Below are 71,446 nucleotides of genomic sequence, written 5' to 3' on the forward strand. Positions count from 1 at the left end.
GGAAATACAGAAAAAAATCTACAACGCTGAAGTGGGCTTCTTATTCGCCAGCATCTTATTCGGATTTCCTGTTCCACATTAAATTGTGCATTAATTTCATTCTGCCGCCAGTAGATGGCAACGTATGAACATCCATACCGTGGAAACATTACAAATTTAGCTTATTTTCTTGGACATTACCTCTATATATGAAGTAAGCCCAAAAAGGCATCTACACTTGAGAAACAACCTTAAAAAAGCAACCCACGACTACAAATATTTGTAAGTAACTTTACTGAAAATGTGAAACCAAAATCCACTATAATATGCAGAACTGGCAACGTTTACATGGCACGAAAATGTGCTATGTAAGATATTGTGACTAGTCAAAATTACAATTTTGGATATCTCTTACGGTTTAATTCAATTTTACATATCTACAATTTAGTTTCAGATATCTTAATTTTAATTAAGATATATTTAATAAGGAGGGAATTTAAGATATCTTTAATTGGAATTATGTCTAGTCAGAACAATAGGCAAGATATCTATCATTTACTTTTTGATATAGTCATAATTTATTTGTAGATATCTGAAATAAAAATGTAAGGTAGTCAATAATTTAAAATAATAATCTTGAACTGGAGCTTCCATTTAACTCAATGTTAAATTTGATGTCATTTACGCTAGTCAACATGTAATTTAAGATTACTTAAATTGTAATTTCTTAATTGTAATTAATGTTAAAACGGCTTGTCATATTAAATACTGGATATCTACAAGTTCTGACTGGTAACAATTATATTTTGACTAGTCAGAATGACAATTTAAAATATCTACATTTACAGTCGGACTAGTAAGAACAGTTACTTAAGATATCTACAATTATATTTTGACTAGTCAAAATGTCTTTTAAGATATCTCTATCAATGTCAGCAAATTCGTCATCTCATGAGCTAGAATATGTTAGCATCTTACTCGAAAACTTGTCTTGTTTTATGTGTTTTCTGCATTTTCTTTGGACATTTTAACACAAAACCAGTTTGCAATTGATTTCGAAGCCTAGAAAGGACCTTTATCATGTATAAAGAAAAGGTTTTGTGCATTTTGGGAACAATAAGGCTAACTTAGCTGTATTCTCTGAGAGTGGCGCTGTATTGGGAGGAAGCTACTGTGTGTGAAGGCAGAGCGGGTTAAACTAGAGAGAGAGACCGGAGAAACTAGCTGGAGAACATTTGGGTCACGATGCGGTAACAGCTTCGAAGTTTCGGTAAATAAGAGAGAGAGAGTGAATGAGTGTGTGTGTGTGTGTGTGTGTATCTTATTGTCGTCATGCACACTCGAGCACAGGCCTGACGTCAATGTCTATATTTGGAAGCACCGTTCCGCCGAGCATTCACTTTCCATGACGCCCACCAATCAAAAAGCGATTTCCAGTGGGCAGGATCCATCTGGCGATTCAGATTGGCCGCCGCGCCCTTCACTCAAGCATCAGCGTGGGTGTTGACGTCAGCCTTTGTGTCCGCTCCTGATAAAGAGGCGGTGGAGGCTGTTTATACACACAGCTTCACAGGCAGAAACGGTATTTGGCACAATACTAATGCACCCGGGGTTACCAACAATTTGGACTCTTTTGGACGCCGTTCTCTTACTTGAGAGTTTTGCCTGGATACAACTTGTTGCTGTAAGCTGCACATTTTGGAAAAAAGACGCCCCAGCGTCCGAATAACTCCTGGATCCAACACTGCTCTTTCTTCTCCATATTCAACAAACACTTCCGGACCTAAAATGAACCCTGGCTGCGGGTCTAGGGCTGAAATGATAGCAGAAGTCTCAGCTGCGGCCAGTTTCGTGTCCAGACTGCTTCGGTCCAGGGGTTTTCTAAGTGAAAAACAGCTCCGGGTTTTCAGAGACTGTTTACAACAGGCGTTATCCGGTAAATGTCTTATCTCTTGGTTCCTCTTATTTGTCAATGCAAATATATTGGGACACTTATTTCAAATGTTTTAGAGCCCTGAGCTCACCTGGTTAAAGTTAAACCCACTGGAGCAGATAGGAGCTCTGTAGGAAGCATATGGATCAGGGAGGTCCTGAGTAATGGGAAAATAGCTGAAGGACATTCTGTTGAACAACTTTGTGCTTAGTATATTAGACTGAACTGGGAAATCCTTCTTTCTGGGGAAAACCCCTTAGCAACGTCAGCTTGAAAATTTTGAACCAAAAAATTTAGACTGTGGAACAACTAGTCATTGTCCAGACCAACTCCATCTGTGGCTTTCATTTAACCGTGACGACACTCGGAGGGGGTTGGGCGATACTACAAATGGTCAACATCGCGATACTGGATAGTTATGATGACACTTAGTTTTGGGTTTAAGTCCTGAATCTATATATAACCAACCAGCACTGATGTTTGGAAGAATGCAATGGAAAAACTCCCATGCTGTGCTAAATAAGGAAAATAGTAGTTCTCAAAATTAAGTTCTCTCCATAAAGGGTTGTCAAAGTAAGTTTCCTGTAGTGTACTTTTTATTTATTTATTGAAGTCTTTTTTTGACATAGCAAACAAATAGTGCCCAAGTTGCCTAGCCTGACTTTTCTTTTTGTTTATTCCCCTTAAACCAGGTTCCTTCTGTTTGTCTTCACTAAGATGCTGTTATTTCCCCTTTTAGAGTAGTAACAATAATAATTATTATTGTTATTACATTCACAGTCTGCTGGGTTTAGCTTTAGCTGTTTACACCTAGTAGTTTTTTTTTTTTTGTTTTTTTTTTTTTTTAAATTATATTCCACTGTTCATTGTTATGTTCTTTCTCTTCCAGACTCAGCTCAGTGTGCTGCACTTTATTTTTGTATTCTGAGTTTATATTCATTTATTTATCATTTTGTTTTTGTTTCTGTTGGTTCTCTCTGTATAGAGCACTATCAGCACCATTGGTTTCCAGAACAGCCTCAGAAAGGTTCTGGTTACCGCTGCATCAGGATAAACCACGAGATGGACCCTCTCATTGGAAAAGCCGCCGGCAGAATCGGACTTACAGCTGGCCAGCTGTTCTCTCTCCTCCCCAGAGAACTGACCCTGTGGATTGACCCATATGAGGTTTCGTACAGAATTGGTGAGGACGGCTCCATCTGTGTTCTGTACGAAGCAGAGCCCCCAGCGCCCGGACCCTCTGCCTTCGACCCAACACTGAACTGTAAAAACCGCTTCCTGATGGGCGGCAGGACAAGTCCACCCAAAAACTACCTCATGACCGTCTCCAGTTAAAGAGGAGCTGGACCACAGCCCGGGCCTTCACCAGCTCCCACTCCTCCAGCACTAGAGCCCTCAAAACATTTTCAGACATTTCCACTCTCATTCAAAGCCAAATCCAATGTAACTTAAGTTCCAAAAGCGGAACTAAAGCACTGCCTGAGTCAAGCTTGCTCCTCCCCTGGACCACTTCAGTCCCTTGCACTCTTTTTAAAAGTAGGTAACTCGGTGTTTGTAGCTTGTGACTTTGTACAATCTTGCAACGGCACACTGTGACATTGAAAAGGCAAAAACACTGGTGCTGGCAATGTTTGCAGTGCAATTCGATTGTTTGTCTCTTGCAAGAATGTAAAGTGAGTCAAAGCTGCAGAGAGACGCTTGTGTAAGCTCCCCATCTTTTTCAGAATCTGCACGCGGTGCATTAGCCTGGGCTCGTACACTCAGGGACAAGAACACGAGAGGCTTGGCTCCAGGTTTGAGATTAGAGCTCTCTGTCTCAGAAGTCCCAAGACTCTGCATTTCTTATTCCAGTGTCCTCCCTGGTGAGAGGGGAGCACAAGGGTTTCTGTTAAATTCAGGGCTTGTATTCAGTATCTGCCTTTTCCACCATGGCCTGTGTGTAGGCAGTAATATAGAAAAAACACCAAACCCTGTGGATGGATAAGACCCAGCTGCTGCCACTGTACATGGGCCCTCCCAGAAAGCACCCCCTCTCTGCTGCCTTAAAAGATCACCTTTTTAAACCCTGATCCACCTGCCAAGCATTTTAACTCCTCTTGTGCAATGCGTGGGTGTCCTTGAGCTCCGACTCTCGGTTTAACCCCGTTCCCCCTCTCGAGTTGTAGTAAATGTCATGAAATTAGTTTTTGAAGCTGTGAGCTGATTGGGTGGCTGCTGTCGGCTCTGTCGAGGCCTGTTCTCTTTGCCAGCGAGAGGGAGAGATCCTTCTTCTGTAGCATGTCTCTCTCTCTCTCTGTCTCTCTCTCTCTCTCTCTCTATTCTATGGGCTGCTGAGCAGCTTGTTTACTGTTGTAGACGGAGATTGTTTGTAAGCTATTTTGAAGCACAGTATGCTTTTAACATTTTTTAAAAATGAATTTGCGCATATATGGAGAACTGTACAGTTTTGTGTGATTTTTTTTTATTACAATAAAACACTTTAGGAATGACCTTGTTTGTCTTGTTTTTGAGTGCCACATCCCACTCTATTTAATATTGTAACAATCCACAATGAGGTGGGATTTAATTGTATTAATTATAAAAGAAAATTAGCTAAACATTAAAATATTACTTTAATGTTCTTATATGCAAATGAGATCTCTTGCCAGTTAGAGGGGTTTGAGAGTCCTTGTCATGGTAACGTTGGTGCATTGGTGGGCTTCTCTGAAGAGGCCCTAAGGTCCTAGGGGCTATTCCACAGAGCAGATTTTCTGAGTTAACCTGCTAATTTAAGCCCAAAGTCAATCCTCACAGGAACTTTGGGTTACGTTAGCTGGTAAAGTCCTGTATTGTTCTGGGTTTTAGTGTAAGTGAAGGCTGTTTTTTTTTTTTTTTTTTTTTTTGCTCATCAAGGTTTTAAGAGTGTAAAATGCAGCTTCCAGAGAGCCTTGATACGGAATGAAGATGTGTCAAAAATGAGGGGTTGGGGGTTACAGGAGTATTGTAAATATAAATTTGCACTACTAGATGGATTTATATAAGGACATACAATACTCTGAATTTCAGACATCGGAGATTATAATTCATTATCAAAGCCAAATTACTGTTCTTTTTCTTAATTTCGATTATTTTGATATCTGTTCTTCGTAATTTTAAGTTTTTTTTATTACTTCACAGTATAGTTTTTGAGTTATGAGTGTTTGTTTGGCACTAGGGAGGGACTCAGGTCCCATAAACTATGTATTTTTTGACCAAGTGAGCACATCTTCTTTTAAAATGTGTTTTCACTGTCATAACATGAACAATTCTTGCTCAGTCTGCACATTTCTTGCACCAAATCGATTGCCAAAGCGTTCTTTCTCATACAAAGTTAACTGCCACCGGCACACATACACATAAAGACTAATGCATAGGAATAACAGCATTTCCAACTAACTTAAGGAAGACCTGGATAAATGTGGCTAGATTTTTAATGTGGAACATGAAAATCAAGCAGCATGTTATTGAATGAGGTAGTCTAAATATGATAGGAGAATTTTTAAAGTGGTAGAGTTTTTTTTAATGTGTCCGTTTACTTAATGTGGAAGCCTGAATACAGTAGCTGATTTTTTTTTATTTAGAATTATTTTTAAGGTGGCCGTCAAAATATAATGGGAGACTTTTTTTAAGGTATTTATTTTAATGTGACAATTTCAATGAACTGGTCACTTAAGGTGGAAGCCTAAATCGAATGGCTGATTTGGCTGAAGTGGAATTATTTTAAAGGGGTTTTCCGTATTTTATGACAGTTTTTTTTAATGGTTTTAAGGTGGTATTTGAAATGGTAATTTATTTAATGTGGAAATAAAAATATATTGGTAATTTTTTAAAGTATAAAATGGGCATTCTTTTAATGTTAAATTTTACATTTTCAATATTGGCAGTCTTTTTAAGCTGGCAGTATTTTAAAGGTAGTATTGTGTTCCTTGTTCTAAAAATTTAACCTCATAGCTATTAGGCAGTATATAACCTAATGTTGCAGCGATGCTTGCAATATGTGGCAAATCAAAATTCATGAACTTTCCCCCTCTAGTTTAAAATAACCTACATTCTCATGCATTATGCTTGTAAAAAATTATTATAAACACACTATAAGTAAAAAAAAAATTCTAAAAAGTAGTAGCTGTGTTGTGAGTGAGTGTGAAGAACAAAGAACAGATATTCGCCTTGATTGTATGGAATTGTTACATCAACAGCCCACTTAATTTAACATAGTGAAGTATTTCTTAACTGCTAAAACTAGGGATTGGACGATAACCTCAAATAATACTGGACTGAAACAAAGAGAGATGTGGAAAGGGCTAAACAAACACATTCACACATAAACACAAAGTATCACACTCACTGGAATAATGGAGCTGGGTTTATACTGATATTAGGGATTTTTTCTTGTTTTTTTGGGGGGGGTGGTGGGGTTAATATTTTTTTTGTATTTTTGAGAATATAAACTCTTACTACTCAGAGAAATCGTTTTTTAACTCTCTTTTTCTTAGATGGTTAAAACCTTGGCACATTGGTGTAGTCACCCCTCTTCACCTTGGTGCTGCTGGATCTGTCTCAGGCTGAATGTTCTCCTCTGCTGATATGTTTTCTGTAACAGTGGGCATCATCTAATGTTTTTTGGGGAGCTGTTGCTTCTTTGTCTGGTTTTGTTAGACACTTCATCAATACTTCTGTGGTAGACACTTCACCTGTGTGTGTGTGTGTGTATCTTGTTCAGTCCTGCTAAAGCACAGCAGGCACAGTCTTATTTCCACACACACACACTCTCTCTCTCTCTCTCTCTCTCTCGTTCTCTGTCTCAGGCCTGGGCCTGTTCTGCAGACTCATATCCAGAAGGAGATGGAGCTAGTGTGTGGTTTGAGTGGGTGGTGTGTGTGGTAGGTTTTTCCTCTCCACTGTTGCCCGGGCAGCCGGGACAGTTCTGAGAAGAGAGATTATGAAACCAACAGCAGTAACAAAGTTTAAAGAGAGACTCGTAAACAACCTGCGACCTGTCGACTCCTGGATTAAACCAGGAACATCCATCCATCCATCCATCCATCCATTATCTGTAACCGCTTATCCAATTTAGGGTCGCGGGGGGTCCAAAGCCTACCTGGAATCATCGGGCGCAAGGCGGGAATACACCCTGGAGGGGACGCCAGTCCTTCACAGGGCAACACAGACACACACACATTCACTCACACACTCACACCTACGGACACTTTCGAGTCGCCAATCCACCTGCAACGTGTTTTTTTTTTTGGACTGTGGGAGGAAACCGGAGACGTGGAGACACCTGGTTCCATTCACCTCCACTGGAGAGAAATCTGAGTCTTTTCTGTCCTCCACTCTTACCCAGGACACTATCCCTCAAACCTCTCCATTTCCAGCAGCTTGTCCAGACTGAAAGGAGCAGAAGAGTTACCTGCTTTCCTCAGAAAACAGCAGCTGAGGCCTGAGTCCAGGGAGTGTGTGTGTGTGTGTGTGTGCATGGCAGATGGCACAGGGGGCTCAGCGTGACTATTCAGAGTCAGTACAGATCTGCTACATGTTTCAGCCCGAGTTCCTGGCGCTAATATTTACATAAGAATGTCCGCTCTAAGGCCTGTGCCTATGGAAAAGGGAGGGAGGGAGGGAGGGTTGTGAATGAAGGTAAATAAGCCCCGTTCTCATTTGGCCGCTGCTCGACTGGGTCAGTGAGCTGCTTCTGTCAGAATCTGAACGTCTGCCCAGGGAGACAATAGAGAACCCCATTCACAACCCCCTGCTCTTAACTCCCCCAAATCCCCAAAAAAAACTTCTCAGACACTCCACCATCTGCCACTCTGCCCCCCCCCCCCCCTCACCCCCCCCCCCCCCCCCCCCTCACACACACACACATATAGCCTGCTTCCTGTATCTGATGTATTTTACACTGACCATAAACCCAAGACTGCACAAGGCATGGTAAGCGGCAACCTCACGATGCTCATAAATTCATGAATAACTAAATAAATAATAATAAATAAACACGAATACACCCTTTCTGTTCATTGCTGCATAAAATAAGGAAAAATATCAAACCTGAAACAACACGGCACTTCGGACCCTCATAGTAGTGCTTACTCACTTTACAGTTGTTTTTTTTATATTTCTTCTGTGTGGGGTTTGTGTGTGTGTGTGTGGAAGTTAAAGGAAATGGAACAAAGATAAGCAGCTGATTGTGAGGAAAACTGTTGCTACTGTTGTCATGGCTGAGTAATGGTTGTACAGCTGGGTTTTGTTTGTGTGTGTGTGTGTGTGTTTATGGGGCCTTATTAGGAGTAACTGCATCATAAAGTTGGAGGTAAAGTTGAAAAACAGGACTGAGAGTGTTACAGCCGATAAATCTTACTTCACACAGATATATCAGTCAAAAAACGCACACAAACACACCTACACGTACACACACGCACACACACACACACACACACACACTTAAACACTCAGCTCGGAGGACAAAACACCAGACTGTAAGTTGGCCTTGGTTCAGAGACCTTGCTCAGTTTAAATATGGAGTGAAACAGATTTTACAAAGTGTTCAGTGTAATTGGATGTAATACACAGTTTAGATGATGACTCATGCAGAAGTGTTTCAGGACCTCCACAGACATCACACATTCTGGAGCATATAGTGCGTGGGTTATAACCTCTGGATAGTTTTGGTGAGCAGTTGGTTGAATCTGGGCCTGCGGAGCCTGTGGATACAGCGGGACAACCGTGAGCGGAAATAAAGTAATCAAAGGGTTAATCACTCTCTCCCCATTTTTAACTTTTTTAACTTAAAACTTTCTTTACTGCTTTTAGACAACCCCCCCCCCTGCCCACCAGAAACACACACATGCATACACACACACACACACAACAGAGCATAGTTCAAACAAATGGGTGACCTCTGACACAGCTGCTGAAGCCACTCTGAGTGTGTTTGTGTTTTGCTGGCATGTGATTAGTCAGTTCTGTATCCAGGCAGGTTTAGGGTCGGGCTCTTTTCCACAGTTCCAGAGCAGGACCCCCACCACCCTCCAAACTTCACACATGAGTGTGTGTGTGTGTGTATGTGTGTGTGTGTGTGTGTGTGTGTGTGTTATCCACTCCCCATGTTAAACTCATTCTGGGTTGAGGTGTCAGCACATGCTGCTTGGACAGTGACACTGACACAAAGTTGTATCTCGTTTAAATGAGGGGAAGCCATTGCCTTGAGGTTAGAGGAGCAAGCTTGAGACTGGAGGGTCACCAGTTTAATTCCCAGGAGCGGCAAAGAAATTCATCAATGGCCGAAGAAACTTGAGCAAGGCACCTAAAACCCAAACTGCTCCCCTAATTTCCCTGCAATTTTCCTAAGAGGATCAATTAAGTTTATCATCTTCTTAAATATAAATGTTAGCATTGTCAGCACTGTTAGAAGCTGGTTGTTATTTGTGTAAAGGAAAACATTTTATGAAATGTTGTGTAAGTGTTGAACTACTAGTTCAAAGATGTGTGTTTATGAAGCGTGTGTCTGTGGCAGAGTTTATGAACAAGTGTAAGAGCTGAGTCTAAGCCTGGGTTCAGACGGAAAAGCTGCTTCATTGCTGTATCTTCACAGACGATATAATTTAACTAAACTCCAGCTTTAATCCACACACACACACACACACAATCAAATGCAGGGGTGGCAAACCTATCAGACACAAAGAACCAGACTCAAAACAAACACATTACTATCAGGAGCCACAAATAATGTATTTACACAAATAGTGCAACACAACTACCATACTAGAGCACCTTCTTATGACAATCACAAACCGAGACTAAATCAAGTCCAATACAGGAGTTTTAACTGCAGACGCTTGAAGAATTTAACCTTTGGAAGTCACACTTTCCACAGTCCCAGAAACTGACGGAGCATTTTCCTTCCTTGCAATTTTCATTTTTCATACCAAAGAAATGGCCCAAACAAGTGTGTAGATTTGATCATAACATTAAATACTTTATTAACATATGTTACATTAAAATCTGCATTAATATTGAACTAAAACGGTGTCTAAGCCAAAGCGCGATAGTTGTATGTTTGGGGTTCATTGTTTGTATTATCTACGATCAATGGAATTTTTATACCTCTCTTTACAATTTGATTTACTTTTATTGATGTGGGGTGTACTGTCACTTTAAGGCTGTGCAGTTTCAGGCTTATGCTGGAGAGAGTGTGTGAAATCTGTGGAGCAACATGGTTTTCTAACCATAATATCCACTTTTTTTTTTTTTTTTTTGGGTGCCATCCTGACTGAGCACACACAACAGACACACACACACACACACACACATACAAACGTGTAGGGTCCCATATAACAATCTATTGAATCACGCCACTTAGGCTCCTTACAGCCACAACTTCTCACACGTTAGCGAGAAACTGCAAAGCCAATCCTGTTAGCAATGTGGGTTTGGACGTGTGGTTAGCGATGTGGGTCCCCACCAATGTAAAGAGCAAATCTACGCCATTGCACTGAAGTATAAATCACATCTGTCAGACACTGACACCAAAACAACAACAAACAAAGACACAAACTGCTGTACAGTAATGTAGAGTAATGTTCTTGATGTAATCTCCTTGAGAAAAGAAAAAATCAAAGAGACGTCTCAGTAATATCTGAGTTAGTTCTCCAAGGCAACAGTGAGATCAGAGGGAAAGACAAAGGAGATTTTAGCTTAAGCCTGCTGCTCAGATATTTTTCCTGAGATAATTCGGAGATCTCACATCCGCTGGAGTTCTAGTAGAGATCTCAGTAAAGTCACAAACTGGGCTCAGATTTGCCTGATGAACTAAACCCTACTATCTCCTATATATATATATATATATATATATATACACACACACCACATCACCAACATCTTCTCACCTCTACAACACACACATACACACACACACAGTCTATCATATAAAATCAGGAAGGGAAAGCCATTCACACGTTCCACGCCTCTCTTTATGGTCTTTCCACACACTCTGGAGGTCTTTTTCAAATGCTAATATTTACATTTCTATACAGCATCAGTGAGAACAGAACACTTCCTTCTCTCCTCCATCTCCTGTGTGCATGTGTGTGCATAGTGTGATTATGTTTGTGTTGCACAAAAACTCTGGAACGTAATGTTTTTTATTTTAAATCAACGGCCACCCTATACAGCTACTTATTAACAAGTTGGTTCCACCTTAAATTTGAGAACAAGGAAAGAATAAGGTATATGTATGTAGAACCTTTACAAAATTCCCCCATAATCCCATGCTTGGGTTGTAAACACACAGTGGAGTGGGTTGTGGTGGGCTGTGTTTGTTTGTAGGTATGGTCAGACATCAGCCATCTGTTTTACCAGTTTAAAGGGTGATGTCCTTATTAAAATAGAAAAACAAACATTCTTAGACTTTTTAAATATTCAGAGGGAAGCTGAGTGTTGAAATGAACTACTGCTTTGATCTTGGGTGAGAGTTAAGAGAAATAAACCAACAAACAAACAAACAGTAAACATGTAGCAGTAAACTCAGGAGAAGAAGTGAGTGGGAAACTTCAGAGGAGAGAGTTTATTAGAGTTTATGTGTTTATTAGTTCTACGTTTCCTTCAACATGTGAAACACCCCCACCTCACACACACACACACTGCCTTTTCTCTACCCTCCACTATGCTCTCATTGTTCCTGAAGCTGACAGGAATCCAGGCTGCAGCAGCTGCTGCACTAAATCCTGAGGAGTGCGTGTGTGTGTGTGACATAGAAACATAAAAAGGATCACACTCCTCTAGCTCCTTTTGCCTGGTGTACATCCTCTCAACACACACGCGCACACACACACACACAAATTTGTCTGTGTGGTCACACTGTCTAAACACTCCCTCATCAGCTGGAGCTCTCATTTCACTACATACATACACACTGTATAACAACAGCAGACTTTTTTAATCCCTTAGTAAACTAAAAGAAAATGATTGGGGTAATTTAGTCTATAGCTTATCCAGTGTGTGTGTGTGTGTGTGCGTGTGTGTGTGTGTGTGTTGCTGTAGCAAGTGTACAGTTACTCACACTCACACACACACACCCTTTTTCTCCCCCTGAGGGCTTTAAGTCATCTGGATCCAGTTTAACTCACCACACCCTGCTCTCACTGTTACAGATAACAGACACACACACACACCAACACACAGTTTTTCAGTCAGCAACTTAATCCTAGAGTGGTCTCAACTCGAACCCGCTTCCCCGCACTAGTGTGTGGAACAGAGTGTGTTATTTGGAGTGATGGAGTTCCTCTGGTGTGTGGAACAATGGAACTATGTTCTCTGGAGTAATGGCATTTTTTTGTGATGAGTTGGAGTGGTGAGTGTGATCCAGAACTAATCACCAACACTAGCTCCTTACCCTCACTAATGATTTTAAGGCTGAATACCATAAGATCCTCACATGTTCCAAGACTATGCCACCCAATACGATAACATTCATTCATTCATTCATTCATTCATTATCTGTAAGCGCTTATCCAGTTCAGGGTCACGGTGGGTCCAGAGCCTACCTGGAATCATTGGGCGCAAGGCAGGAATACACCCTGGAGGGGGCACCAGTCCTTCACAGGGCAACACAGACACACACACACACATTCGCCAATCCACCTACCAACGTGTGTTTTTGGACTGTGGGAGGAAACCGGAGCACCCGGAGGAAACCCATGCGGACACCGGGAGATACTATAACATACCATTTTATAATAGTAAAGTAAATCATATAGTACTATATGATTATAGTACTAAAGTAAATCAGTTACATCTCCAACAGCAACAGGAAAACCCTTAATCAACAACATCATCATTACACAATATACATAGTCTACAACAGCCATCACCAAATGGCCTTCCTCTTTCTGGAGTCTGACCGAGTGATGAACCTGAATGGGCCTGTTTTGATAAATTAATTAGAATAAATAATAATGCTCATTGAGCATATATAGTGAATGGCACAGCTAAACCAGATAATGCAGCAGTATATTCACTGAATTAAACCAATCAACATGTTTGTTTACACTGTAGCCAATTCACTTGAGAGAGCAATAGGGATGTGAAAGTGAGGACAGCATGGGTTGGTCCTAAATAACGAAAACTGATGCAGAAAACTGAAGAAATGTAAGAATAGCAAACAAAAAAGTAAGAAAAGTTGTTTATTTGAATTATTTATCCAAAACATCTGTCTTTATTTCTTTTAATTTAGGCCTTAGGTTTATTTGGTTGGAGGATCAATACTGAAGAAACCATATGAAATACAGTTGACTTTTAAAGAGTGGACATAGTATATAAGATATAGAATATTATATCTATATTATACTATGTAGACCTTTGTAGTGTTTGAATGGGAGGAAATTTTGGCAATTGGACCTAATTTAATTTTAACTGAATACCTGTACCCTGTATGAGGTGTAAATCCTGCTCAACATAAGAGGGAGTGAGAGGAACCTCTTCAGCTTAGATCAGTAGTCCACAAAGTTTTGGCCTTGGTAGAGGATAAACTGTGTTTCATGTGTTGTGTAAAGCAGCAGTTCCACTGTTACTTTGTTTTGTGAGGTGTACATTGTATGTGTGTTGTACATGAAGGGTTTGTTTTTCATATGATATACCAAGTGTGTATCTGGTGTACGTGAAGTAAGTGTGTGTGTGTGTGTGTGTGTGTGTGGTGTACAGTGTAGTTTGCCAAAGTTTATTTTCTGGTTTGGGTTTATGTGTTTGATTTGTTTTATTGTGTGTGTGAGTTTGTGGTCAGCCAGAGCTTATCTGCCCTGTGTTTCGTGGTTGGTGTTATGTGAAATAATGTGTGTGTGGTGTGTTATGCTCGTGGTGTGTGTGTTAGTTATAGTTTGGGACAATGTGAACACAGAACACACACTACGCTGTGGGGAGAACACTGATCACTGTTCATCACGTAGAACACGTAAGAACCACAACAGAGAACAGCGCTGGAGGAACAGGGAACTACACGGAAATTACTCTCTCTCTCTCACACACACACACACACACACACAAAATCAATTAAACTATCTCACAAACTAACACACAGCTATCAATTAAAATATAATATGAATCAATGAAAGTATCAAGTTCAGGTTCTGGGGTCAGTTCCTCAAAAACACCAGCATCTTCTCCTTTTTTCAGTGTAAGGGGTTTCTTCTTCTCTCCCCTCCAAGTCATTTTAGACTCACAGCCCTGAGCTGCAGTTCTCTCAGTGGAAGGTGGACGTGGTCAGAGCTGGAACGAGAGGGAGATGAATGTCCTCCTCTATCCCAGAGGGGACGTTGAGAGTGCTTTTTCTCAGTGGACGATCTAGTGGCCAATAGGTTGTAATTTTACCATACAGCAACGTTATTTAATAATGATTTTGTTACAATGTTGTGACAAATATATACAGTTTCACATTTTGACAACGCTGTAGTATCACTGTAAGAAAATAGAAAACGTGAAAACATTGCGTATTTGCTGGATGTGTCTCAGAGAGGGACAGTATATGGTGAGACACCAGGTCTCACGCTCTCTGAGAAAAATCAAGTGTTATTTTTTTTATCTTACCTCTAGAGACTAGGAGGGATATGTTGGTTTTGCGTGGGAATGTAATGAATTAATGAAGGGCTGTTTTATAGTACTAACATCCGTGATTCTAAATTTTTGAACGATTGTACACTCACGCTCTCTGTGGAACAGAGGAAACCCCATACACACTCATACGTCCCTTTCCTCTCTGCACCTATTGATTGATGGTGGGACGCGACGTCACCCTCTCAGCCAATCCGAGGCTGTTGTTGAGGTAGAACAGAGGATCACAAGAAGGAAGTGTCCACAACAGCACATGTCAGATTACAGTATTAAAGTATGAAATGTACGAACATTTAATTAGACGAAGATAAAGTTGACAGTAATAAACAAATGATAGAAAATATATTACGAAATAACTTTAAAATTTTCACATTTTAAAGCAACATTTAACAAATACAAAATACAAAGCATTTCAGGGACAAATCTTCCTCAGGGGAAACATTCTCAAAAAAGCTAGAAAAGAAAATAGAAAACGAGATAACGATGTAGAAACTACAGAAAACAATGTTACTTTAGTATAATTTCTCTTAATTTAGTTTTAATTTCTTTCCACACAAAGGAAGCACTCTTCAAATCTAAACAGCGGTTTCCTTTTCCAGAACAGTGTCAAAAATATTTTCAACAGCCCTTAGAAACGCACTAAAATTTTAGAAGAAAACGCAGTGAAACTTGGGAAAGTCAGAGGGAAGTGGTGAAATAGTGAATGTTAATGAGTAAAGGCTGAGACTTGACACGGAAGAGAAACAGAATCGGGATTTTCCTGCTCGCAGCAAATTCCTCCTGTCATTGACCATTAGAGAAGAGATTTGTGGAAGAACGGCGCCCCCTGCTGCTATGTCTCAGTCTCCAATAAACATTAATTTTCTTTTAGAAACATTTAAGATACACAGTGAATGTATGTAGTAATTCATTCATGTCTTTATTTTTATTTACAAATGTACACATTATTCACCCAATTACACTCAAGTCTTTACTTAAAAAATGCATTTGTTAGCTCTGAAACAAACACACACACACACAAACACACAAGCTGGATTGCTCAGTTAGCTGGATATTTTAATCCTGATTTATCTGGCAGGGAACAGCCAAACTTCAGCTGTAACCCAGAACAGTGATTACAGAGGTGATTTATTACAGAGGTGATTAAACTGGCCCAGACGATGTCCGATGCCGTAATCTGCTCTGGTCCCATACCAATGCGGCGTGGCGACGAAGCTTACAGCAGACTTTGGGCGTTAAACTGCTGGATGTCCAAGTGGTGTTCCGAAAATCAAGTGGGCTTTATAGACAATTGGTTACGTTTTGAGGGCAAGCCTGGTCTTATAGGTAGGGATGGTATCCACCCCACGCGGGAGGGTGCTGCCTTACTTTCTTGCAGTATAGCACATAGTCTTTTAGTTAGTCGGCAGAGTAGTGTAGATAGCTGCTGACAATCCAGAGCCGGGACCAGGCCGCAGACAGACAGGCTAAACCGACCGTCTGCGAACTGTCTTGAGGCGTCACCCAGGTTCAACTGTATTGAGACTGTGTCTTTCCCCCGAACTAAATGTAAAAGTAGAAAAACAAAATCAGCCTGTTTCAGCAACCTAATCAATATTAAATCATACACAACACCTAGCAGCAACACCTCAGAACTAAAATTTGGGTTACTCAACATAAGATCGCTAAACTCAAAAGCACTCATCGTAAATGATATTATAAGTGATCATAAATTCAATGTTTTCTGTCTCACGGAAACGTGGGTTAAACCAAATGAATATTTAGCACTAAATGAAGCCACCCCCCTAGGCTATAATTATGCACATAGCCCAAGAATATCAGGCAAAGGAGGTGGAGTATGTGTAATTTACCAAAATACCCTAGAAATTAGTCTTAAACAATGTGACACCTTTTCTTCTTTTGAGGTTCTCTCCACTATTATTACAAATCCGGTCACAAAAAAGGACGCATTTTTATTATGCAACATTTACAGACCACCAGGGCCTTACTTAGAATTTCTGAAAGAATTCAGCGATTTTGCTACAAACCTAGCGGTGTGCAATCATAAAGTTATAATTGTAGGAGATTTCAATATCCATTTCGAGAAGGAAAGTGACCCACTAAAAAAGGCATTTACCTCAATCTTAGACTCTATTGGTATTACTCAAAATGTAACAGGGCCTACACACTACTGCAGCCACACTTTAGACTTAGTTCTGACACTAGGTCTTAACATTGACAAAATTAATATCTTACCGCAATCCTCAGCAATCTCCGATCATTACTTAATTTCATATGAGCTACGTTTTAGCCATAATATATGTAAGAACCCTCGCTATTCTACAAGGCGTATAATAAAACCATCTACCGCCCTACAATTTATAGAAAACCTACCAGAACTATCGACCCCAGTTCCAACTCCATCAGACCCAATGGACCTAGATGTACTAACTGACTACCTAGAAAATACCTGTCGATCTACTTTAGAAAAGGTAGCACCACTTAAACATAAAAGTATAAGACAGAAAAAGCTCGCACCATGGTATAACGATAAGACCCGTACTTTAAAACAAACATTACGAAAACTAGAGCGGAAATGGCGATCAACCAAGCTTGAAGTGTTTCATTCTGCCTGGAAGGACAGCCTTATAGAGTATAGAAATGCCCTCACTAAAGCTCGCTCAGCATATCTGGCCTCGCTGATCTCCAATAATAAAAATAATCCGAGAGCACTGTTTAGTGTGTTTTCTAGAATTACAAAAAATCAAGCAGGTTCTGAACAACTAATTCCAGCAACTCTCACCAGTAAAGATTTTTTGGACTTTTTTAATAATAAAATTGAGAATATTAGACAACAAACTCTAGCCACAGGATCAAATCCATCCTGGCTGCCACCTGATGTGAATGAAATAAAACATAATATAACTGTAAAAGAAAGACTTGAAACCTTTTACCCACTCCCACAATTAGAACTAGAGAAGATTATCACCTCCGCAAACTGTACAACTTGCACACTTGACGCAATTCCCACAAAGTTGCTCAAAGAAGTACTACCAGCTATTATTGATCCTCTTTTAACTATAGTAAACTCATCGCTTAGTCTGGGCCATGTACCCAAAGCTTTTAAACTAGCAGTTATTAAACCTATGATCAAGAAACCAAATCTTGATGCTAGTACACTGTCTAATTACAGGCCTATTTCTAATTTGCCATTTCTGTCTAAGATCTTAGAAAGAGCTGTGGCCCAACAACTTAGTTCATATCTACATAAGAATCATATATATGAAAAATTCCAATCTGGATTCAGGCAACATCATAGTACAGAGACAGCTCTAGTCAAGATAACAAATGATCTTCTTCTTGCCTCTGATCAAGGCCACGTATCCCTGTTGGTGCTTCTTGACCTAAGCGCAGCCTTCGATACAATAGACCACAATATTCTCATAGAAAGGTTAGAAAACATGGTTGGAATCACAGGGACAGCCCTATTATGGTTCAAATCTTACTTAACGGAACGTTATCAATTCGTAAAAGTAAACAATCTAAATTCAAATTATTCTAAAGTAAGATTTGGAATTCCACAAGGCTCTATTTTAGGACCATTATTATTTACATTATACATGTTACCGCTAGGCACAGTTATAAGAAACCATGACATTAACTTTCACTGTTACGCAGACGACACACAATTGTATATTTCAGCCAAGCCCGATGACAAACACAGATTAAAGAAAATAGAGGACTGTGTAAAAGACGTGAAAGGCTGGATGTTGCGTAACTTCCTCCTTCTAAACAGCAACAAAACAGAGGTCCTGCTTTTGGGTCCAAAAGTGACAAGAAATAAATTATCAGATTTAATTTTAGATCTAGCTAACTTTCCAGTTAAACCTGGTTCAGCAGCAAAAAATCTTGGTGTCATAATTGACCCGGATTTATCATTTGATCAACACATAGGTAGTATCACTAGGACAGCTTTTTTACATCTTCGCAATATTGCTAAGATTAGAAATGCCTTATCCCTCCAGGACGCAGAAACATTAGTACATGCCTTTATTACTTCAAGGCTTGACTACTGTAACGCACTACTGTCAGGATGCACCAGCAGCAATTTAAGAAAACTTCAACTAGTTCAAAATGCTGCAGCTAGGGTCCTCACTAAAACTAGAAAATTTGAACATATCAGCCCAGTTTTATCATCACTTCATTGGCTGCCTGTTAAATTCCGCATTGACTACAAAATTTTGTTATTAACATATAAAGCTCTACATGGGCTTGCTCCTGAATATCTTCAAGATACAATTTCCTATTATGAGCCTCCACGTTCACTCAGATCACAGAATACTGGATTTTTAAATGTTCCCAGAATTCAGAAGGCCTCAGCTGGGGGAAGAGCCTTTTCTTATAAAGCCCCCCAACTCTGGAATGATCTTCCAAAAAATGTTCGGGACTCAGACACAGTCGCAATCTTCAAATGTAGGCTAAAAACTCATTTGTTTAGTTTATCATTTGGTAGCTAATGCTCCCCCATAGATAAAGGCGGCAGATCCGGGGGGTCCATGGACACAGGGAATTATAGTATACTGAGACGCTGGTGCTGTCGTCCCGCCGCTTCTCGCGATCACTCAGGTTTGTTGACGGTGGAGCGGAGGGATGCCAGTGTTTCAGGATGCTCCCGTGTCTGTGTGTCCTTCTGGTTCTCTCCTTTTAGTTAATGCTGTCATAGTCAGATCTGCCGGAGTCATTAGCCACACTCTGGAAATTTTCATATTTTCTACTTTACAAACACAAAACAGTTCAAAACTAATTCCATCCCTTTACATCTTTCCGAGTAAACGACTGCCCACCTGTCTGTCTGGACACTGATGGATGACTGTCGAGATCCTCCTCCACGCTTCAGACCAGCTGCCCACGCTCCAGCAACCACCAAGTGCCTTGAAGCTGTCCCTACACTGAAGTTCTCATGGACTACTAACTATCATCACCAGTAGATTGACCAGAGGAGGATGGGTCACCCCTTGTGAGCCTTGGTTCCTCCCAAGGTTTCTTCCTCAGCTGGGGGAGTTTTTCCTTGCCACTGTCGCCCCTGGCTTGCTCACTTGAGGGTTTTACATTTGTCTTTACATTTCATGTCAAATCTTGTCTTACTGGAATTCTGTGAAGCTGCTTTGTGACAACATCAGTTGTGAAAAGCGCTATATAAATAAATTTGATTTGATTTGATTGAACAGTGGGACAGAGCCGAACCTCTCTGGGAAATTGCGGCTGAACTCAGGACTCTGTCTGATCCTGGGTCAGTTCCTGTTGTATAGTGGCTGTGGCTAGGCTGATTGCCTCCTCCAACGTCTGCTGCTCCTCCAACTGCAAAATACACACACACACACACTGACTGCCACTGACAAAGATAACACACACACACACACACACACACAAACACACACACACACACAGAAAGGACACAGATAACACACCTGCACTGCTATCTGTGTGCCGTTTGCTGTGGCCAACAGCGCCACCTGCTGACAGTGAGCAGAGTTCAACTCTGAACACGCAGACATGAGAGCTTCTGATGTTACTATGGCAACCTGAGAGCGAGAGAGCGAGAGAGAGGGGCAGTATGTATTTGTCAGTATTTTTTATGTAAACACAAATATTTCAAGTAAAAGCAGCTGTTTGAATCCCATTATGCTCACCTGCTGAAGCTCCTTGCCTTCGGGCGTCACCATGGTGACATGATGCTGCAGGCTCTGGTGGGTGGGGACAGCGATGGTGGTGCCGTCCTGCGTTACCATGGCAATGCCATTCTGCGTGACCATGGTGATGCCAGCTGTGAGGGCCTGGAGCTCGTCAGAACTCAGATCAACCTGTTACACACAGCCGACATGGTCTGGTCACACACACACACACACACAGACACACACACAGCACCCTCCATTTACATCTCAGAGAACCCTAGCCTCGCACCTCACACTCAGTGGCCCAGAAGCCAGACCCCTAGTCTTTCAGCAGAAGAGAAGGTAGTGATGTAAGAGAGCCTTCATGCCATTAGGAACACGCCCAGTACCTGAGTGTTAATGACATTCTCTGTTTCCATGGCAATTGGAGACTCCTTCTTCTGCTCCGCACCTTCTACATACACACTCTGCTGCTGCAGAGACGAATCTACAGCCTCCGACTCTACACACACACACACACACACACACGAAATACAGAAAACTGAGGTTTTATGTCCAGAAATTTGTAGATAACCTTATAATGACTGTATTCAAGTTAAACTATTGCTAACAATGTATTGAACATCCTTAGAGGTTCATGAACGCTCTGGAGCAGCTGAACAAGAGATGATCATAAAGCAACAGTACATAAGATTTAGCATTTTTGCACCTAGGCTCTCCTTACAGAGTGAAGTCGCGTAGCTAGAAATTGACATTTGATTGGGCTTGGGCAAAAGTGGTGTGGGTGTTTATGCAACGTCTCCTAATTAGATGCCTTGCGCTTCCATCACATCTATGTTTGCCAACTTTCTCTCTACATGGCTCTGAGCAAAACAAACCCCTGTATAAGGGACTGTGATTTCAATGGCTGCAGCACTAAATGATGGACAGCTAACTGGCTGCTGATTGGCTTTATAAAAATGATGACCAGTGAGAAGCGCATTCTACACAGTTATGGTTCTGTCATGCCATGGAGTATTAGCCAAGCCCTCCAGCTTTGGGCGAGCTGCAGAGTGTCACAAAGACATCATTGTCTTAACAGTCTCACCTCAAAAATACAGAATAAAACGTCTCTCATATCGGTTCCAAATAGAGCACAGCTTTTAGTGTCCAAACACAGGACAGTTGGCCCTAAACATATCCCCTCGCACTCCAGCTCTGTATGCGACTTGTGTGTTTGGGCAGAACAGTCAGAAAGGAGAGTGTCCATGCACGCAAAATGCAGGGGATTAGCTCTGGCTGACACCTATGGTTACACCCCTGGCAAAGTAAAATTTATTACAGCACTGTCCGGTTTCCTACACTCCTCCAAATTATATAGTGCATAGTGCAGATTCTGCAGTGCTGAGCCCAAACCTCTATTACAGCTCAGTGGAGCATCACATTGATTTAGAAGCTGGAATTGTAAGGTAAAAATACAACCTAGTGTTACTTTAAGCCACCAAGATACTGGAACTGTATTTTTTTGGAATGATGACCTCTGACATCTCTACTGTTGGTATATGTGGCTGAATACCATCAAATCCTCACAGCAATGGTGAAACGTAGTGTAAAGCCTTACCCTCAGCATAGTCTCCATGTACGGTGCGGCGGTGCATGGCGAGGGTGGATGTCTGTCGGTAGGTTTTGCCGCAGTGTTTGCAGCTGTAGGGCTTACAGTGTGTGTGAACCACATGGTGTTTGTAAAGACTGGAGTATTCAGTAAAACACTTCCCACATCCAGGAACTGTACATAGATAGGGCTTCTCTCCTACAGAAAGAGAGAGAGAACGTGAGTTAGTGTGTGTGTGAAAGAGACGGAGACACAGAGAGAGAGAGAGAGAGAGAGAGAGAGAGAGAGAGAGAATATTACAGACATGTACATCATACTGGTGTCTTTAATTCTTGACAGTGTTTTTTTAAGGTTGCACCCGCTCCATAATGTAGTGGAAGGGCCATCTGAGGTGGAATTATTTTATTCCAATAAAATATCAAGTCTCAGCTTCATAATTTTTCTTCAACAATTTGAATACCGGGGTTCTCAGATTATGGTTGTGAATATGTACTGCAAGTATATTCGCTGTCTAAAGAAAAAAATGTATCTCCAAAATAGTAATTTTACAGGTGAGGGCAAAAAATAATCTTAACTTTCTGTGGTGGTCAATGTAAAAAGAATTTATTTCAGGTAATATTGAAACATTCCCATTGGTCCATTCATCCTGAAATGTGTTCACATAGTGTGAGGTAAGAATCCACAAAAAGGGAGATACATGTTTTTCTTTAGACTATGATGATATTAACTGTGTGTGTGTTTGTATGTGTGTGTGTGTACCTGTGTGTATCCTCATGTGGTTTTTGTAGTTGGTGGCGCTGGCAAAGCCCCGCCCACATGCTGGCTCTGGACACAGGTATGGCCGCTCACCTGTATGTGTCCTCATGTGGACTTTCCTGATGTTGGATGTAGTGAAGGAACGTCCACAGCCTTCAAATAGACATTTAAACGGCTTCTCACCTACAGTAAGAGAGATGATCTATTATCTATTAATTTATATATTATCTATTAGTTTTATTTCTATTTATTTTATTTAAATTGCTTGATTAATCTTTTAATTTAGTACTTAATGAATTAATCGTTTCCAAACTATATAACAAATATATGGTCAGTTTTAATATTTATATGCTTTGGCAAGATTGTTACTGAAACATATTGAGTCATGCCAATAAAGGCAAGCTGAATTTAATTGATTTGAGAGAGTTTGTTATCTGTGTGTGTGTTTGTGTGATACCTGTGTGTGTGCGGACATGTTTCTGTAGGTCTCCTGAGGTCTTGAAGGCTTTGTAACACATGTCCTCAGGACATTTGTACGGTTTCTCCCCAGTGTGTGTGCGCAGGTGACTCTTCAGGCCATATCCTGTGGAGAAGGCTTTGGTGCAGTTGGAAACTTCGCAGCGATACGGACGGTCACCTGTGTGAGAACGCTCGTGCACCTGAGACAGGTAAAAATCACAATGTAAAAACTCTCTCTGACCGCTTTAATCTTTTTACACTCTTAAAAACCATGAATAAACACAAACATGAGATAATATCCTAATATCTCTGTAGTGTCTCCTTTGTGTGTGTGTTACCTTCAGATGGTGGGATGTAGTGTAGAGTCGGCTACACCCCTCATAGCTGCACTGGAAACTTTTCTCACCCTGAGCAGTTTTACAGGAACCCCACGGCTTACAACAACAACAACAATCATAAATTTATTGATATAAATATTAAATACTGAGTGGAGGGTTCAGGAAATGTACTTCATTTGTCTATGAATGATGTGTTTGGGACAGAGTAGGTTTACCTGCACTTACCTTCACTACATTGGCTCGAGCACTGTTCTCATCCAGCTCCACCTTAGACCTGGTCAGCTACACACACACACACACGCACAAATTTAAATAATCTTCAATAACCACAAAGATATTTCAGATTTCACCACACTTTTTATTTTTTGGCATAAATTAATATATATTACTGCTGAAAAACACCTTCCAAAAACCGTGTGTGTTTCTGACCTGTGCAGCATATGTCTTCAGTGTGCTGATGGTGTCTGTGTCCTGTACACTGAGTATAGCGCCCCCTGACTGCAGGGCTGATGGATGGTGTATAAAGGCAGTGCTGCCATCCTCCAGTTGCACCGCCTCCACCGCACCCCCGTCAAAACCATCTGCACAGGGTCAGAGATCACACACTTTAAATCATATATTAATACAGAGCAACATACAATTTAATTATAGTATAGCAAAGTATTGTTTTTAAATATTGCATTACAGTAATATATTAATGTTTTAAATACTATAGGAAAGTACTGCATTTTTTATAGTATAAAATATTACAGTATTCATTTGAACACTACTGTGTTGTATTGAGAATTATAATTCTATAGAAGTGTTGTTTGAACACTACAGTACAGTGGTGTTTTTAATATTACAATTCTGTAAATATTTTGTTTTGAATTCTATAGTACAGCAGTTTTGTTTTGAAAATTAGAGTAGTGTTGTTTTGAACACTATAATACAGCGTTGTTTTAAGTACAACCATAATTCCAATGAAGTTGGGATGTGGTTTAAAGCATATATATATATATATATATATATATATATATATATATATATATATATATTTTCCCCCCCAATTATTTACTCATTTTGAATTTGAGGCCTGCAACACGTTCCAAAAAAGTTGGGACAGGGGCATGTTTACCACTGCGTTACATCACCTTTCCTTTGAACAACAAATAAGTGTTTGGGAACCGAGGACACTAATTGTTGAAGCTTTGTAGGTGGAATTCTTTCCCATTCTTGCTTGATGTACAACAGTCCGGGGTCTCCGTTGTTGTATTTTGCACTTCATAATATGCCACACATTTTCAATGGGAGACAGGTCTGGACTGCAGGCAGGCCAGTCTAGTACCCGTGATCTTTTACTACAAAGCCATGCTGTTGTAACACATGCAGAATGTGGCTTGGCATTGTCTTGCAGAAATAAGCAGGGACGTCCCCGAAAAAGTCATTGCTTGGAGAGCAGCATATGTTGATCCAAAACCCGTATGTACTTTTCACCATTAAAGGTGCCTTCACAGACGTGCAAGTTTCCCATGCCATAGGCACTAACACACCCCTATACCTGGCTTTTGAACTTTGTGCTGATAACAATCCGGACAGTCCTCTGGCCCGGAGGACACAATGTCCATGATTTCCAAAACAATTTGAAATGTGGACTCGCCAGACACACAACACTTTTCCACATTTTCGTCAGTCCATCTCAAATAAGCTTGGGCCCAGAGAAGCCAGTGGCGTTTATGATTGTTGTTGATATATGGGTTTCGCCCTGCATAGTAGAGTTTTAACTTGCACTTGTAGATGAAGCGAAGAACTGTGTTCAAAAACATTGATGGACACTGGAAGCCTGTGCTAGCATTTCTCCTGCGGTGTTGCTATCAGTGTGTGAAGAGGGTTGCATTGACAATCCAACACAATGGGCAGCACTTTGAACACATTTTATAAGTGGTCAGAAACTTGTAAATAACTCATGAAAGAATAAAGTTACATTAAAATCATTGATTTTCTTGTGAAATTCCAAATAAGTTTGATGTGTCATATGACCCTCTTTCCATTGAAAAAACAAAAGTTGGATCAAAAATGGCCGACTTCAAAATGGCCACCACCCATCTTGAAAAGTTTTCCCCTCCCATATACTAATGTGCCACAAACAGATAGTTAGCATCACCAACCATTCCCATTTTATTAAGGTGTATTCATATAAATGGCCCACCCTGTATAGTACAATACAGTGTTGTTCTGAGTATCACAATTATGTAAGAGTGTTGTTCTGAACACTATAGTTCAGCCCAGTTTTGTTTTGAGAATTACAATTCTATAAAGGTGTCGTTTTGAACGCCAAAGTAGAGTACAGAGTTGTTTTAAGTATTATAATTCTGTGAAGGTGTTGTTTTTAAAACTATAGTACAGCACAATGTTGTTTTGGACACTATAGTGCAGTACAGGGTTCTTTTGAGTTTCATAATTCTGTAAAGGCATTATCTTGAACATTATAATACAGTACAGTGATGTTTTGAGAATTATAATTCTATAAAGATGTAGATGTGAAAACTGAGGTACAGGCAGGAGCACAGCCTGAAGAAAATCGATGTGGACACAGGAGAACACACCAAACTCCTCACAGTCACCCGGAGCAGGATTGGAACCAACAACTCTAGGATCCTGGAGCTGTGTGACTACAACACTACCTGCTGTGCCACCATGCCGCCCACAGTGTTTAATTTGAATATTATAATTTAGTAAGGGTGCTGTTTTGAATACTATAGTACAGCAAGTTCTGTTTTGAACACTAGAGTACAGTACTTTTGTTTTGTATTATAATCCAATAAAAGGTTTTGTTTTGAAAATTATTGTACAGTGTTGTTTTGAGTTTTATAATTCTGTAATTATGTTGTTTTGGTACAGTACAGTGTTCTTTGAGCATTGTACTTCTGTAAAGATGTAGTTCTGAACACTAGTATAGTACCACGTTGTTTTGAAAACTATAGTACAGTAGTGTTGTTTTGACAATTAGAATTGTGTAGATGTTGTTTTGAACACTACAATACAGTACATCATTGTTTTAAGTAATATAATTCTGTAAAGATGTTGTTTTGAACACCATAGTATACTACAATTTTGAGTATTATAACTCTGTAAAGGCGTTGTTTTGAAAACTATAGTACAGTACAGTGTTGCTTTGAGAATTACAATTCTATAAAAGACCACGAACATGAACTGGATAAGCGGTTACAGATAATGAATGAATGACTTCTATAAAGGTGTTGTTTTGAACACTATAGTAGAGTACGGTGTTGTTTTAAGTACAACCTCAATTCCAATGAATTCTTTAAAGAGGGTGGCACAGTGGCACAACTCTGTCACAGCTTCCTGGGGTTGTGGGTTTGAGCCCTGGTCCAGGTGACTGAGGAGTTTGCTGTGTTCTCCCCGTGTCTGCGTGGGTTTCCTCCGGGTGCTCCAGTTTCCTCCCACAGTCCAAAGACACACATTGGTAGGTGGATTGGGTACTCAAAATGTCAAAATGTGTGAGTGTGTTCCCGCCTTGAGCCCAGTGATTCCTGGTAGGCTCTGGACCCACCGCAACCCTGAACTTGATGAGGGGTTTCAGAAAATGAATGAATTCAATACAGTTATTGTTTTGAACACTATAGTACAGTACAGTGTTGTTTTGAGTATTATAATTCTATAAAAACTTTGTTTTGAACACTACAGTACAGTATTTTGAATATTATAATTCTGTAAAGATTTGTTTTGAACATCACAGTACAGTACATTGTTCCTTTGAACATTAGAGTAATGTGTTGTTTTGATTATTTCATATATATAAAGATGTTTTGAACACTATAGTACAGTACAGTGTTTTGAATAATATAATTTGGTAAAGATGTTGCTTTGAAATATAGTACAGCACAGTGTAGTGCAGAAGAGCACTGTATTGTTTCTATAGCACAGAACAGTGCAGTAAATACAGAACTGTGCAGAACAGATCTGTACGATACAGTATAATAGGGTAATGCAGGTTGGATTCAGTCGATCTTGTCCACGAGAGCAGGAATTTGTGTTTTAAGCTCTGTGTGTGTGTGTGCCTTTATGTGTGCGGTGAATGTAGGCTGTAGTCCCATCCTCCAGCTGAACCGCCTGACCATCTTCAAATGGGAGAGTGTCTGAATTAAAGCAGAGAACAGGGAGGAAGATGAAAATGAGTGTGATCTGGTCGACTGCAGAAGTCTATGATTCTAACACTAGCCCTAAGTTTGTGGACCGACCTTTGTGCTGCAACGTGACCTGCTGGATTAACGCCGTGGTTCCATCCTCCAGCTGAATTGTGTCTCCTTCCACAAGGTTACCATCTGAGAGAGAAGACAAAGAAACACATGTCACCTCACACCTCAAACCAGCGCATACCTGGACTGTCTGGGTCTGGGTGGTGGATTAGGGGAACACCACCAACCTTCACACAACAGACATGGGTTTGATTCCCAACATGGGCAAGAACATCACCCTACCTCAGTAAGACCCCGAGGCCACGACTACTAATTTACATTAGCTAACAACTGTTATTTGATTAGAGCAGAAAAATGTATGTGGGTACTAATGTCAAACATTGTAAATGTTAATTTTGTGCTTGCATAAGGTTTGTCCACTAAAACGATGAAATGGTAGAGAAATATTTTTGTAATTTTGGTGCATGGGAAAAACTCTATCTGTATTGAGATTGAATTCTCACCATTAATACCCTGCTGGATGAAAGCAGTGGAGCCATCACTCAAAGCTACAGCCTGTAGCTCCAAACTCTCCATCCTACAGCCAGAAAACACACACTACCTGTTCTCACACATGCACACGCACACACACACAGAAAGGCATCAGTTTAAAAACAGTCCTGGGTGGGGACAGTTATAACACCTTATTGCAGCTTAGGGGTTAAATACTGACCCCACATATGGACACTCTCAGTCAGTAATGGCGCCAACCTGCCTGCGGCCTGTGACTGGGCTGCCAAATTGGGACCCACTGATAACCCATGTACAGACCCCCCAGGGCACAAGTCCATAATGAACACTGACCATGTTCTAATCGTGTGTGCCCCACTAACGGCTGGATAAAGGCTGTGTCCTAATACAGTTCCATGGGGTCTATGTAGTGCACTCTGAAGAGCATAACATTACCATTTGTTTTAATAACTTTTAATAAAAGCTACATTAAACAGACGGCGTTCAGATTTATCACAGCTACATAAAGAATATCTTGGAAACATTTTGTAACTGTTAAACGTTTAAACCGTGTGCGTTAAGCACTAATAACTTGTAATTTTTAAGTATGATTAATTTCTAATCAATTCGTATCTTTTCTGGAAGAGTACGTTTCCCTCCAAAACACAGGTTCATATATAACCCTGGTAATCAAACAGTGTGAGCTGTTAACACGAAGCTACAGTTGATGTTCGATTTCTCCGATCCACCTTAAACGGCGTTCACAACCACAGCGACATTTAAGGTGGAATGGCTCACTTAAAGAATAAAAATATACAGCTTTTATCCTCATATACTTCTTTGCTTCTTAACTGAACAAACGGCGAATACCACATATAACCTTATAGTGCGAGACACAGAGGATAAATCGTTTAAACGATTTTATTTTAGATTTTTCTGAGGTAAATTTCTGAGGCTGTTAGCAGCAAAGGATAACTAATGCTCGGTTAAAGGCCGCCAATTCTCGGCGCACAGTCTCAGTCTGAGAAACGACTGAACAGCAGACTGCTCCCCGCTTTACTCCCACTGTTTAATCGTCTATTTTCAGCTTCAAATCACCGACATAAAGCGGATTTCTGCGACAATCTGGGACTTTAGCTCCCCCTCTCCCCCATTTTTCTATCCCATCTCTCCCTCCGCAGCGCGGCAAACTGGGATACACTCACCGCCATGAGCCCAGGAACCTGCATTAGTGCATACAATGTGTATTAACACCAACAACAATAGTTACACTGTAATAACTATTATATATTGCAATTATTAAAAATAATAAATAACCAACATCAGAACCCCAGGAACGGGCATTTCTGCATTCACTTATTAAAATAACACTAACAAAGTAATATAAACATTCTAATAACACTGTCGTCACTCACCATATCACATATTCAACACCAAGGGACGTTCGTTACATATGTAATGATTATCAAATTAACTTAAATTATGAATTTAATTAATAGCGCGCACACACACATTGTTTATATATATATATATATAAACATTCTCAAACAATAAACACAGAATTTTTCAGGAGGAAAAACTTTATAAACAGCAGCATTTGTTTACATAAGAAACCCAGCAGTGATGCCAGAATCAGTTTTAATTTTATTTATCCATAATTATGAACATCTGCTCATGATCACGTATCAGTATCAGCTCGAAACATTAATGAGCCACAAAACATCTGAACAAAAATCAGAGGATAAACTCGAAAGCACAATGATATTTTAAAGCAGTTTAAAGCTACACTAACAGTGAATGAAATCTAGTTACTAATTAGTATGATAATAGATAATTAAAATTTGCCAGATGTAAAAACTATTACATAGTAACTGTACTTAGCATGGCTTTGTTTACGTCATGCTTAATTGTGGCTAAATTTGTGTTTCTTTGATAGTGCTGACTTTTATAATTATACTTATGATACACATCGCAGTCTGCTATTAGGGAAAAATATCAGGCAAACTAGTGGCTACTAGAGATTGGATAGCTACTAGCTAGCATGTCATTTATATTTTATCATTGATGTATTATCATTATATTTTTATCCAGAGAGACAAAATTTCACAAAGACTTATCATCATGTTAATTATTACTTATCTCCGTGAAGTAACACTAAGCACAGATAATACTGATGCATCAAAGAGTAGAAAGCTCATGTAAGTTTAGACACAGAAACCAGAAGAAAGTTTGTTGGCACACCGTCGCTCAATGCTAACAGATTGTTAAAGTGCTTAATTACCAGTCATTTATGCAAGGGGCAACAGAAAGTAAATCATGCAGGCAAATATAAAAAGAACAGTGGCAGTGGTGGCTAGCTTTCACAAGCTTAGCGCTGGCACATGTGTAAGAATTTACTAAGAAATTGTGGAAAACATTTAAAACTATGGTTCAGCTGAAATCTAAACATACTCAGCACAAATGTAGCTCTGCAAAAACATGTTTGGTTCTTTATTTAGGCTTAATTTTCCTTTAGTTATGAAGCTATAATAGATAGGTCGTGGTCATTAGCATTTCACTCAGTCCTAATCAAGTCTGTCAGTGTTGTCAACTCCTCAGTATGGAAATTAGATATTGGCTGTCTAAAATTTGCTAGTAAACATTAAATGGCATCATCACATAATTTGCATGACTGTCCATTTGTAATTCACACTCTAGAAGAGAGGAATAATGTTGTGGGAGTAGCAAAACACCTTATCAATGTTTAGAACTATAAATTAACTTTCTTCTGTTGATTCTTGGTTTGTTTTTGGATTTGTTTTTGGTCATTGAAATAGGCCATCACTTCTCAAAATAACTTCATGACTTTAATGCTTTGTTTTGACCAACATTACATAAATCAGTTTTATCCTCTATTGATAAATGTTAGAATGTCAAATTTAATCAAAAGTGTTATGTGGGGTGTAAATGCTAGCTCTACGACCAACCCTCCGCCTTTATCCCGGCATGGGACCGGTAAAGTGACATTAAAAGAGACCCTTGCAGAGTTACTTAGGTTTTTTGTTTAAGTTTTTTTAAATTTGGTCCAGTTTCAAAAGTAATGTACACCTATTGTGCTGGCTCTCAAAAAGAGTTGGTAATCTGACTGATACTTTGAGATTCAAATGCAGTGATATAGGGTCACACTGAAGATACATTTATATTTACATTCTGCTCTGAAAGTAAGGGTGGGATCATCGGTGGCTTGGGGCAAGCGCAATTCATTTGCAATTTGGACAAAGTCACTAAGCTGGCAACACTGAAGTCTAGCAGAGCATACTACAGCAAGTAGTTAGCATCATGCTGTTCTTTTTTAGCTTCCATTACGTTAGCTACATTAAGTTAAAGTAGTAAGGTTACAAACTTGCTTCTTGCGCTCTTACCTGTTCACTGGCAAGCCAATGGACACTATCATTATTAGCATTTTAGCATGTTGGGGGGGGGGGGGTTGTTTCCTCCACTGATTCTTCTTTTATGTACTAACTCTTTTACTGACGCCTAGTGCGTTGGCTGTATCACAGTACTAAATTTTAAATTAAACATAGCTGCTCCCATGAGGAGATGCCCTCTGGAACATAAACTGGATCGTTAAGGAACAATAGCAGTTTGATTTTTAAACTGATATGAGTTCCACTCACACACACACATCAATATCTGCAAATAATGTTGGTGAAAAAAGTGACTGATTGCACCTTTAAAGCAATGGCTAATTAGTTACATCTGGCTGGATTTATAGCGCATGGTATATTACCTGGTTCATTGGCACCAGTCTTTATTAAAATATCTCTTAGAAGATGCTCTTGGTCATTTAATGTGATTTTTAAAAAGAAAACAGAAAAATTAACTTGAGCATCTCAGGTCCATGCAGTGAATATCCCTCTCCCTCTGTCTCTGTCAGAGAGCTGATCCATCACACATAATGTTCTCTCCTTGTCCAGGGAAGAGTTCCAGCTGCCAGAACCGTGGATCTGCGTAAACTGTCAATCACACACAGATTAGTAATATTATGATCATTACTAAACACAGTTTAATTTTTAAAATATGTAATAAAAAAATATCCCAATACATCTGCTGCATTTCTATTATTCCACTGTGTGTGTGTGTGTGTTTACCCAGATCTCCTGGACTGAGCCACAGGTTGAAGGAGCTGCAGTGTGTTTGGCAGCGATGGAGCGGCAGAACTCGAACAGTGGGGGAACCATCACCAACCAACAACCAACCTGACACACGCTCTCCCTGACATACACACACACACACACATTAGTATGCTTTGTATTTGCACTTATCCTACTAAATACTGTAAATGTAAAACTTAAATGTAGCATACAGGTCTGTAAACATTAATCAACTCTAACTTTGTTATGAACTGTGTTTCCATCGTGGTACGTGAAGTTGGAGTGTGTGTCGAATGAATTTCGGTGTGTGATGGTAATAAAATGAGTGTAATTGTACTGACCCTGCTCTGAGAGCCCAAGCTGTGAGAGACTCTGCAGCGCCGCAATGTAGTTGCTGCTCTCTCCAGCAGGGGACAGTGCTCCACACTGGGAAATAGATGCTGCAACATCTCCTCCCTCGAACCTGTGTCAAACCTCCTGCAGGACAAACACCAGCAGCCCATTTCAGCCTCACACACAGAGCTTTAAAAGTTTTCATGATGCAGGATTTAGGGCAGAATGCAAGCTTGGGTTATACAAGCTAACTACACAGGAAACTATATACATACAGAATGCTTTATATAATGAGTACAATAAATTAACATTTTTGAACATCTCAGAGACACATCTAATAAATATCAGACGTGAATGACTAGACATCAGTAAAGTACAGTACCAGAGAAGGCTGAAGTTAGCCGGACTCTGAGGAAACCTCGCCTCCAGAGAAACAACCTGTTCCTCCTCCTCCAACAGAACCAGTACAGATTCTGACATAGCGGAGTACAACTTCTCCAAATGCTCCCGACCCAACTGCAGAGACTCACCAGCCTAGAGAGAGAGAGAGAAAGAATGAGAATATTTACACAGACCCTTTTTACAGCTGTTTCTACTCATCTAGTGGTCACTCTATGCCACACAATGCAGACGTCCAGCACAAACTCTCTAACTGTAAAATCACATTTGGTTTTATCTGACTCACAACAGCAGCTCGTAAAGTTAGCCATGGTCTTTCAAAGAGGTTCACATGCTCCTTGAACCAGTGGTAGACAAAAGAATCCAGCGAGAACAAGGAAGGAACAAATTCTACTGATTTGTTGGGATTAATGACCAACCAACCAAACAACAACAACACGCCAAATGTTACCACGGCAGTTGTTATGGTTTCCATTGCCGGCTGTTTCTAATAGAGATGGGTTTTTGAAACGACACCAGAAACATTTTGGAGGTGGAGGGGAACAAACCAGACAATAGAATCAAGTAGAATCAGTATCATAAAGTGGAAATGTGCATTATATGTGTGTGTTTGTGTGTATGTGTATTCTCACCTTCAGTAGTACAGGTTGTGTGTGTGTGTGTAGAGACTCAGTGTGAAGAGTGTTTAGTTCCAGAACGGCAGACACTCCAGCACAAGCAGAACAGTTCAACAGAGTGTGTTTCACGCCACCTACACCCCACCAGGTGTGGAAACCTGCACACAGACACACACACACACACATAGAGAATTATTATTATTTTTGATGAAATCACTGCATGTGTATTTTCTTTAAAGCAGTATGTATCTTACTGTGGAGGTTGTATTTCTTGGCAATGGGCAGAGATAAGAGCCGGATGTGGCTAAGAGGCGAGGTCCAGTTCTGCCCGGTGCTAAAGGATCCAGCTTGGGGAAGACTCTGAGGATACATGAAGGCTAACACCGCTATCAGCAACACACCGACAGCAACAACAACCTGCAGAATACACACACCACTCAGTGTCCATATCTCCTGACTCCAGTAGAACTGCCCCGGGGCATCCGCACTCATACCTTGACAGTGGCCCGGAGAAGAGGGAACTGTGGGGGGTCCCTCCGTGGCTCATTGGTCTCTAAAACCTGTTTGATGAACTTCTCGATCTCACGCTCTGACATGCCATAGCGGTAGCCCGACTGGCGCAATATATCAATGCTCTCTGAGAGTTTGTCATAAATACACGGCTCGCTGAGGGTGGAGCCCATGATGCTCTGATACCTGAGCTCAGGTAAACACCGTAGCTCCACCTCCTCACCTGTTCCTCATCACACTGCAACTGAAACACACTGAAAAATACACACATTCATGGTTAGTCAGAACAGGTACGATTTGGGTGATGGATCATTCTCTGCGCTGCAGTGACACTGACGTGTTATTGGTGTGTTACTGTGTTTTGAGCCAGTAAATATGGATCAGACACAGCAGTGCTGCTGAAGTTTTGAAACCCTTCAGTGTCACTGCTGGACTGAAAACAGTCCAGCATTTAAAAACATTCAGTCAACAGCTTCCTTTGAGCAGTGTCCTGCGGGCAGCACATTGTGTCCACTGATGATGGACTAGGAGACAACGAACACAAACTGCAGTGACAGATTAGGTTCTGTCTCCAATGTCACTGTGGCGCTGAGAATGACCCACCACTCAAATCATACCTGCTCTGTGGGGGTCCTGAGCCTGAAGAACAGGGGGCAAAAAGTGTAATAGTGGTGGTTCTCTAGCCCAGATCTCGGGGAAACGCTGTGGTCTTCATGATCTGCAGCTTCTGGAACAGAAATGAGAGATTTACATTTATTTTTTACATTATATATTTAATGTAAACAGACTGGGTCTGGCTGCGTCAACCCACTGCGTTAGCTTTAGCATTAGCTCCCGCGGTTGGAACGTAGAAAACCGAGCCGAGTTCTGGTTACTGAGAGGCTCCATGCGCGGGTTTCTCCTGCAGCTCGCACACGCTTTCGCAGTAAATCACTCACCGTTCGGGGGTTGGGGATGGGATCTGTGTGTTTGAGGGGGTTTCTGTTCCGTTTCCTCAGCTTCTCTTCCACTAACTCCTCCAGCTAGCTTGAACCAGGGCCGCAGATTCCACACCGACGCCCGGAACTGAAACTGCGGCTCTGAATCAAGAGACACTGCCGCGGGCTTCTGTTCTGTCACAAAACAAAACAAAAAAACCCCCACAAAAAATATAAATACAGATTACATATATGTGAGTATTCAATTTAAATCAATTAAAAATACACAAATGTTCTTAATTTTGAAAATTATTTGTAAGATGATTTGGAGATCAGCAGCTCACAATCGTTCCAGTCAAAACACTGGGGAGTTCTAAACCGTTAGTTTTACTCCAGTCTGCATTTTACTTTTAAAAGTAAACTCTAAACCGTTCATTTTTAATTTAAAAATAATAGTAAGATTCCGAGAATGAAGTCAGATTAATCGAGAATAATCTCGGAATAATTCGCTGCACGTAATGGGGCAGACACACAGTGTAATTGTGGAGTTTGTCACTGCGGTAAAGTTGGTTTCATATCTGACATACGTTTGAGATTCGAAATTCCGCTTTTTTTGCCAGTTACCAAACGTGCATTCACCGGTACAGTTGCAGATTCCTAATGTAGCAAAAGAAACCAATTACATCCATAACCTTTATTTACTCAACTGTACTTGTTGAGATTAAGCCAGAAACGCAGTCGATTATCATTGTTTTTGCCCCTGCTCCCAGCTCCAGCATTAGGGACCGTCGCACAATTACTAGAATAAACGTAGCTAGCGTATGATGACACATCAACTTACAAACATACAGATATTTATTCTCCACACATTACAAGGCTTATTTTGGTGAAAAAAATCAGTCATTAATTTTATAATATCTAAATAAAATATCTAAATAAATCTATTAATCTCTCACGTTATTGGACCTAATGATGTCAAACCAACACTGAACAACACATATATTTATTCTTTACACATTACAAGGCTTGTTTCGGTGAAAAATTCAGTGCATTATGATGAGCGCTGTGACACACACTGACCTGGCGTCAGTAAAAAATAGCCCAAGGGACGTAATAAAACCTCTTTTGGGACACTTTCAGGACGACGGTACTGTGTCAGGTAAAACCAGAAACTTTAAAGAGAAGGCAACGATTACCGGTTGAAATTCTCATGCACGGAACACGGATTCTTGTTTACGGATAAAGTCCCATCCTTCAGCATAAAGAGCCAATCAGCTTGATGTTTACCCGTAAAGTCACGCTCTTCAGCAAAAAGAGCCAATCATATTGCTGGTTATGGAAAAAGCAGTCAAGCCAGCTTCAACTACAAAAGTCATTAGGGGCCAAATCATTGTTTTATTTGTAAATTTTAATTGAAATGCGAAAAGGACATTTTATTTAGAGTATTTGTTATTTATAATTATTAATAAATGTTGCTGAAATTTATTGAAATATAAATTGATTTAGCATTCAATTTTTAACTACATAAAAGTAATGCTAAATTAATAAGGCAATTCTGATGTACAGAATATGGCACTGATCATAATGCAAGTTATATACTATGTTCCTGACCTTGACTTAGGGAAATTTTGTCTAACTGGACCTTAATGAATTTTAATTAATTACCCCTGGTCTATAGAGCGATAATATACTGCATTATTTGACACCGTTACACATGGCTCTTATCACCTCTACTGTGGAATTCTTACTTTTCTCCTGAATCGTGCATTTCACAACAAAGACAATCTACTCGACTATTGTTTACTTCACGAGCTGTGGATTCAGAGGGATGTTGAAAGTCGGTGGAGTTCCCCTTTAATGTGTTGAGTGCAGTAGAGGGCGCAGCGCTGAAGCCGCACCCAGACAGGAGCGAGAGAGGAGAGAGAGACAGGAGAAATTAACCCCAGATAGAGGTGAGAAAGAAGGCAAGAGGATAATCCACAACTCAGAGAGCATCGGACCGAAAGAGGAGAGAAAGACAAAAGGGAGAAACAAGAGGAGCGTGCTGGAGAAAAACAGAGCAAGTCCTCCATCCTCGTCCTGTCCATCAGTAAAGAGCTGTTTTGATTCTGCTCCAGTCACTATGATCGCGTTATTCAATAAACTACTGGACTGGTTTAAAGCCCTATTCTGGAAGGAGGAGATGGAGCTCACTCTTGTGGGGTTGCAATATTCCGGCAAAACGACGTTTGTGAACGTGATCGCGGTAAATGTCCCGTTTTTATTTGTGCTTTGCTGGACGTTGACAGGCCTCTGCTGTGTCCGCCGTCTTTACCTCGCTGTCTGCACACAGTTTTAGTGTTCCGACAAAGATTTCACTGTTACTGAACCTTAAATAGAGCATTTCTATATTTTTGCCTCGACTAACGATGCCTCAGAAATGATTCCACACTTTGTTTTTGGAATTGTCCGTTCCACCTTAAATCATCAAGCGCTGGAATGGAGATCCGGCACCATTTAAGGTGGAACAAAAATAAAACAAAACAGTAGGCAAGCACCGTTCTTCACAACAACGAAGAATGACAAAGAATACGTGCTTTAAAACAAAGAGTGTGTATTTAAGTCTAGACCTGGTCTTTTTTTTTAAAGCTTAAACAAGGCAAGTTTATCTGGACACTCTTAGAGTCAATGTCCTCCATTTTTTAGTCAACACATTAATTAGTGACGTTAGTGTCATATGTGTATCCAAAGGTGCTTTATTCTTCTTGCAGTTAAACAGGACATCCGTCTGTTTCACACTGATATATGCAAATGAGTTCTGCTTTGATTTGTCGTGATTACAAACAAATGCAAAATAAATTCCTAACTTAAGTGTGAAGAGGCGGAGCTAACTGCTGTAGGGGATGGATATATGCAAATGTGCAGGTGTTATGCCCTCACAAAATTGCCTCAAATTTAAAAGCATACCCTGGTACAGATGCTATTCACTGGGGATTTATTTCTGTAGATATATTATTTTAAGCCATGGTATTGTTATATTTTGTTATTAATCTGTACATATTTAAAAATAGAAGCACATGGTTTTTCATGTTTATAGACTCTGCTTAATCTCATGAGAATTATCTGAATCCTGTGATCTCATTTTTCATCCATAATTCACACCTGAAGGACTGAAATGACGCTGTGGGACAGTGTTGTATTCAACCGAGATCAATAATCTATATGAGCCACAGGCTGTTTTTATTCACTCCTCTGTGTAATAACCCAGTGGTGAGGGCTTACGGTAATCTGCCCCCAGCAGCCCATCTTAGTGCAGGACATGTGGGTGGACCAGGGGCTCTGGTGGGGTTTAGTGGGGCCAAGATGTGCTGTCTGTGTTGGATAAAGATGGACAGCCCAATCACCCTTTATATACGGGGGCCATGGTTCGGTGTGTGTGCTGGTTAATACATGGGTATTGTCCTGTAGTTAATCACCCCCAGGCTGTGACTGTTTGGTCCCAGATCTAATAATCCATCCTCAGTCACATGTCAAATTCTTACCTTGCCATGGTGTCCAAAAAGTATTGGCCTTCTTTCACAGTAATGAGCTTTACTGTTCCTCGTGTGTTTCCTCAGATGTTTGGCTGGTGTGAGCCATGGTTTTTAGCCTTTCCAGAGCCTGGTCTGTAACCCCCTCAGTGTCCAGAACCAGGGGCACAGGCTGCAATCAGTGCTTTAATACATTCCATTATTTATAAACCAGAGACTGTGATCATTAGAGTTAAATCAATAAAGTATGACAGACATAAAAGGAGTTTGTCTCTGTGCCTGTGTCATAACTTTGTGCACTCACAGAGACTGCTAACAAATGTTAAACTAGTTTACTAACTTAAACTGACATATAAAACTAAAATAATTCAAACATAGAATACAGAATAATAAGTACAACAGAGCCATGATTATCAATACAGTCATCAAATGCCACCTGAGGGTGTTTTCTGTTTTAGTTTGTTATTAATTTGGTTTGTCAAAGCCAAATTACCGTTCTTCGTAATCTTATTATTATTATTCTCTTCACGTTTTTTGCAATGCTACTCCTCCTAGGGGTTTTAAGTTACAGACACGAAACTTCACAGGATCATTGACAATTACGTTGCTTGTGCTTTCTGAAGCGATCCGACTTCGAAATACAAGCTTCCAAAATGGGAATTTTTCCCATAGGAAAACATTGGCCAAATTTTCAACCTGCTCTAACTGTAAATTTTCAAGCTATGGCCACAAGGGCACACCGGAACCTGTCATAACAAACCGCTTGAACTCATTCGTCTATTTGTATCCCCCCTTCAATATCATCCATCCATTCATTATCTGTAACCACTTATACAATTCAGGGTCACGGTGGGTCCAGAGCCTACCTGGAATCATTGGGCGCAAGGCAGGAATACACCCTGGAGGGGGCACCAGTCCTACACACACACACACACGCACGGTCACTTTTGAGTTGCCAATCAACCTACCAACATGTGTTTTTGGACTGTGGGAGGAAACCCATGCAGACACGGGGAGAACACACCAAACTCCTCACAGTCACCTGGAGCAGGACTCGAACCCACAACCTCCAGGTCCCTGGAGCTGTGTGACTGCGACACTACCTGCTGCACCACCCTGCCACCCCCCTTCAATATTATTTCTTTTTTATTTATGCTGTCACTCTGTGTTGTGTGACACCGTGGTTTATTTACCCAGAGGGTAAAACACAGCCTTTAATATATACTGTTTCAAGTGTCTGACATTTATTTTACTCTCTCTCTCTCTCTCTCTCTCTCTCTCTCTGTTTCTCTGTCTGTCTGTCTCTCTCTCTAGTCTGGTCAATTCAGTGAGGATATGATCCCAACGGTGGGCTTTAACATGCGGAAGATCACTAAAGGAAATGTCACCATCAAGGTCAGAGTTTTTGTGTGTCTGCCCTTTCTGTGCGTGTGTGTGTTTTTATAGAACCAAAATACTCCAAATAGTCTTTAGATTTTTTAAAGATGTTTTCATAAAGTGAACAATCAAACCTTTCAGTCGCTCCAGTGTGTCATCCCACACAAGAGTAGCGCTGTTTAAAACATCCAGGCCACTAGGTGAGGTTCAGGTGTGAAGAAAAGTGGACAGTACTGACCAGCTGATGGTCAGAAAGAAGTTTCATATAATCCTCAAACTTGTACTGACGTTCTCACTGATGTCTGCAGCACTCTGCTTCTTCATTTGTTTATAGCACAGGTTATTAATGTGTGTGTGTGTGTGTGTGTGTAGCTCTGGGATATCGGAGGTCAGCCGAGGTTCCGCAGTATGTGGGAGAGATACTGTCGAGGGGTCAGTGCGATAGTGTGAGTGTCTCCTGATTTATATTTCTCTGTGTTTGTCATGGCACCTCACTTTAATCTGTTATTTACCTCTAAAGACTAATTTTACATGTGTTTTAGCCCCCATTTCTTTCTCTCTCTCTCTCTCTCTCTCTCTCTCTCTCTCTCTCTCTCTCTCTCTCTCTCTTCCTTCCTCTCCCCCCTCCCCCTCTGTCTTTCTTTCTCTCAGGTATATGGTTGATGCTGCAGATCCAGAGAAGATTGAAGCCTCTAAGAATGAACTGCACAATTTGTTAGATAAACCACAGCTACAAGGCATTCCTGTGAGTCTAACACACAGATATGCTCACAAACACACACACAAATACACACATACATACACAGTGATTTAAACTGAGATGATTGGGTCTGTTCTGGTTGAGGTTGAGAAGGATTGAGGTTAAAGTGAGGTTCTGAGGGAATGACGTTGATTTGAGGTTGAGAAAGTCTGTGGTTGATTTGAGGTTGAGAAGGATCAAGGTTGATTTGAGGTTGAGAGGGATCGAGGTTGATTTGAGGTTGAGGGGGGATTGGTGTTGATTTGAGATTGAGAAGGATCGAGGTTGAGGGTTATTAAGGGTGTTTGAAAGTGGAAATGGAGAATGAGGTGATAGATGTACTATGAGGTACTATGTTTGATGATCATTCTGTGAGTGAGTGAGTGTGTGTGTGTTGTAACTGCACTGATGGAGTGTGTTTGTTCAGGTGTTGGTTTTGGGGAATAAGAGGGACCTAATGGGAGCGCTTGACGAGAAGGAGCTGATCGAAAGAATGTGAGTTCACCTTTGTTAAATCTCTTCATTTACCAGTGTTTCTTAACAAGCTTTAATTAAACAGGCTCTTCCCCCTTAGGAATCTGTCGGCCATTCAGGACCGAGAGATCTGCTGCTACTCCATCTCCTGTAAAGAGAAGGACAACATCGGTGAGGTTCCTCTTTTCTCTTCTCTTAGAGACAATGTTCTGGGTGTTAGTGACTCTCTGGGTTTTTTAAGATTTCTTTAGTACCTTACCTTCCTCCACAGAACCCTAAAGAACTCATCTGAGTTCAGGATCAGTTCTTTTGGGGTGCATGTTCTTAAACAAGTCTGTTTCGTTTTGTGGTTCTAGATATCACACTACAGTGGCTGATCCAGCATTCCAGAACAAGGAGGAGCTGAGAAAAGAGTGTCTGACTGGAGGAAAACACCCATGACATCAGTATGCCATTCCCCCTTGGTTTTATTCTCAGTCGCCCACCCCTCCCCCCACCTTCTTAGCCCTGCCCCTCAACCCCCTAAGCCCTGCCCCAAAGCCAGGATTTGTTCTTGTAAATTATAGTGATAAAATATGATTTGCACTGTTAAACTTTTTTTTTTTTTAATATGTACACATTTTTTATAAAACCTAATCTGAACTGGACAGATTTGATAGACACTTATCAAAAAACTAACTAGTTTTGTTTACCTTTCTCCATCCTGTAGTATGTTTCATTCAGAAAGATTTGGAAGTATTCAGCTTTTCCGCTTCAGGTTAGAGCTGGATTCCTGTATTGATTTATTGATCGTGATCAATAACCACCAGGATCCGATGAGTAGAATTAATTCCTCTTTTCTTTCCATGTTGTAAGTGGGACCTAAACTCCGGTCCTGGTTTTACCTCATTCCCTCACAGCAGTGGGTGGAGAAACACAGAGGAAGCAGAAACAGTCAGAAAATAGTGTTACTCTTCTTTTATTTATACTTTAACAATTATGTTTATTGTTTATTCTTCCTGAGCTCTTTTCATGATGTGGCTTTTTACACAAAAAAGCATGTAATTTATTATTATTATTTTTTAAATGCAATGCGAACAGATCAGTTAAAAGTGCAGTCAGTCGTTTTTACTACAGAAGGGTAGCAAGCAGTGATTATGAAAGTTATCGATGATTATTATATTTACGTTTGTTTTCTATGAAATGCAGCTCTCATCAGATGACGAGTCAATCTGATCCGTCATTCCAGAATGAACTGTTTTATGCTCCATACAGGGGTTCCCCTATATGCCCTACTATACCAGCCACTAGGTGTCAGTGTAGTGTCTTTTTCATGATATGAAAAAGGAAATGACTGATTGTTGCTTTAAATTAATTGAATGACTTTTAATGTGAAAACATTCCTTCAGTGATGATTCTGAGCATAAACTCTGGCGCTTTGTCTGAATTTGTGCCCTGTGCACTGCCCCCTACAGGCAGACTCTGGACCAGTGTTAGTGAAGGACTGGTAATGTTTGGTAATGATTGGTTCAATACCATGAGACAGTAAAAAGCTCAGGGATTCTGTTCCCACTCTGCAACCTTTCTTTACACAAACAATATGTAAATGATGTGCAAGAGTCCTCAAAACAAACAGCATTGTGTATAGTGGGTATTTAGTGTCCACTAGGATATGACATATGTACACTACCCATTGCAGTGCACTGTGGGATAGTTGCAGTGCATGAAATACATACCACAGAGCGGAACCCTTGTATAGTGCCCCATAGCAAATGGTGCGGTTTGGGACTTGGCCTGTGTTTACTGTTCTGAGTTATGTTTCCTGATGTTTGGAAATTTTCAGAAAGCTCGTGTTTAAGTTACCGATGTATGTTGCATTATTCTCCGTGACACGAGAACAGTGGGAACTTCTGGAAAATACAGCTGCCTCTTTTTCAGACGCATGACTTTTCTCTTATTTTTAAAAAAAAAACATTTTCAGCAATTTGTTGTAAATAACAACACAAACCAGAACTGTTACAACATACAGAATTCTGAGACAAGTGAAATATTTACAAACATAAAACTTTCTTTTTTATATTTCAAAATAAGAGGCCTATTTACACTAAGTAAAAATAAAATGAAAACATATATTGTTTATTTTTACTGTTTTTTCTTCCAGTTTTTACATATCTAAACTTGTTTAGAAAATCCTTAAGTTTTTTAATAATTCTGTTAATAATTCTGGTTATTATAGTTGAATTCCATGTGAATAGGCCTTAAAAATAAACAAACAAACCCTCTTAATGGAATTATACAGTGTGTGTGCGTGTGAGTGATGTTGTCCTGTAGTTGTAGCATATCTTTATTTTGATCAGGCAAAACATGTTATTTATTGATTTATTAATACATTTTCAGAAATAGTAAAAGTAGTTGTGTGTAATGGTTATAAATATTTCCATATTATTGCTAGATTAATTAACTACTGTCTTTAAATAAACAAATGGAACAATGCCCCCAACACTTACTGAAGTGTAATACAGTTAGTCAGAATGCATGTGTGGGCCATGTTGATATTTTATTATATTATATTAAATACTTTATATTTAGTAGTAGCAATTTTGTTGCCCCCTACACTTCCTATAGTGTACTACAATCTGTCAGGAAGGTCATGTGAAGGTTGTAGATTATTATATTGGCAAGTAATCCATTATTAAAGGTATACTTACACTGGACGATTCGTACCATGCCCGGACATGTTTGGCCCCCAGAGTCCAGTTGGTTTGAGCAGTGTGAGTGCTCTGAGCCCTGGTTCGGTTGGACATGAGTACGGCTCGTGTCAGTATGATTTCAGTGCTCTGATACTCACTGGCGCTGTGTAAAAGCACTTTATTTCAAAATAAAAGCCACAGGCTGATGACATATGCATGCTCGTCAGACATTAAAACTAAGAGGTGGGATCACCTTACAGTGTGAGTACATTACTGATCACCTGCAGCTCTGTTTATGCTCAGTATTTGGTGGGGGGTGGGTGTGTATTTGATGTGGCAGTGTTTATTAAAAATGTTAATAATGATGTATGTTTTTAATTTGATTGAATTTTTGTTTTTCATTTTTTTCTCAAAAGACCATAATTTTTGCTTGTTTATATTTTGGTAAATAATTAAACAGTGTGTAAAATGTTCTGTATGTGGTGTTTATGAGATTAAAACACAGACACACACACACACACACACACACACTGTTCCTGACCACTGAAAACTGGACACTGTTTCTGTATCATACTTGTTTAACATTATTTCTATGTTTCTGAAAACGCCGTAGTACCAGCTGTTTGTGTCTTATCATGATAATAATGATGATGATGAGGAGGTGGATTATTGGAGAAGAATCAGGGGACGTAATTTTTTTTTATTATTATTTTTTTTTTTTTTCCTGCTCACGTCCTTCCAGTGCTCACTGTATATGTTGCTCTTGTTATCTTGAGATAATTTTAAAGTGATGAATAAATGAATACTTCCTGACATCCTGCCATGAGCTGGTTTTGTTTATCAGATCACTAAATAATAAGCAAACATCCACCCCTAAAATACACTCTGTAAATGAAACTAAGTGGCAAAATCAGCCAGTTTGTGACAAAATAAGTACAGTAGTGGGGCCACACGGTGACGCTGCAGATGGTGTCTCAGGGTGGGATCCTCTGCACTGGTCACTGTGAGGAGCGTGGTGTGTTCACTCTGTGCCTGTGTGGGTTTCCTTCTGGGGTTACAGACGGTGTAGGTGGATTGGCGACTCAAACTTGGAAACATTTCTGCTCTTTATTATTAGAAAATAAAATAGTTTTACAGAAGAGTGGGTGGAGCTCAGTGACGTAACAGCACTCCACAATGGCTCCAACAGCAGCCAGGCTACCATTATTACATGCCTTTTACTTTAAAGTAAAGCCGCCACAATATAAACATTCTTTAGTTTCACCACTAGAGGTCAGTACAACACCGTTCATTCAATCTCCACGTCTCTGTCACTTGTGCACATCATAATAGCATTTCTCATTGTGTTTCAAATTTTGCAAATGCTTTTTGTATATTCATGCAGATGGTCATATACAGTTGTCGGCTGTTTTTTGCACTGTCCATTGCGTTTGTCGTGTATATCAAAATGTGTTAAATTGCCTTACCCTGCAAAACATTTAGGCTTTAGGTCATTGCCTAAGTCATTACATGCAAAAGTGCTGAACATTGCGAACCAGATGCCCGAACCACCTCAACTGGCTCCTCTCGACGTGGAGGAGCAGCAGCTCCACTCCGAGTCTCTCCCGGATGTCCGAGCTCCTAACCCTGTCTCTAAGGGAGAGTCCAGACATCCTGCGGAGAAAACTCATTTCAGCCGCTTGTACCCGCGATCTCGTTCTTTCGGTCACTACCCAAAGCTCGTGACCATAGGTGAGGGTTGGGACGTAGATTGAACGGTAAATCGAGAGCTTTCTGCAATATGTGGAATTGTGTTTTTATTCTTATGAAGTTTGTAATGCTATTACTCCACATTTTTACAGTAAAAATGTATGAACATTATAATCTGGGTACTCTAGAACATGTTATTTATGGCTCCAGTGGAGTGGTCTGGTAACAGTTTGATTTAACCATTTTATGGCCTTCAGCATTCTGCAATTTGTGGAATTGTGTTGTTATTCTTATGAAGTTTGTAATGCTATTACTCCAAATTCCTACAGTAAAAATGTATAAAAATTATTCTCTGGGTACCTGAGAACATGCTCTTCAAGGCTGCAGTGGAATGGTCTGGTAACAGTTTGATTCAACCCTTTAATAGCACTCAATATTTGCAAAACTTGTAAATTAAACATCATATTTATGAGATTTGAAAAATTATTACTCCAAATTCCTACAGTAAAAATGTACGACAATTATTCTCTGGGTACCTTGGAATATGTTCTTCAAGGCTGGAGTGGAATGGTTTGGTAACAATTTGATTTAACCCTTTAATAGGACTCATAATTTTGCCATATATGCAAATTAAACAAAATTCTTATGAAATTTGAAATGCTCTTACTTCAAATTCCTACAGTAAAAATGTATAAAATTTATTCTCTGGGTACCCGAGAACATGCTCTTCAAGACTGCAGTGGAGTGGTCTGGTAACAGTTTGATTTAACCATTTTATGGCCTTCAGAAATCTGCAATTTGTGGAATTGTGTTTTTATTCTTATGAAGTTTGTAATGCTATTACTCCACATTCTTACAGTAAAAATGTATGAACATTATAATCTGGGTACTCTAGAACATGTTATTTAAGGCTGCAGTGGAATGGTCTGGTAACAGTTTGATTTAACCCTTTAATAGCTCTCAGAAGTTTGCAATATTTGCAAATTTAACAATTTTTACTGAAACATGTTATTTAAGGCTGCAGTGGAATGGTCTGGTAACAGTTTGATTTAACCCTTTAATAGCTCTCAGAATTTTGCAATATTTGCAAATTTAACAATTTTTACTGAAATTTGAAATGCTCTTACTCCAAATTCCTACAGTAAAAATGTATAACAATTGTTCTCTGAGTACCTGAGAACATATTCTTTAAGGCTGCAGTGGAGTGGTTTGGTAACAATTTGATTTAACCCTTTAATAGCTCTCAGAATTTTGCAATATTTGTAAAATAAACAGCATATTTATAAGTTTGAAATGCTCTTACTCCAAATTCCTACAGTAAAAATGTATAAAATTATACCCTGAGTACCTGAGAACATGCTCTTCAAGAATGCAGTGGAGTGATCTGGTAACAGTTTGATTTAACCATTTTATGGAATTTAATATCTGAGGTTTTTTTTCAAGCCTATTATTTCTTCTTACAGTAAATACACATAAATATTATACCCTGTGTGCCTGAGGACATGTTTTTCAATACAACAGTGAGATTATCTGGTAACAATTTGATTTTTATTTTTATTTTTTTATTTCAGTGAAACTGTATTCCCTCCATTTTATGGATCTTTATGGACTTTTTAAGGGTTGCAAACCGTTCTTTAGCCAATCAGGCCTGTTTTTAAAATTAACTGTATTGAATTATGTTTTAAATTCCATTTCTTATGAATTTTCAATATCTGCGCTTTTCTGCCAGCCCCCCTCTCGCTCACACACCTTCTACCGTAAACCGTGATGTAGAAGCGCACAAGAAATCCTAGTGTAGGTTGCGTGACTGCGTTTTCGCGAAGTGCAGATTGCTTGACCGCGGTCAAAGTCTCACGATGGAAAGACAAGGTATGGAGGTATATTTGGTGCAAAACCCCCGAGCACCTGTGACAGTGAGATCTGTAGTTGTAGAAAATAGTCACACATGTGTATCAGTAAATTTGAAGTCACAGAGAAAATCACTTCAGGAGTTACAAACATGTAGTCTTTTTTCCTCTCCCACAAATACAGCTTAACAGTTACACCTTCACAAACTCTTCACTGCAGGTGCACAAATCCGGTTCTACATACACAAGTACAAAAATATCATACGCTCACAGTTTTGCTCCATTTGTAGCAGTATATATGGTGCATAACACATTCGCACACTTGTATAAAACTTGCACATTCGCAAACCAACATGTGAATATGTGCAGTGCGAGTTAAACACCTGTAGAAAGTCTCCTCAGAAATCCATCCATCCATCATCTGTAACCGCTTATCCAATTCAGGGTCGCGGGGGGTCCAGAGCCTACCTGGAATCATCGGGCGCAAGGCGGGAATACACCCTGGAGGGGACACCAGTCCTTCACAGGGCAACACAGACACACACACATTCACACCTACGGACACTTTCGAGTCGCCAATCCACCTTGCAACGTGTGTATTTGGACTGTGGGAGGAAACCGGAGCACCCGGAGGAAACCCACGCGGACACGGGGAGAACACACCAACTCCTCACAGACAGTCACCCGAAGCAGGAATCGAACCCACAACCTCCAGGTTCCTGGAGCTGTGTGACTGCGACACTATCTGCTGCGCCACCGTGCCACCCCTCCTCAGAAATATATATATATATTAGTTTTTTTGGGGGTGATATTTCTCTTGCACAAACACAAGACTGCACCTGCTCGAATCTCGAATCTTACACGTGACTACTTCCGCGCGCTTTCACATTTACACCAAATATATCAGATGTAGCGTGGTGCAGAACTAATCTGTACCTGTAGAACCTGTAGGCGGGCACTGTTCGGTGAATAACCCTTCTGACCAATCAGAGGAGTTCGGTTGTGCGCATGTCCCTTGGCGCCAAATACAGAGGGGAAAAATCATTCGGCATTGCTGCTGAAACCTACAACGAGGTTTTAGGGCCACAGCATTGAAAATAATAATAATAAGAAGAAGAAGTTTCCGAGAATAAAGTCAGAATTCTGAGAAAAATCTCGGAATAATTCGCTGCACGTAGTGCACACAGTGTAATTGTGGAATGCAATGTGTTGCTGAAGTCATACTATGGGATAGATTTCAGGAATAAACACTCAGTTCTCTTCCACATCAGGACCAGATTGTGATTAGAATTTAAACTCTGAATCGGTGCACAAACCCGTTTATTAAGAAGAGTGCATGCAGTTTCATAGGATACAATTAATGATCACGAAAATGATAGATCAGAGCGAGTGGAACTCCGGCGTGCTCACGACGCTCCATCGCGTTATGGCTTGGACTCGTACAATAAACTTATGCAACCTTATAAACGTATAAACCTTATGCATCTCAGTCAGGGGCTACACTGACGGGGTCGTCATGTCGATGAGTTTAATAAATAATTTTGTTCACTGACTGCTTCTTTCACAACTCACTCATGGTGCATAATGAGTCTGTCTCTCTACATATTATAATAAATAATAATAAACCAAAACTGTGTTTCTCTAAATATTCTGACTATATTCTCGGAATGATACAGACAGTTTTACTCAATAATTCCAAGAATTTTCTTGGAATTATTCTGAGATTTTTCTCAGAATTCTGACTTTATTCTCCATCTTATTATTAGTTTTTTTTCAATGCCGTGGCCCTAAAAGCCCAAACAGTGCCCGCCTCCCAGTTCTACAGGTACAGATTAGTTCTGCACCAAGCTCCATCTGATATATTTGGTGTAAATGTGAGAGCGCGCAGAAGTAGTCACGTGTAAGCGAAGAAGACAGCATTTGAGACTCATAGCCGCAGATTCGAGCAGGTGCAGTCACTGTCTTGTGTTTGTGCAAGAGAAATATCACCCCCCAAAAAACAAAAAAATATATATATTTCTGAGGAGACTTTCTACAGGTGTGTAACTCGCACTACACATATTCACATGTTGGTTTGCGAATGTACAAGTTTTATACAAGTGTGCGAATGTGTTATGCACCATATATACTGCTACAAATGGAGCAAAATTGTGAGCGTATGATATTTGTGTAAGTAGAACCAGATTTGTGCACCTGCAGTGAAGAGTTTGTGAAGGTGTAACTGTTAAGCTGTATTTGTGGGAGAGGAAAAAAAACTACAGTTTTGTAACTCCTGAAGTGATTTTTTCTGTGACTTCAAATTTACTGATACACATGTGTGACTATTTTCTACAACTACAAATCTCACTGTCACAGGTGCTCGGGGGTTTTGCACCAAATATACCTCCATACATTGTTTTTCCATCGTGAGACTTTGTGACCCTGCAGTGTTTTGTGTCTATATATGTTTGTCAACTGAAGGTTCATGAGACGCACCTCTGACCTATCAACCATCAAACCATCAAAGCTGTTTGACCATTGTTTGATTTAAACCTTCACAAATTCCTCGTCTTCATCAATTTAGAAAAAAAAATTCATTGTTTGAATCATTGCATACAAAAATGTTGAACTAGTTGTCAAAATCAGTCAAGCCAATCTTACACCTTTCTTTTTTCCTGAAAATTTCTCCCAAATTGAACAACTCCTCTCAGGTGAACCTCAGCTTTGACTGATGAGGAATGTTTGAATCATCAGTTGTAACCAATTAAAAACCACTTCTCCACAATCACTCAAAGCTTTTACATGGCAGTTCATACTGTACGATATGTTGTCCAAAATGCACTATTGTTTGATTTAAACCTCCACAAATTCCTCTTCTTAATCAATTTAGAAAAAAGAGATTATGACAACATGTTCAGCACTTTTACATGTAATGACTTAGGCAATTACCTGAAGCCTAAATGTTTTGCAAGGTAAGACAATTTAACAGACACCTTTTGATATACATGACAAACGCAATGGACAATACAAAAAACAACCGACAACTGTATATGACCATCTGCAGGAATACACAAACCAGATTCCAAAATAGTTGTGACACTAAACAAATTGTGAATAAAAACTGGATGCACTGATATGGAGGTGCCAACATCTAATATTATATTCAGAATAGAACATAGATGACAGATCAAAAGTTTAATCTGAGTAAATGTAACATTTTAAAGGAAAATATGTTGATTTAAAATTTCGCAGTGTCAACAAATCCCAAAAAAGTTGGGACAAGTAGCAATAAGTGGCTGGAAAAAGGAAATTGAGCATATAATGAACAGCTGGAAGACCAATTAACACTAATTAGGTCAATGACAACATGATTGGGTATAAAAAGAGCTTCTCAGAGTGTCAGTGTCTCTCTGAAGCCAAGATGGTAAGAGGATCACCAATTCCACCATTGTTGCGCAGAAAGATAGTGCATCAATACCAGAATGGTGTTACCCAGCATAAAATAGAGTTTTAAGTTATCATCATCAACCGTGCATAACATCATCAAAAGATTCAGAGAATGTGGAACAATTGCTGTGTGTAAGGGTCAAGGCCGTAAAACTCTACTGGATGCTCATGATCTCTGGGCCCTTAAACGTCACTGCACCTCAAACAGGAATGCCACTATCAAGGAATGGGCTCAGGAATGCTTCCAAAAAGCATTGTCAGTGAAAACAATCCACCGCGCCATCCGCCGTTGCCAGCTGAAACTCTACAGTGCAAAGAGGAAGCCATTTCTAAGCAAGCTCCACAGGCTCAGACGTTTGCACTGGGCCAGGGGTGTTTTATAATGGAGCGTGGCAAAATGGAAGACTGTTCTGTGGTCAGATGAGTCATTATTTGAATTTCTTATGGAATACTGGGACGCCATGTCATCATGAGAGGACAAGGATAACCCAAGATGTTATCAATGCTCCGTTCAGAAGCCTGCGTCACTGATGGTATGTGGTTGCACGAGTGCTTGTGTCATGGGCAGCTTGCATGTCTGGAAACGCACCATTAATGCAGAGAACTATGTTCAGGTTCTAGAACAACATATGCTCCCAACTAGACGTCATCTCTTTCAGGGAAGACTCTGCATTTTTCAACAAGATAATGCCAGACCACATTCTGCAGTGATCACAACATCATGGCTACATAGGAGAAGGATCCGGGTACTGAAATGGCCAGCCTGCAGTCCAGATCTTTCACCTATAGAGAACATTTGGTGCATCATAAAGAGGTGCGACAAAGAAGGCCCAAGACAATTGAACAGTTAGAGGCCTGTATTAGAAATGAATGGGAGAGCATTCCTATTTCTAAACTTGAGAAACTGGTCTCCTCTGTCCCCAGACGTCTGTTGAGTGTTGTAAGAAGAAGGGGGGATGGATTTTTTGGAATTTGTTGACACCATGAAATTTTGAAACAACATATTTTTCCCTTAAAATGATAAATTCTCTCAGTATAAACTTTTGATCTGTGATTTGTGTTCTATTCTGAATATAATATTAGATGCTGGCACCTCCACATCATTGCATTCAGTTTTTATTCACAATTTGTTTCGTGTCCCAACTTTTTTGGAATCTGGTTTGTACAAAAAGCATTTGCAAAATTTGTAACACAATGAGAAATGCTATTATGATGTACACAAGTGATAATGAGATGTGGAGATTGAATGAACAGTGTTGTACTGACCTCTAGTGGTGTAATAACAACTCAAGCTGATCACCAGGCCCAGCAGAATATTGGAAGAACAACTGACTTTGATCGTTCAAATTTTCGTAGAGAAAACAGGTGTGTGATTCAGAAATGTGCACTCTGCTGTAATTCGGCATATTGACATACATTCTGAAACGTTATTCAATCTTATGCTTTGCATTTTTGAAATCTTGTACCATATAGGACCGAAAGACTAGCTCATAGGGGCGACAGAGATCCCATTTTCACACCTCAACAAGAGGAGGCTATATGCGCTATGGTCATAGCAAATAATACCGTAAGGCTGAGGGAGAGCCAGCAAGCAACGTTCCATTTCAAAGAAATGGTTACAGGGTGAAAAGCGCTATGGTACCTGTTTATACAGGTAAATCCCTTATGCATACTGACACATTTGCTCTGGCTGAAATGTTTGTAACTGTTTCTTGTCCAAAATGAACATTATCTGTATTTCATTACTCCTTTTGTGCTGTAGTGCATCATGGAGCTGAAATCAGGAGAACCACTCCACACTTTTATATACCTGGATGAGGCTGGCACAAGATTTAGTCATTTGTGCACCTCATAGTAGCAGTTTCTCATTTTGTCCAGCAAACTGCAAATGCTTTAAGACATGCATCAATTGCTTCCATACAATTCTCTGCTGTTTTATAAAATTATAATTTGCTTATGTCATGTCAGTCAGAATGAACTTTACTTATGAATCCTGAATAGTCTTTCCCTATGACACTAATAGTCCTAATTTCATTGTTTGAGTCATTGCATACAAAAATGTTGAACTAGTTAATAAGCCACTTCTCCAGAGTCACTCAAAGCATTTACATATCAGTTCATACTGTACAATATGTTGTCCAAAATGCACTATGTTACACAGGAAAAGCTGTTATAGTTTTTCTCTCTCCCTCTCTTCTGATATAAAGCATGTACTAGAGCTGGAGGCCAGGGAACCACTGCACACATTTAAATACGTTGATGAGGCAGGTTTCAATATGGCAAATGGTAGAGAAATTGTATTGCCAAACCATTGATGTCCCAGGCCAACGAGGAGGGAATATTACAAAGTGTGCAGCCATCTTAGAAAATGGCGTCTTCACCCATATACCCCTTCTTGGTTCATACAACATTTGCTGACTTTTTAGACACTCTTTACTGGCACACAATCCCTGAGAATGAGAGGAGTCTAAATGGAACGAGTATGTTGTAATACAGGATAATGTGCATTTTCACCACTCCGATTTGGTCAGACAGTGGTTTGCAGCACATGAAAGTATGATGGTGGAATATCTCCCTCCCTATCCCCCATTCCTTAACCCCATGGACCCTATATATATAGCTATTTTGCTATTCCGTTTATTTGTCAGTGCCTCTTTCAGTTGCATTTAAACAGTAATTATGTGACATATTGAATATGGCTATGTTGTTTTATTTTCTAAAGAACCTTAGCTACTCAAATATGTAATCACTTGAGGTTTTCATGCTGACCGATAAATCAATTTTTCTATAAATTTGTCATGTTTTGACCAAAAATTTTACCTAGCGCCTGCTTTTTTTTTCATATTTCTCAATGTACAGCCTTGAAATAATATTCCCACAGTGGATATCTTGACACAGATTGTTAGTGTGAGGTGTATTTTAGTTGAAAACATAAGCATTTTTTATGCTAATTTATTACATGTCATATTACTGTGACAAAATAAATTTTTAGCATCAGACGGACATATTTTTCTTGATATTCTAAGCTCTGGGATGTATGACTGATAAAGTTCTGACAGTCACAGCAGGCCCAGACTTTCAGGAATTTAGTTCAGGGCAAATATGGACAATATCCCAACAAATAAAAAACATTTTGGTACTTTGGCAGTTTTCTCAGATGCTGATAATGTTTACAGTTATTATTATTATTATAATCTTTTTACAAAATGATGAAATAATACTTGTTTATTTAGAAAACACACAATAAATAATTATTTAAGCTTTTTAGTTTATATTTGTTGATCTAATGCAGGGTTATTTGATGTGAAACCTAAAAAAAACCTTGAAAAACTATAAATCAATAATAGGAATATGTTTTTGCAGATGACTCATATTTTTCTGCCCAGAGACAGCGTGGGTTGACGTTATGTGAGTCAAAACGAAACTGAAAGTAAACAGCGTCTTTCTTGTCCCTTTTTCAGCGTTTTTTTTATGATTTTAGCGCCTATCATTAGTCTTTCATGACAAGGACATAAGACCAAAATTTTGAAGGAGCGCCTTGATTTTTAGGTGGTTTTTCACACTGGATTACTCCCAGAGGCTTCACAGCACCGCGATGAGAGCGCTATTTTTAGAAACAGTAGGATCTGCGCTTTCTAACGGTATACGGAGCTCACAGAAGCATTCAGACATTCAAGACTTACAAAGCTGATTATATAAGGTGTGTTTCTACCCCGCAAAATGCGGGGTTCGGGTTCAATCCACTAGAGGAGGTTTTGTTTGTGGAAGGCATATGGCCATCATACACATACCCAAATGATCCTGCTAGTGGCCATGGATGCAGCATGTGATGACATCACAGCAGAGTCCTGCAGAGGGTGGATTCGCCACTCGAGGAGATACTTTCCTTGTTGCATTGCAAGGGATGATTTTCGCAGAGATGTTGATGTGGCTAGACAGACAGGAAGGTCTGGATGTGCAAGAATGATTTACAGTACTGTGTATGTCTTATGTTTGTTATAAATAAGTTTGTACTTTGATTTTGCACAATGCTGTGAACCAATTAGAATTTCAAAGAGCATATGCAGTAAAAATATGAAACGTATTGAGTGTCTTGTTCTCATTTACCGCTTACTTACTAAATACAGCAATGTGTAACTTATCTATAGATTTCAAATGGGTGTGCTAATAGTGTATAGTGCTGTCTTGAGCATTTTCAGGTAGTGTCACCATGATCTGACTTCTTTGCTCTGGAAAACACTTACAGAGTGAACTGTTATAATGAAAACATGACAAAGCCATTTGACTATCTTACCTGTGTTAGGACTTTTTATTTTGATGGCACTGACACTTTCATTGACATGAATACTTGCTTTTGAGGAATGAACTATACATTTTGAGCAAGTGACATGCTTTTGCAGGTTATCAACTAGGTTTTGCAGTTTGTATTACAGTTTTTCTCAGTTGCTTTGGTGCATTTCTCACATCACTATTAACATTTGCACAACAGTAAGTGAATTTCTCAAAACAATTAGTACAAACTGCAAAACCTATTGCACTTAATGTAAGGTACTTTGTATAATTTCTGCTGTAGTTCGAATGTTAGATCCTCTTTTGTAAGTCGCTTTGGATAAAAGCGTCTGCCAAACGCATAAATGTAAATGTAAATGTAGTTGATAACCTGCAAAAGTGTGTCACTTGCTCAAAATAAATAGTTAATTCCTCAAAAGCAAGTAGTCATATCAATGAAAGTGTCTGTGTCATAAAAATAAAAACTCCTGACACCATTGTTTATGATCAAGATAGTCAAATGGCTTTGTCATGTTTTCATCATGACAGTTCACTCTGTAAGTGTTTTCCAGTGCAAAAACTATGGTGACTATGGTAACACTACCTGAAAATGCTCAAGACAGCACTATACACTATTAGCACACCCATTTGAAGTCTACAGTTACAGTAAATTACACATTATTGTATTTACTGAGGTAAATGAGTACAAGACACTATGTATGTTTCACATTTTTACTGCATATAATCTTTGAAATTATAATTTGTTCACAGCACTGTGCAAAAGCAAAGTACAAACTTATTTACAACAAAAATACACAGAGTTGTGCACAACTGTAAACAATATTGCAGTAAATATTGGAACTGAATAGGAACATACAAAGTACTGTAAATCATTCTTGCACATCCATACATTCCTGTCTGTCTGGCCACATGTTTGCATCGACATCACAGCGAATATCATCCCAGACAATGCAGCATGGAAAGTATCTCCTCGAGTGGTGAATCCACCCTCTGCAGGATGCTGCTGTGATGTCATCACATGCTGCATCCATGGCCACTAACAGGGCCATTTGGGTCTGTGAATGGTGGTCATATAGATACCTTCCACCTCCAGGCAGAGAAAAACTCCTCTATTGCATTAAGGAATGGGCAGTAGGGAGGGAGATATTCCACCAGCAGCCTTTCATGTGCTGCAAACCACTGTCTGACCAAATCTGAGTGGTGAAAACGCACAACAAAGTTGTTCAGAAGGTCTCCATTTAGACCCCTCTCATTCTCAGGGATTATGTCCCTGTAAAGAGTGTCTAAAAAGTCAGCAAATGTTGTGTATTGTATGGACCACGATGTGGGATATGGGTGAGGACGCTGTTTTCTGTAGCCCTAATTTCATCAGGAATCTGCCTATGTACTTGGCCTCTTCTTCCTCTTCCCCTGGTTTGTCCCCTTCCCCTTCCTCCACACATCCTCAGCCCTCTTCCACAATGCTGACCTTTCATTTCTGTGTCACTGTATTGACAAAATGGTACACACTATGTCCTGCTTGGTTCATATATGCTTGCCAATTGAGGATTCATGGGATTCAGCTTTGAGGGACTGTGGAGAAGTAGCTTATCATTGGTTACAAACACTCCTAATCAGTGAAAGCTGAGGTTCACCTGAGAGGAATTGTTCAGTTTGGGAGACATTTTGAGAAAAAAATGATAAAGAAATGCATAAGATTTTCTTGACAGCTTTTGACAACTAGTTCAACATTTTTGTATGTAATGATTCAAACAATGAAATGAGGACTATTAGTGTCATAGGGAAAGACTATTCAGCATTCATAAGTATAGTTCATTTTGACTGACATGACATAAGCAAATGATAATGTTATAAAACAGCAGAGAATTGTCTGGAAGCAATTGATGCATGTCCAAAAGCATTTGCAATTTGTTGGACGGAATGAGAAACTGCTACTATGATGTGCAGAAATGAGTCTATCTTGTGGAGGTTGAACTAACAGTTATGGAAATTTTAATTCTGATCAGAGAAATGCACCAAAGCAACTGAGAAAAACTGTAATTGTTATTTATTTCTCATTTTCAACTTTACTGTGACTTGTAACAAAAGTGATAAGACTGTACCATCAGAGCATGGGAGACCAACCTGCTGTACCTCTCTGCAGCACACACTGTCCACCAAACAGTGAATAATGTCTTCGTTCTCAGACACACAGCAGCAGTGTAAGCATTTGCACAATACACATAAACAATTTGATTTTACTTTTATATCTGGAACAGTGTGAATTTTATTCAGGTTATGGGGTTTTCTCTTTGGCTTAAGGGTTATAACAAGGGTTTCAACAAATAAGAATTGATTTTGTGATTAAAACTCAGTTTTAATTAAAGTTTAGAGTCCAGTTTTTATGTGCTTTTTCCACAAGAAACACCTCTACAACACCCAGAGAAGCCTACATGGCATGACTGCCTTTTCTTGAAGTGTAGATGGTTTAACCTCACTGGCCGAGTAAATGCTGACATTGTTGCTCCCTGTTTCTCTGCATAATATCTGCACTTAACAAGTATGACAACAATAGCCGCTTTTTTAGTGGAATCAGGGAATTGAACTGATAAATGTTACACGGGCCAGAAATGTCAGGATGTATAGAAAAGAATGCACTATAATTCTTTAAGTTGTTTTCTCAGGTTGTTTTGAATGTTTAGAGTAAGTGTCTAATTTTGTAACTTTTTTCTCAAAAAATTGCAGTGCAATACAATAAAATACAGTAAAAGAATATTACTTTATACATTCCAATTTCTTGCTGTCAGTCTCCCACATACAGTCGTATGTTCACTTGTGTTCTGTGTAAGTTTGTATTTTGTTTGTAAGACGTACCGTTTCAATTGATATGCCACAGAATTTGCAGTGTTCTTTAATCAAAAGCTTAGCGAGTTTCCATCAGAATATACTTACTGTGTACACTGTTGCACTGACAACACGACTAAGTTTTTTGATGACGTTGTTTATAGGCAATGACACAGATTAGACATTCTGAGGGCACTGACAAGTTGATTGACATGAATATTTGCTTTTGAGTCAGAAACAAAGAATTCTGAGCGAGGTACATGCTTTTGCAGGTATTTCATTGAGTTTTGCACAAACTGTTTTGAGAAATGCACACACACACAGAGAGAGAGAGAGAGAGAGAGAGAGAGAGTGGTGTATTTCTCTCTGTAATGGACAGTATTAGAACGCCAGGGTCAGAGCAGGGCAGCGAGGCCTGAGGATTAAAGCGCTCCTCAGGGGGCTGCTTTAGAGAGTGTGTGTGTGTGTGTGTGTGTGTGTGTGTGTGTGTGTGTTGCAGTTGAGGCTCTTTTGTCTCCTGGCTGCAGTTGGATGTTTCTGAAAGAAGCCCCTGATGGTGTTGGTTTTAGACTCTCTCTCTCTCTGTCTCTCTCTTCTTTCTCTCTCTCTCTAATTTAAGAAGTTTGCTGGTTGCTGTGGTTACAGTGTGATGTGACATAGATGGCTTAAGTGTGTAACTGAAAGAGAGAGTGAGAAAACACACACACACACACACACACACACACACATTCAATCTCTTTTCTCTGTTCTCTCTCTTTGTCCTCTCTCTCTCACTCTCTATTCTCTGCTCTGAGAAGAATATTATATCAATATAATATAATATATAATATAATATATCAAGAGAGAAGGGGGTGTATTTTATACAGTAGTCTCAGATCAGCTGTGTACTGTTTGTGTTAAGTTCTGCTGAGCCCAGACCCCTGCTGCCAGACACCCGCCTGGTCACTGTGGGTTCTCAAAGGCTGGTTCTGGTTCTGTTTGTTCTGTTTGTGAAAGGCAGTATTTCTGGTTCCGGATCTGACCCACAGAGATCTGGATCTGGAAACTGACCCCATATTAATATCATAACACACTGCATTCAATTACCATGGAAAACTGTCACACACATCAATCCCATCCTGTTCCCTGATGAGAAACACACACACACACACACATTAGTTCCATCCTGTTCCCCAATGAGAGGATACAAAACTGGGTGTCAGTCCACACACACACATTCACACTCTTTTGTGCTTAGAAGATGGTTCAGAGAAGAACAGAGTCATGTATAAATTAAATTCTACAGTGGTCTCACCACATCACTGTCCTTCCCTTTGCTTTGGTCACTGCTGTCCATCATTAGATAAACAGTAATTGCACTAAATTGTGCCGAGGACAGCCTTCCCACCTTGGAATTCCACTGAAAACCTTGATCCCAGGTCCCATTCTGGTTCCAGATTGGTGGAACCCTTACACACACGCACACATACACACACATCCTAAGCGATGGGCTGTCTGGGGGGACAATTAGGAGTTAGGTGTCTTGCTCAAGGACACTCCAGCAGTGGATGCTGAGGGAGGATACAGTGCTGCTCTCCCTCACTCTACCCCCATTTGCCTGCTGTTCCAGGAGATGGGTATTTTCTTTTTTTTCCAACACAGGAGCACTGGATCTTCCAGTCTGTGTGTGAAATGTGTTTGGAGTCTGGTGGACAGTGGTAGTGTTTAAACCCAGTGCAGGTGGAGAGGGATGTGCGGAACACTGTGAGGCATACATGATGTCCTCCATCATCATCATCATCATCATCACCACTCCACAGTGACACTGTAGACATGGAGACGCCTGGTTCCATTCACCTCCATCTGAGAAATATCTGAGTCTCTACATCCACCACTGGAGAAGAGCTCACCGAAACAGAATGTTCAAATGAATTGATTTACTATATCTTAGATAAATTAATCCTGAAATCTAAAGATGTACTGAGTGTAAATCCTAAAATGTGGGATTCTGCTGTTGCTAGACTTCACACACTCCACCAGCAACAAAGGCATCAGCCAAAATTGTCTGGACAGCGGTGGGCTGGGTGGGTAGTGGGGGTGGGAGAGTGTTCCCGGTGTCCATGGCAACCATCCGAGCCATGAAAGGGAAGCGTGAGACAAGCAGCGTCTGTTTGGGACAAGAGACGAGGCATAACAGTCACTTAGCAACCAATAGTAAAGACAATCACAGAACAGACCTCCTTAAAACTGCATTTGTTGTGTCTCCTTAATATCACTGTAGTTAATATCTTTGTAATATCTTTGTAAATCCATGTTAATGTCCATGCAGTCTCCTTAATATCTATGTGCTTTCTCCTCTACTTTCTCTTTAATATGTTGTTCAATGTGTCCCCTGTGTCTCCTCTGGAGTTTGAGTGGAGATCTCAGTTGTGTCTCAGTGCTGTACTCAGAGAGAGATCCTGTATTTCTCACCAGCCCTTACCAGAAGCTTAGCCTAATTCTGAACACAACATCATCCCTTTGCTCTGGACACAAGATAAGAAAGACATCTAGGACTATCTCCATTGAGTCTCCTGAGACATAAACGAGATACTTTTGAGGAATAAGGTCTCCCTCTAGGAAAATGACACAGAGACAGGCAGAGAGAAATAGAGACAAAAAAACTGATATATATATATATATATATATATATATCAGAGAAACAGAGAGAGACACAGAGACACAGAAAGACACAGAGACAGGGGGACGCGTGGGGGTGTAATGCTGGGAGTGGAATGTGAGTCTCAGTAAAGTTCAACCTCAATGTCCTGCTTTGTTCACAGAGAGGGATCCAGCAACTGATTCAGATGCTGCCTTTATTTACTTCAGCAAAACAAATGAACAACAACAACAGTCCCAGCAGTCCATCTGAGAGCCGCCTCTACATTAATGTAACAGTAGAATATGAATATGAACACTAGGTGACGCTCTACCTGTTAAACTTAATTAATTAACTGCAGCTTTTTCACACCATTACAGAGCAGTGCTTTGAAAGGGAAACCCCACCACATTCTCAGAATTGCATGCATATTTAAATAGTTTAGAAGTAATGAAAGTAACAGAGTTTCTCTTCAATTAGCCCTTTCTCAGATTGTGAATACTGAATTATGGAGGAATTTTGAAAATGTGGCTGAATCTCCTTTAAAGGGAGAGAGTGTTTTAGTTAAAATAAGTGTTTACATTTGTTCTTCTGTCCTCACATGTAAACAACACTGTGTAAGGTCCAGATGTTTTTGTAACTGCTACATAAAGCATTTACTGGTCTCAACGTCTCGAAGAAGGGCGGCATGGTGGTGCATTTACACAGCTCCAGGGACCTGGAGGTTGTGGGTTCTAGTCCCGTTCCGGATGACTTCGTCACTGAGAAGTTTGGTGTGTTCTCCCTGTGTCCGCGTGGGTTTCTTCCGGGTGCTCCGGTTTCCTCCCACAGTCCAAAGTGTCCATAGGTGTGTGGCCCATAGAACGGCACCCCTTCCAGGGTGTGTTCCCGCCTTGCGCTCAGTGATTCCGGGTAGGCTCTGCAACCCTAAACGCATAAGTGGTTTAAGACAATGAATAAATGAATAAATGTTGTGAAGAAATTTTTTAGTGTGTAAAAAAGTGTCAGGTCTGAACTTGACAGACGTCCAGCAGAGGATGAGGGGCAGACACAGACAGTGGTCTATTAGAGTCAGAGTGTCCTCTAAAATCTGAGTTTATTGTGAGGAATACAAAAACTGTACGTACTCTCGCCAGCAAATTCAGAAATGAAAGGGTGTTAAAATGACTCAGAAAAGACAGAAAAAAAATAAATCTGATGCTCGGACACCTAACGTCCATGTGTTTTTAGAAACTGGGGGTCTCGCTATCAGCACCAACCAAGAAGAGAAAAAGACAGCGATCCTGACCACATTACACTCAGCGATCAAGCCAGCTCTAGGGGGTGGTGCCAAATCTGTAAACATGACGTGGTGAACACAACCATAACCATAACCAACATAAATGGTGTCTCACGTTTGGACCATGGTGCATGCTGAACTTGCTGTCCCTTCACTGGATGAGAGAGACATGGCCTGTGCGTTCTGGACCGGTCAGCGCCGGACATTGTGTGGTGCTTTTTGGAGGCGCTCTGTGCAGAAGCTGATGGTTTCGGTTTAAACAATAGAGTGCTTTGAAGGAGGGCTTCAGTCACTCCACACGATGCTCCACAGATAATTACACAAACAAGCACCCCATTCAGTCAGACAGGTGTGTAATAATCCTGACTATGGTGGAGTTCGCCTGTAGAGAGTCTCTATGGGCTTATCTCAGAATAATGATGGTGTGTAGGGGTCATGTACTTCTACTAAAACTGGTTTTTGCTACATTTAAAGAATCAACAAAAAGTGAAAAGAAAAACAGAAAAAACAGACCAAAATCAGCTGCCCCTGTTTTTTTTCTATGTCAAATATTTCTAAACGTATGAAACTCCCTCCTTCTCTAGAAGGCTGATGTGCACAGCCCTGTGTCTCTGTGAGGAAAAGCTTTGTTGAGGTTAGAGAATAAAGAACAATGAACAATGAATAATAACTAATGAATGAGTTAGAAAAGATGAGCATTGTTCCTCACACAAAAGAAGGAGTAAATGAACAGAACACCACAGAGAGCACAAACCGGAATACTGTTGGCTTGCAATGAACTTCCAAGCTGTGGCCACTTTATTGGAAACACCCTACCTTAGGTCTCCACTACAGTCTACAAAAAACCCAGTACACTATCCCCACTGGGCCCATATGGGCGGCTCAGCTGGGCACCAGAACTCTGAGCTAAACGTGGGGAGTTTGTGATAAAGTGTCTAATAGGTGGAGCTATAAGAGAGGGATTTCTGATTTGCCAGTGGGTGGGGCTAAAGGAAAGGGATTTCTGATAAAGTGTCCTGTGGGTGGAGCTTTAAGGGAGGAGTTCCTGTTAAAGTGGCCAGTAGGTGGAGCTATGAGTGGCCAGTAGGTGGTTCTGATTGGCCGTGTGTGGCGGATATAAGGGAGGGGTTTCTGATTGGTCAGTGGGTCGAACTAAATAAAAGGGGTTTCTGATAAACTGGCAAGTAGTCTCAGCTATAAGGGAAGTGTTTCTAGTAAAGTGGCCAGGGGTTGTATGTGAACACACAGGTTATTTTTCTGAAACTAGTTCCTAATGTTTTCAGTTATTCACAGCTTATGGTCCAGACTTGATGTAATCGTTTAAATCTCATTCCTGCCGAACTCTAGTTTTAGGGGCAGGGTTCAACATGGTGTCCCGATGGCCAACTCTGCCTCTTTCACTTTCTTGAGAAAACCAGACGCTGGTGTCGTCCCAGAAACAATCTCCAGCTTGTCCTCATTCACAGACACCGGTGAGGATGGAGAGGAAGACACGGCGGTGGATGAAGTGCACGAGGAAGAAGAGGATGAGGCTCGGTCCGGGAAACACTCCTCACAGCAGCAGCAGCAGCAGTCCATGAAACTCCGGCCTAGTGGACGGCTGGCCACAAGGATTAGCATGGGTGTGGCAGCAGCTTGAGTGAACATCAGGAACTGTCCGATCAGTGCTAACAGGGCTGCCGTGGTTTTACTTAGCTGCACGCTAGCGGAGGCCAGGCCTATGGTCCAGGCGTGTTCCGGCAGGCAGCACAGGCCATAAACAGCCATTAGCATAATTAGTGTGCGGCTCAGGGGATCCTCCTGACCCCGCTTCTTCTTGTTCTTCTTCAACGACAAAGAGGAGGATGAAGAGGATGACGATGAAGAAGGGCGGGTTCTTGCCGATTCCTCAACCATGTGGTTTGTCAAGAGCCGACAGCCTGAGGAGAAGAGCAAAGGTAAACAGAAGAAACAGCCGAACATCCACCACATCCGAGCCTCTTGATACGTCAGGACCAGGGAGAAAATGCCCTCAGGCAGCGATGTGGACGGCCGGCGCACACAGGAATCCAGAGGGAGACTGGAAACAGACGATATCTCAGTGTCCATCTGCCACAAGAGCAGCTCTGGAGCGGCTAGCAGCAGAGAACCAAACCACACCACGGACAGCTTTGCCACGATAGAGCCACACCACTCTACCTGCTGCTGTGACCTGGAGGTGGCGCCAGTCAGCCTGTGAAACCGATCAATACTTAGCGCGCATAGGCTGAAGGTGAAGACTCCGAGAGAAGTTACCTAAAAGAGAGACACAGGGGAAAGAGAGACAGAAAAAAACACAAAAACAGAGAGATACATTGAGAGAGGGAGAGAGAGACAAATCAGAGAGAGATACATGGGGAAAGATGGAGACAGAGAACAGAGAGAGAGACAGAGAGATGGGGAAAGAGAGGGAGAGAGCGATAGAAAGAAAAACAGAGAGAGCAAGCAAGAGAGAAAACAGAGACAGAGAGAGAGAGAGACAGAAAAAACAAAGAAAAAGAGAGAGAGAAAACAGAAATATACTGAGAAGCACAGAGGGAGAGATAGAGAGCAGGGCTCTCAAGTCTCATGCATTGAGCGTGAGACACACGCATTTCAACAAATTCACATGCTCACACATGGCATTTCCCACACTGAGAAATTATTAACTTTGCAGCACAGAAATTATTCCTACATACAGAGTCAAAGACAGATTACTCTGTACTTCTACAGCTGTCTTGAAATAGCAACCTATCAGGAAGTTAATATCACCAACCATTCCCATTTTATTAAGGTGTATTCATATAAATGGCCCACCCTGTGTGTGTGTGTGTGTGTGTGTATAATAATATAATATATTATATATATATATAAAAATAATATATTTATTATTTATTTATTTATTTATTAATTAATTGGCGGCACGGTGGTGCAGCAGGTAGTGTCACAGTCACACAGCTCCAGGGGCCTGGAGGTTGTGGGTTCGATTCCTGCTCCGGGTGACTGTCTGTGAGGAGTTGGTGTGTTCTCCCCGTGTCCGCGTGGGTTTCCTCCGGGTGCTCCGGTTTCCTCCCACAGTCCAAAAACACACGTTGCAGGTGGATTGGCGGCTCGTAGGTGTGTGTGAGTGAATGTCTGTGTGTCTGTGTTGCCCTGTGAAGGACTGGCGTCCCCTCCAGGGTGTATTCCCGCCTTGCGCCCGATGATTCCAGGTAGGCTCTGGACCCCCCGCGACCCTAAATTGGATAAGCAGTTACAGATAATGGATGGATGGATATTTATTTATTTTTATTTATTTATTTTTCTCCTTTACATACACATTCATAATGAATGCAAGATTACATGACATAATCCTTATGTTTAGTTGGTTAATCTGTTTAAAAAGGCACATTCTGAATCAATAGTGCACAAACCTGTATTACAATTTTTTATCAACCTATCAACAGTTGATCTAATCTGTTTGAGCTCATTCATAATTATTTAGGAAATGTTTGTGTAATGTAAGGGGTGGCACAGTGGCGCAGCAGGTAGTGTCGCAGTCACACAGCTCCAGGGGTTGTGGGTTCGATTCCTGCTCCGGGTGCCTGTCTGTGAGGAGTTCGTGTGTTCTCCTTGTGTCCGCATGGGTTTCCTCCGGGTGCTCCGGTTTCCTCCCACAGTCCAAAAACACACGGTGGATTGGTGACTCAAAAGTGTCTGTAGGTGTGAGTGTGTGTGTGTTGCCCTGTGAAGGACTGGTGCCCCCTCCAGGGTGTAATCCTGCCTTGCGCCCAATGATTCCAGGTAGGCTCTGGACCCACCGCGACCCTGAATTGGATAAGCGGTTACAGATAATGAATGAATGTGTAATGTAAGTCTTTAAGTGATTAACCTTGGAAGTGTTACAGGAAGATTCTTCTCTTTAGATCTAAGTCAGGTTAAGATTTTTCACAAATTCATATTACAGAAGCAAGTACTATCTTAATTTAGGAGTTTTACAAATAATTTTTTGCGAAATCTTGATCTACCCAGTCAAAACCGACAGTCATGAGTCTTACTTAGCAACCAACCATACAGCTGAGAACACACAGGCTTAGAGTGAACACATAATAAAAAGAAAAATGCAAAGGAAATCCAAGCATTAAATAAGTTCTATGGAACTATTTAAATGTCTAAACCTTTCTTTACTTGTTAAGGGGGCATTACTCTTTCCCAATTTCCATTTCCAAAAACTTTAAACGGCTTGTGCACTGCAAGTCCTGCCAGTAAAACATGCACATATATACAAACTCGTTTATACTCTTAATGAGCCATCTAGACATAAGCTGTTAACTGGTTTCACAGTAAAGCACAGTAAATATTCCTGACAAATAGTCATCATCATCATCTTTTCCGCTTATCCATTTCTGGGCTGCAGTGCTGACAGTTAGTGATACTGTTTTAGTGTTAATGATCACTTAATTTACAGTATCAACCAAAGTTAAGAACTTGGAGACTTGGAACCCAATGCGTGAAGACTGAGGAGTTGCTAATGGACTAACATTAACTGTTTATGCTCATGTAAGCATGTGTGATTGTAGAAATGTATTGCTCTAGTCAATTTGTTTCCTTTTAATGACAAACAAGATGTCTCATGCAAAAAATAATGCATTCTAGCCAGAATTACAAACTTGCTGCCCATTCCACATTAAATAATGCCAAGCTTTGTTCCACCTTAAATGTCACTATAGTTTTGTTTAATGCCCCCCCCCCCCCCCCCCCCCCCCCCACTCTAAATTTAGAATACATATCTGGGAGACTTTCTACGTTAAACTACATAACTAAAATTTATAAGTTTCTTTAATATGACCCCAGGGTACTGAATACCTTAAAATAATGAGCACATTTATTATTATACCAAAACGTTTTCAAGCTTTTTTGTGTAATATATAATTTGTAATTCTAAAATCAAACTATCTTCTGCTCTTTTTTCATTTTATGTTAATTTAGCATAGTATGTAAAAAAATAACAATGTTCTGACACCAATTCTGTAAAGCTGCTTTGTGACATCAGTTGTAAAAAACACTATAGAAAAAAGATCACATGCTTCTTCAGTGCTTTGTCCTGATGGAGCTCATAACGAATGCAGTGACCCATAAATTATTCACTAGCAAATTACCTAATTTTAAATTCAACTGTTAACATAAAATGATGAAAGAGCAGGAGAATGTTTGTGTTTCAAATTACAATGATACCTTACCCAAAAAAAGCTTTAAAATGTTGTACATCTATTAATAGTTTCTGATGAATCATGCAGTCTATCTAACCTATAAGGTATGAAATAAAATGACAAATATTGTAATTTTGAGACAGTTGTTTCAAAATATTCACATTGTAAAATTAAAATTTCCAGAGTCACTGAGGTCTTTGAAAAACTACAGAACAGTATTAAAAATAATATGTTTTTTAAAAAAAAAACTTAAAAAAATACTTTTTCATGCAATTTATTTAAACATTTTATTTGATCATTTTACCATTTATTTTATAGGTTTCATAATTATTTAACTAAGGAACAAGGAACAATTTTCAAGAGATGTGTTATACATGTATTTTACATCAATTTTAGTCTCCACCACAGACGCTCTGCCCACAAATATAGTCTGATACTTTCACTGTGTTCATCTAGCCTCACTGTCAGGATTCTGCCAGTTGCATTCTGAATGGCTCTCTTTACATCCGTGTATATGCACTTCTGTGTATCATTTTGTAATGGTTGTGCTACTGGTGCAATGTGAATCATAAAGACTGCCTCCTCCTACACATCATGCCAGAAGAGCAGATTTGTGATTGCACCTTTTGCATGTCAGTTCAATTTATTTTCCTGCAGAAGTAAGTGGTTCTTGGCCATGTTAAGTAGTGAAAGGTACCAGACCCTATAGATTCCAGAAAGGCGAGACTACAGTGCCTTGCGAAAGTATTCGGCCCCCTTGAATTTTTCAACCTTTTGCCACATTTCAGGCTTCAAACATAAAGATATAAAATTTTAATTTTTTGTGAAGAATCAACAACAAGTGGGACACAATCACAAAGTGGAATGAAATTTATTGGATGTGTCAAACTTTTTTAACAAATAAAAAACTGAAAAGTGGGGCGTGCAATATTATTCGGCCCCTTTACTTTCAGTGCAGCAAACTCACTCCAGAAGTTCAGTGAGGATCTCTGAATGATACAATGTTGTCTAAAATGACTGATGATGATAAATAGAATCCACCTCTGTGTAATCAAGTCTCCGTATAAATGCACCTGCTCTGTGATAGTCTCAGGGTTCTGTTCAAAGCGCAGAGAGCATCATGAAGACCAAGAAACACACCAGGCAGGTCCAAGATACTGTTGTGGAGAAGTTTAAAGCTGGATTTGCATATAAAAAGATTTCCCAAGCGTTGAGCATTGTGCAAGCAATCATATTGAAATGGAAGGAGTATCAGACCACTGCAAATCTACCAAGACCCGACCAACCCTCTAAACTTTCATCTAGAACAAGGAGAAGACTGATCAGAGATGCAGGAAAGAGGCCCATGATCACTCTGGATGAACTGCAGAGATCTACAGCTGAGGTGGGAGAGTCTGTCCATAGGACAACAATGGCAAGAAGAAAGCCATTTCTCAAAGATATCCATAAAAAGTCTCATTTAAAGCTTGCCACAAGCCGCCTGGGAGACACACCAAATGTGGAAGAAGGTGCTCTGGTCAGATGAAAACAAAATCGAACAGTTTGGCCACAATGCAAAACCATATGTTTGGTGTAAAAGCAACACAGCTCATTACCCTGAACACACCATCCCCACTGTCAAACATGGTGGTGGCAGCATCAGCAGGGACAGGGAAGATGGTCAAAATTGATGGGAAGATGGATGGGGCCAAATACAGGACCATTCTGGAAGAAAACCTGTTGGAGTCTGCAAGAGAACTGAGACTGGGACCGAGATTTATCTTGCAATGATCCAAAACATATGATCCAAAACATAAAGCCAAATCTACAATGGAATGGTTCACAAATAAATGTATCCAGGTGTTGGAATGGCCAAGTCAAAGTCCAGACCTCAATCCAATCGAGAATCTGTGGAAAGAGCTGAAGACTGCTGTTCACAAACGCTCTCCATCCAACCTCACTGAGCTCGAACTGTTTTGCAAGGAAAAATGGACAAGAATTTCAGTCTCTCGATGTGCAAAATTGAGACATACTCCAAGCGACTTGCAGCTGTAATTGCAGCAAAAGGTGGCCCTACAAAGTATTAACGCAAGGGGGCCGAATAATATTGCATGCCCCACTTTTCAGTTTTTTATTTGTTAATAAAGTTTGACACATCCAATAAATTTCATTCCACTTAACGATTGTGTCTCACTTGGTGTTGATTCTTCACAAAAAATGTAAAAATAAAAATTTTATATCTTTATGTTTGAAGCCTGAAATGGGGCAAAAGATTGAAAAGTTCAAGGGGTCCGAATACTTTCGCCAGGCACTATACATGAATATCTGCATTTGCAGGGAGATCTAAAATTATAATTCAAACATTTTTCATTTGGTTTGGGAAAAAAAGTACAAGAAGGCTTTTGCAAATGTAAATGTAGGTGGCAAAGTTGTAATTGTGACTTTGGTCAGTCACAAATATTTTATCTTTTAAAATCTAATGAATAGGAATTCTCCTTAATTTGTTATTTAAATAGTGCAGATCTCATTATTTCCCTGTTATAATGTAGTTTTCTTGAGTAGATTAAGTTAAATTCGTTTTAAAAAAGTAAAATTGCAGGAGAATATGTGGATCAGAGCTGGAGGACAAACGAATCTGAAATGCACTAGTGATCGGTCGCGAACGAACCGGTTCAAAGAGCCGACTCTTGTAAGTGAACGATGAGAGCTGGTTCCCGTCTACAACCGAGCCATTTTTTTCTAAGGCTTGTCATTAAACCAATCAGAGAACAACAAGCAAAGCTGAGACACTTGGTTTTCCTGAATGCCAATCTGCCTTCCAAAAAATAGTTGAAGAAAATGTTAAATCAGTTAAATGTTTTGCACTTTGCAGAGTACAGTGGAACCTCTACTTACGAACTTGATCCGTTCCGTGACCAGGTTCGTAAGTGGAAAAGTTCGTTTCTCAAGTGAATTTTCCCCATTTAAAATAATGGAAAAGCAATTAATGCGTTCCAGCCCCCACCCCAAAAGTCACAGTGTTTGCACCGATATATGTTTACAACACTCTCAAATGAGTAAAAACATACATGTAGCAGTACTAACAATAAAAAAGAAATACAATTAATTATTAAAATTTATTGGAAACAATAATAAACGACTGGCTGGAGGTGTAACTGGCTGTATGACGGGAGGTGGGGGGGTGGAATAACGGAGAGTAGGCGGGTGATTGTGGGGAGACAAAGCGTAGATACAGCTTAACTTAGCACGAATTTCGATGTCTGCTATTTACACTAATGCTAAATTGCTAAAACTACAATTCGCTAATCTTAAAAGCTCGAGGGTCAAGAAAACGAGAGAAAATGGGTCAATGACACAAGTCTGGGCGCGCTGAGAGATTCGCCTATTGGGGTCAGTGGCCATTTCCAGCCGCCGGCTCGGCGGAGGCTTGTGTTCGTTTCTAGAGTCATGGTTCGTTGGTGGAGGCAAACAAAATATTCAAATGCCTGGTTCGTATCTTGGAAAGTCCGTTAGTATAGGTTCCATTGTATTTGTTTATTTTATTAATCAGAAATGGATGATTATTTAATTTAATAAGCTATTTTGTAATACCTACCTTTTGGGTTCCATTGGCTATATTTCAGAGTTTACAAGTGATTTTTATTAAGGTGTTTAAATAAAAATCCAGTTATTTATACCATTGAATGTGTGAGTGCAATCAGTGAGTTATTACAAGACAGCCATAAAAACAATTGGCCATTGCAACACATTATTTTTAATATTGAATAATAATAATATATTGTCCATATAGTCATGTACAATGTAGGTAATATTGTTATGTACCAGTGGAAAACAAAAGGTAAACAAAGAGCCATTTAGGAGCCGAAAGAGCCGGCTCTTTATAAAGAGCCGAGCCAAAAGAGCCGGCTCTTTATGAAGAGCCGAGCCAAAAGAGCCGGCTCCCCAAAAAGAGCCGAAATTCCCATCACTAAAATGCACGAGTGCGGATCTGGGCGGAGGACAAACGAATCTGAAATGCATGTGTGCGGATCTTGGTTGGAGCACAAACGGATATGAAATGCCGGTGGGCGGATCTGGGCCGGAGCTGATCCAGATTTATAATAACGCTACCAGATGTGGCCCGCATTTGGACCGTAGGAGTGATAACTTTACTGAGAACTGGCCCTGCAGTGGGCCAGTGTTGGCCCAGACACGATAACTGGATAAGTTCCGGTATGCCCTGTTGTGCCGTAGGACACTGGGCCAAATCTGTATAACGGATCCAGACCAGAACTTGTGTGTAATCTGGGACAGATCAGGGCAAGGTCCTTTTTGATATCTGGGTAACGTCAACCACAGCGTTTTCTCCCGCCCAAATATGAGTCATAAAAGTTTAAAAAATAATATCAAATTTAAACAGATTAAAAATATCGTTTTACTACCTATTTTCTTCACAAAAAAACAACAACAGATAAGCACTAAATGAAAACTAATCATTTAAAGCCGAGAAATATGACGAAATGTTTTGCACTTTTAATCAACGAATTTTTACTACATGAATATGTGAACTCTGATAAAAGAACCGTTATTTATGATTAGAAAAAATAAAGTTCCGTCTGTTTCCTGTTGTCAGGGCAACGT

The 71,446-nt window shown here is 40.2% G+C and overlaps 5 protein-coding genes across 10 annotated transcripts in view; 2 read left to right on the forward strand and 3 right to left on the reverse strand.

The window, feature by feature from the left end:
- Positions 1–1,514: 1,514 nt before the first annotated feature.
- On the forward strand, positions 1,515–4,411 carry btg2 (B-cell translocation gene 2). Its single transcript, XM_066673086.1, has 2 exons — positions 1,515–1,915; positions 2,898–4,411. The coding sequence occupies exons 1-2, from the start codon at positions 1,768–1,770 to the stop codon at positions 3,245–3,247; spliced, it is 498 nt and encodes a 165-aa protein (XP_066529183.1). The 5' UTR covers positions 1,515–1,767; the 3' UTR covers positions 3,248–4,411.
- Positions 4,412–15,431: 11,020 nt separating this feature from the next.
- Positions 15,432–29,423, reverse strand: znf76 (zinc finger protein 76). Its single transcript, XM_066673220.1, has 15 exons — positions 29,219–29,423; positions 28,028–28,125; positions 27,567–27,650; positions 27,387–27,464; positions 23,755–23,906; positions 23,551–23,607; positions 23,326–23,421; positions 22,986–23,187; positions 22,532–22,711; positions 21,782–21,970; positions 20,571–20,683; positions 20,200–20,370; positions 19,978–20,091; positions 19,732–19,867; positions 15,432–15,636 (listed from the first exon to the last, which is right to left on the reverse strand). The coding sequence occupies exons 2-14, from the start codon at positions 28,098–28,100 to the stop codon at positions 19,778–19,780; spliced, it is 1,599 nt and encodes a 532-aa protein (XP_066529317.1). The 5' UTR covers positions 28,101–28,125; positions 29,219–29,423; the 3' UTR covers positions 15,432–15,636; positions 19,732–19,777.
- Positions 29,424–29,559: 136 nt separating this feature from the next.
- c5h6orf89 (chromosome 5 C6orf89 homolog) lies at positions 29,560–36,020 on the reverse strand. Of its 5 annotated transcripts, none has more exons than XM_066673222.1 (10): positions 36,003–36,020; positions 34,944–35,117; positions 34,623–34,732; positions 33,990–34,259; positions 33,750–33,912; positions 33,511–33,653; positions 32,862–33,013; positions 32,488–32,623; positions 32,144–32,267; positions 29,560–32,008 (listed from the first exon to the last, which is right to left on the reverse strand). In XM_066673222.1, the coding sequence occupies exons 4-10, from the start codon at positions 34,176–34,178 to the stop codon at positions 31,926–31,928; spliced, it is 990 nt and encodes a 329-aa protein (XP_066529319.1). In that variant the 5' UTR covers positions 34,179–34,259; positions 34,623–34,732; positions 34,944–35,117; positions 36,003–36,020; the 3' UTR covers positions 29,560–31,925. The 5 variants fall into 5 exon arrangements, with proteins under 5 accessions (XP_066529319.1, XP_066529318.1, XP_066529320.1 ...); XM_066673221.1 differs by lacking the exon at positions 36,003–36,020 and adding an exon at positions 35,630–35,732; XM_066673223.1 differs by lacking the exon at positions 36,003–36,020 and adding an exon at positions 35,630–35,652 and having other exon boundaries at positions 34,944–35,112.
- A 790-nt stretch (positions 36,021–36,810) lies between these two features.
- arl8a (ADP-ribosylation factor-like 8A) lies at positions 36,811–44,497 on the forward strand. Of its 2 annotated transcripts, XM_066672233.1 has the most exons (8): positions 36,811–37,167; positions 39,746–39,826; positions 40,181–40,254; positions 40,460–40,553; positions 40,975–41,042; positions 41,122–41,192; positions 41,378–41,467; positions 41,731–44,497. In XM_066672233.1, exons 1-7 carry the CDS (start codon positions 37,045–37,047, stop codon positions 41,425–41,427), a joined length of 561 nt encoding a protein of 186 aa, XP_066528330.1. In that variant the 5' UTR covers positions 36,811–37,044; the 3' UTR covers positions 41,428–41,467; positions 41,731–44,497. The 2 variants fall into 2 exon arrangements, with proteins under 2 accessions (XP_066528330.1, XP_066528329.1); XM_066672232.1 differs by having other exon boundaries at positions 41,378–44,497.
- A 16,103-nt stretch (positions 44,498–60,600) lies between these two features.
- gpr37l1a (G protein-coupled receptor 37 like 1a) overlaps positions 60,601–71,446 on the reverse strand; it is a 15,239-nt gene continuing 4,393 nt past the window's right edge. Inside the window, exon 3 of the mRNA XM_066673157.1 lies at positions 60,601–63,935. Coding sequence (XP_066529254.1) covers positions 63,024–63,935 — 912 coding nt within the window. The 3' untranslated portion in view covers positions 60,601–63,023. The remainder of the gene's footprint in view (positions 63,936–71,446) is intronic.

The sequence above is a fragment of the Hoplias malabaricus genome, chromosome 5 (assembly GCF_029633855.1).
Source record: "Hoplias malabaricus isolate fHopMal1 chromosome 5, fHopMal1.hap1, whole genome shotgun sequence".
Taxonomy (NCBI): domain Eukaryota; kingdom Metazoa; phylum Chordata; class Actinopteri; order Characiformes; family Erythrinidae; genus Hoplias; species Hoplias malabaricus.

What these genes read in the sequence shown, in the direction of transcription:
- arl8a (XM_066672232.1), top strand. Translation starts at nt 37,045, where the DNA reads ATGATCGCGTTATTCAATAAACTACTGGACTGGTTTAAAGCCCTATTC. An exon ending in CGTTTGTGAACGTGATCGCG is followed by an intron (nt 37,168 to 39,745) that starts GTAAATGTCCCG and finishes CTCTCTCTCTAG; the next exon opens with TCTGGTCAATTCAGTGAGGA. An exon ending in TAAAGAGAAGGACAACATCG is followed by an intron (nt 41,193 to 41,377) that starts GTGAGGTTCCTC and finishes TTGTGGTTCTAG; the next exon opens with ATATCACACTACAGTGGCTG.
- c5h6orf89 (XM_066673222.1), bottom strand. Translation starts at nt 34,178, where the DNA reads ATGGGCTCCACCCTCAGCGAGCCGTGTATTTATGACAAACTCTCAGAG. An exon ending in TTCTCCGGGCCACTGTCAAG is followed by an intron (nt 33,913 to 33,989) that starts GTATGAGTGCGG and finishes TGTATTCTGCAG; the next exon opens with GTTGTTGTTGCTGTCGGTGT. An exon ending in CACAACCTGTACTACTGAAG is followed by an intron (nt 33,014 to 33,510) that starts GTGAGAATACAC and finishes CTCTCTCTCTAG; the next exon opens with GCTGGTGAGTCTCTGCAGTT.
- btg2 (XM_066673086.1), top strand. Translation starts at nt 1,768, where the DNA reads ATGAACCCTGGCTGCGGGTCTAGGGCTGAAATGATAGCAGAAGTCTCA. An exon ending in TTTACAACAGGCGTTATCCG is followed by an intron (nt 1,916 to 2,897) that starts GTAAATGTCTTA and finishes CTCTCTGTATAG; the next exon opens with AGCACTATCAGCACCATTGG.
- znf76 (XM_066673220.1), bottom strand. Translation starts at nt 28,100, where the DNA reads ATGGAGAGTTTGGAGCTACAGGCTGTAGCTTTGAGTGATGGCTCCACT. An exon ending in CTCGAGCCAATGTAGTGAAG is followed by an intron (nt 23,422 to 23,550) that starts GTAAGTGCAGGT and finishes TGTTGTTGTAAG; the next exon opens with CCGTGGGGTTCCTGTAAAAC. An exon ending in CCACATGAGGATACACACAG is followed by an intron (nt 21,971 to 22,531) that starts GTACACACACAC and finishes CTCTTTCTGTAG; the next exon opens with GAGAGAAGCCCTATCTATGT.